The sequence below is a fragment of the Lycium ferocissimum genome, chromosome 8 (assembly GCF_029784015.1).
Source record: "Lycium ferocissimum isolate CSIRO_LF1 chromosome 8, AGI_CSIRO_Lferr_CH_V1, whole genome shotgun sequence".
Lineage (NCBI taxonomy): Eukaryota > Viridiplantae > Streptophyta > Magnoliopsida > Solanales > Solanaceae > Lycium > Lycium ferocissimum.
Genome location: NC_081349.1, coordinates 45,021,478 through 45,093,566, shown reverse-complemented (window position 1 = coordinate 45,093,566; position 72,089 = coordinate 45,021,478). Strand labels below are relative to the sequence as shown.

The 72,089-nt window shown below is 33.3% G+C and overlaps 3 protein-coding genes and 1 long non-coding RNA gene across 4 annotated transcripts; 2 read left to right on the top strand and 2 right to left on the bottom strand.

The window, feature by feature from the left end:
• The first annotated feature begins 14,629 nt into the window (after nt 1–14,629).
• LOC132068599 (uncharacterized protein At1g28695-like) lies at nt 14,630–16,855 on the top strand. Its single transcript, XM_059462232.1, has 3 exons — nt 14,630–14,933; nt 15,023–15,400; nt 16,185–16,855. The coding sequence occupies exons 1-3, from the start codon at nt 14,775–14,777 to the stop codon at nt 16,683–16,685; spliced, it is 1,038 nt and encodes a 345-aa protein (XP_059318215.1). The 5' UTR covers nt 14,630–14,774; the 3' UTR covers nt 16,686–16,855.
• A 21,597-nt stretch (nt 16,856–38,452) lies between these two features.
• Nucleotides 38,453–46,067, top strand: LOC132068598 (beclin-1-like protein). The gene is made up of 9 exons (XM_059462231.1): nt 38,453–38,734; nt 40,972–41,507; nt 41,845–41,969; nt 42,833–42,881; nt 43,200–43,358; nt 44,008–44,093; nt 44,331–44,402; nt 44,770–44,919; nt 45,654–46,067. The coding sequence occupies exons 1-9, from the start codon at nt 38,590–38,592 to the stop codon at nt 45,886–45,888; spliced, it is 1,557 nt and encodes a 518-aa protein (XP_059318214.1). The 5' UTR covers nt 38,453–38,589; the 3' UTR covers nt 45,889–46,067.
• Nucleotides 46,068–47,574: 1,507 nt separating this feature from the next.
• LOC132068597 (cyclic nucleotide-gated ion channel 1-like) lies at nt 47,575–54,249 on the bottom strand. The gene is made up of 9 exons (XM_059462230.1): nt 54,002–54,249; nt 53,108–53,189; nt 52,099–52,678; nt 51,512–51,721; nt 50,944–51,239; nt 50,738–50,849; nt 50,012–50,248; nt 49,056–49,453; nt 47,575–48,002 (listed from the first exon to the last, which is right to left on the bottom strand). The coding sequence occupies exons 2-9, from the start codon at nt 53,137–53,139 to the stop codon at nt 47,699–47,701; spliced, it is 2,169 nt and encodes a 722-aa protein (XP_059318213.1). The 5' UTR covers nt 53,140–53,189; nt 54,002–54,249; the 3' UTR covers nt 47,575–47,698.
• Nucleotides 54,250–71,111: 16,862 nt separating this feature from the next.
• On the bottom strand, nt 71,112–71,986 carry LOC132067000 (uncharacterized). Its single transcript, XR_009416983.1, has 3 exons — nt 71,658–71,986; nt 71,318–71,594; nt 71,112–71,268 (listed from the first exon to the last, which is right to left on the bottom strand). It is a non-coding gene; the product is annotated as an uncharacterized LOC132067000 (long non-coding RNA).
• Nucleotides 71,987–72,089: the final 103 nt, after the last annotated feature.

Genomic DNA, 72,089 nt, shown 5'->3' with positions numbered 1-72,089 from the left:
ATATACTATATATACATATATACTATATATATATATATATAAATATATATAACTTATATATATATATATATATATTAAGTTATACATATATATATATATACATATATATATATATGTATAACTTAATATATATATATACTTATATACTATATATACTTATATATATATACTTATATATATATACTATATATATATATATAATATATATACTAAATATATATATAACTTAATATATATACATATATACTATATACTATATATACTTAATATATATACTAAATATGTGTATATATATATACTTAATATATATATATATATATAACTATATATATATATATAGTATATATATTAAGTTATACATATATATGTATAACTTACATATACTTATATATATGTATAACTTAATATATATATATATATACATATATATATATATACTTAATATATATACTAAATATATGTATAACTTAATATATATACTATATATACTTACTTATATACTATATATACTTATATATAGTATATACTATATATACTTATATATGTTTAAGTATATATATAACTTAATATACTTATAAGTATATTCTTAGTATATTTAGGTATATTCTAACTTAATAAAAGTAAAAATATGAACACAAGTAAATAGAAGTAAGCTCAATGAGCCATATATTTTTATTCATTCTTGGATAACATTTATTTGCAAGTTGTATTTTTTTTTAACTTGCAAATAATACATGAGTTGTACAAAAATAGTAGAATAATAAAATCACCAATTTTGAACCATTTCGTTAATTTCCCCCACATCATATTCGGTCATGGAAATATCTTCAAAGTCTTCCATTTGAGTCGGTCCACTAGCTATCAAATCTTCAATTTCTTCTCTTCGCCTTCCTCCACTTCTAAGTTTTGGTTGCGTCCTCAATCTAATCCAATCTCGAATGCACACTAGTACTTGCAAGCTAAGGGATAATGAATGTCTATGGTCTCCAATTTGCTGTCTTCGCAGCTAAATGCGCTCTCGAAGCACGGTTGATACTTGAACCGTAAGGATATCTCGAGCCATTCTTGAAAGTCTTAGGATAGCTTGCCTTGTCTTCTTCCACCATGCTAAGACGTCCACCTCGTCGGTTGGTTGATATCTACATTTGGGTGCATCAAATAAAAATTATATTCGTCAAAGTTTACGGTAGAAGAAGAAGTTGGCTGTGAATGTAAAACTTTTAAACCGACAAGCCCTTTTGCTACTTTGAGAAGTAGTAGGGCGTGGAGAAGGGGGTCTTTGCGTTCTTCCAAAACTAGAATAATGAGTAAAAACTTTTCTAAACTCATCATCAATAGCGAGTTGGCTTGACTAAAGATGGTTGAGTTTAAAAACTTCAATTTCTAAAAATGTATAAATTTGACTAACCAAATTTTAGTATAAAAGGAGTTTTTTAAACAAGGATTTAAAAGAACCCAATATAAATAAAGTTGGGATGGGAAAAAAATACTTCTTAAATTTGATTATCATTTCAAAAATAGCCACTTGATAATCGGGTTTATATTTATACTCTTGTAAAACTCTAGCTATTTCAGCTAAGTAGGCTAAAATTCGGTTACCGTGGGATAAAATTGTCTAGAAAAAGCAAGAGTTGCATTATTAAAATTTTCTAAGAGTTCAATACATTCTTTAACATCTTTGATGCATAAAATTTAACCACTGACTATCGGTATTATATTTGTTGTGAACTTGTTGTATGGGAATCCTATACTCATATGCTTGTTGTAGCATAATGTAAGTGTAGTTCCACCTAGTCTCAATTTCTATTTGAATTTTCCTAGGTCTAAGGTTATTTTCCACACAAGCATTCTTAAAATCTCTAATTCTTCCCCTATTAGCATTACAAAAAAGCATATGACATTTCTAACTTTTTGAATAGAGAATCATCAAAATGCTCAAGACCATACTTTAACAATTAAATTTAAAATGTGACAACTACATCTTACATGAAAAATATTTTTTAGAGGAGGGTTTATTTCTTTTTTTAAAAGACCAACTGCCTTTGTATTATTAGAAGCATTATCTAAAGCAATACAAAGTGTTTTTCTATAAATGTTAAAAAATCTCATAATAGTAGACATTGAATCGGCTAAAAATTTTCCATCGTGACGACCTTTTCCTTCGTCATATAAAAAAGCTATAATTCTTTTTTGCATAACTTGATTGTCATCAACCCAATGACATGTAATAGCAAAAAAATCTAAATGGTTAATACTAAGACCCAAATCGGCGGTAAGACAAACATTACAATTTAAAGAATTAAATACATGGCGCAAATAAAATCTATATTTTTTAAACAAATCTATAACATCGGCTCTCCAAAGTACTGGAATACCCTCAAATAACGGATTATAACAACGTTGAATGTAAGTAACAAACCCCCAACCAGAGGGAAAGGAAAATGGTAAACAATCATAAGCTACCATTTTAGCTATTTCTACGCGTTCTTTTTCTTGTCATACTTAAAATTTCTACCGGTTCGTGGGTCTATCGTCATTTGAATCCCAGCATTTGAACGTTTGCTCTCCCCAAACATCCATATGTTTGGTTCTCATATGAATTTAGTGTCCGTTCACACATCCTTACCTAGTTCATGCTTAAAACTAAATACTTGTCCACATATGTTACATGTGGGTGATTGGCTTTCCACTCTTAGTCATAAATTTCCAAATTTTAGCTGTTGGCTTACGAGTTCAGGCGGTTTGTCTTGTGTATGTGATTGTGCGGGACATGTATCTCCTATGGGATTTTCGGGGTTGTGTTTCATCATCATCGTTTAAGTCTTCATTAAAAGTGTCGGTAAAATGTTGTTGCATTGCCTCATGACCTAAAAGTGGATTATTTCCACCAACATCAATACCTACATTAGGTGTTTCTTCCACAAATGTTTCCTCCATTAAGCGCACCTCTAACAATACGACTACTACTACCGGCACCCGTCTTAATCTCTTTGACATTATTAAATAGAATTAATTTAAACCACAATCAAATAAATCACAAGAAAATAAATTACAACAAATTAAATTGTAAATTAAATTACGAAAAATAAAGATAGAGTTGGAGCAGGTACCAAATTGCCGGATTAATTTCTGACAAAGTCAAGGCGGCTAGAATTGCAAATCCACAAAGCTACTTCGGATTGTTGCAAAATCACCAACTCCAACAATATTATAATTGCAAAATTAATAATTGAAAGTTGAAACTATAATAAGACTTTGTGGCTATTTATTGAAAAATAATTATAATTGAGAGATTGAGATTTGAGAGAAAGATGAAGAAGAGTGAATTGGTGTGAATTAAAATGAAAATGAAGAAGGGTTTATATAGGGGTGGGGGATGGGTTAAAGTGTTAAAAAAAAAAAAATTTGGGGCCAAAAATTAACAAAATGGCCGTTTGGCAAGTTACCATTTTGTTGTTGGTGGTTAAGCCATGTTGTTACGTTATTTATTAATTAAATTGGGATCAAACAAAAGCGCCTTTTTTTTTTTTTTTAATTTTGTAGTTAAGCGGTTTAATGGAGAATATTTTTCGTAATGTTTTCCTGTGTTTAACGGTTCCGGTTCTAAAATAGAACGGACATTATACAATTAATCATATTTGCAAAACGGAGAGTGATGGTTCGATTCCGGTTCCCGGTTCTAGTAATATCGGTTAAAAGTTAAGATAATTGTAAGGCAAAATCGTTGTTAGAACCAAGTTGACACCCTTAACTACCTCTTAGGAGTCAGGTGTACCCTTGATGGGCTTTTATTGTGATTTGCAATTATCAATTGAGTTAACATTTCTAACAAGCCGACCTAACGTAGTTAATGGGTATGGGCGATGGATTCACTGGCAATAGCCCGTTTGGATTGGCTTATAAGTTGTTAAAAAACAACATATAACATTTCGTCTCTTTTATGTGTTTCACCCTGGAATTTGAAAGTCATTTTGTATTTCAAATAAGGTAAAAAAATAATTGGATCGTTTGGCAATTAAACTTTTGTAGCAGAACTATAAGTGCGAAGGAAAAAAAAAAATTGGGATAGCCCAACTTATTTTTTTGCCCACAAGAAAAAAGTTTTTTTAAATTTGAGGCCCAACGCGTTACTTTTTGGGTGGTCTTTAAATTTTACCTTTTTCATGTTTGAAATCTTTAAATTTTTGCACTTTTGGCTAAAAAAATTTATGGGTTCGAGGTTCGAACCCACACAGTCAAAATTTAAAAAAAAATTGCTAGGCGAGTTTAAATTTCGCTATACCCCCGCTTTGGCATACTTGTGAAGGAATTCACTTTAAAGTTATGTCGGACCGGCATACTTATGCCTTATGGGCAGACTTGGCATAAGTATCTTGGTCAGCATAACTTTGATAATTCCTTCTGCAGGTTGCTCCGGAATCCCGCATAAAAGTTTGCCCATAAAAGTATGCCCCGGCATAAACTTGTGAAGGAATTACCAAAGTTATACCCCGGCCGGCATACTTATACCTTATGAAACGGACTTGGCATAAGTATGCCGGATCGGCATAACCGCGAAATTCCTTCGCAAGTTTATGCCGGGTCCGGCATAAAGTTGCCCGTTAAAAGTATCTTATTTGGCGTAAAGCATGTTTAGATCGAATTACGAAATCATGGGACCGGCATCTTATGACAAGTACCCATAAGGCATGAAATTTGGTAATTCTTGGCAATTGAGTAAAAAACATCTTAGGGTCCATACGCTCGACCCAAACCTTGCCTTGCAATTTTTTTTTTTTTTAATTTATCGCGAGCGGGGTTCGAACTCGAACATCATGATTTTTGCAAAGCTCAAAGTTGCAATGCGAAGAGTAAAAATTAAAGACCGGCAATATGAGGGGCATAATTTAAAGACCACAAATATGAGGGCAAAATTTAAAACCACCCCAAAAGAAGAGGCGATCCCGCGCAAAAAAATGTTTTTCGGCATAAGTGATTTTTTTAAACCTATCCCAACAGGAGCTCTAAAGTATGTCTACATAGGAGTCTAGTCTTTACTAACTAGTATAAGTCTGCATAAGTGTCTTTGGTCAAAATTTGCTTAATCTCGAAGTATTTTTGTCAAGTAGAGTTACAACAAGTATACTTTGTGAGAATAATTTGTGCTTCATCAATTAAATGGAGAATACTTTTATTATTATTAAAGAAATATTTTGTCTTTGACCAGGTAATCTTGAGTGGAAAATTACAAAAGAAAGAATAGAAACGTAAAGATTCACTTTATATTAGTGTCATTTAAACAGAATGATGATTTGAAATATGGGTGAAAATCGTTTACCCCTCAACTTTGCTTTAAATATCAAACTCCCCTCAACTATGAACAATAGATATTTTCCTTTATCCTATGCAATGTCTACTTTACCCTTGATATTTTTAATTCTCCATTTGTGTAATATTTTTTTATATTACACATAATAATTATTTTTCTTAACCTAGGTATTTATGTATATTTATTTCTAGTCAACATTATAAGTAGAATAATCCTTTTTATGAATTTGTCACAAAATTTAATGCTATTTTTATGATGGCCAAATACATAGACAACCCCAAACTTATCAATATTTTCCATTTAGACACTTGAACAAAGGGTGTTACCTATTAGGCACTTAAAGTATGCCTAAACCGTATCTATTAAACACAATTTGTTGACATGGCAACAATGTGTTTGTCACCCCCTCTATAGGCGCGTGATTTGTGCCAAATCATACTTTTCTGCTTATTTCCTCCGAACAAATTATTCTAAGTTTAAAAAAAATAACCACAATCATCTTTAAACCCTCATCTCCATGTTCCATCACCAACTGTTCCCCGCCACAAATAAAGTGGATCAAGAAACGAAGCACCTCGACAAAGAAAAAAGTAACACGGAGAACGAGAACACTAGGCTTCTCCGATCACCCTGCAGCTCTTGTCTCTCACCCTCTTTCTGCTTTTTTTGTCTGAGCTGCTTACCGTAACTCTGTCATCCCAATTTCACGCTCACCGTTCGGGTATGAAAAAGGAGTTATTCTCAGCATAGTACCTACCACAACCGTCGACAAAATTAGCACAATTCCTCCTTATAGCTCCGACCAATCACAAATTAAACTATAAAAATTTATCACTGCTATTACCACCATCAAGAATACAGATCCCCACAAAAAATATTGTTGATTCCCCGCCATCATATCTGAAATCTCCATTTTCTTACTTAAATTTTCAAATTGTGCTTATTTTCAGCAAAATTTTACTCCACTTCAGAAATAAAAACTATGGATTAAATTGATAAAAGGGTGAAAGATGATGAGTGGGAATTCTAGATTTGGGGTTGGGTGAGGGAAAAAGAGTAGGTGGGTGTGGAAACCTAATGGAAGATATGGCGTGGTATGAAGTTGTATGTATTGGTGTGGTGGTTAAGAGTGGGCAACTTAAATGACCCATGTTTGGGGGAACCCGCGACTTTTGTAGGACAAAAAAAAAAAAAAAAGTTAAACCAAACTAATACAAAAAAAAAAAAAAAAGACATAAATAGTATTCACGCACTAATTTAGTGCGTGAAAGGATAACCGCAAAATAACGGTTTGGCACTTTCCACGCACAAAATTTAATGCGTGAATGAGGCTCTTCATTTTGTCATATATTTGTCTCTTCCTTGCTCTCTTCTTTGCACTCTTTCCTTCATTTTCTTCTTCTTATTAATTGCTTTTCTTCCTCTTTTTTTTTTTTATAGTGAACAACTAAATGGGTCCTTCTTTTTTTTTTTTAAGTTGAGAATCAAAGAATATTGAAAACACATATAGATTTTTTGACGGTGCACCTTTTATTCTTTTTTAATTCTTCTTTACGTTTCGTTATTATTACGCTAGGATCTTGGTCTATCTAATCTTGTTTGATTTATCTTTCTGTTTCACTTTGTGTATAGTTCATTTGGGGTCAGGAACCAAAATGACTCAATAAAAAATCAAGTGAACCAAAATACCCCAATAAAAAAAGTTACGGAGACGGAGACGTTAACTACTTTATGAGTATTTTACTACGCTAAAGAATTTTTTTTTTTTTTTTTTTTTGCATACTAGCACTGAAGAAAAAAAATTTGGTAAATTTTTTTTTTTTTTTTAAAAAAACTTAGTGTTTTTTTCATACTTTGACCAACGATTAGTCGTGTGTCAAGATTCCAAAACGTTAATATTTTATATAGAACCTGATATTTTTTCTGCGTACAATAATGTAGGCCCAATACATCAAGGATACATAGACGTTCGGATAGTCATTTTAGGGGTTGAAAAGGTGCCCGAAATAAGTTTTGTTTGAAAAAACTTAGTGTTTTTTTTCATATTTTTGACCAACGATTAATCGTGTGTCAAGACTTAAACGTCAATATTTTATATAGAACCTGATATTTTTTTTCTGTGTACAATAATGTAGGCCCAAAAATATCAGGTTTTATATAAAATATTGACGTTTCGGAGTCTTGGCACACGACTAATCGTTGGTCAAAGTATGAAAAAAAACACTAAGTTTTTTCAAACAAAACTTACTAGTACTCTTTCAACCCCTAAAATGACTATCCGAACGTCTATGTATCCTTATGTATTGGGCCTACATTATTGTACGTGTAAAAAAATATCGGTTCTATATAAAATATTAACGTTTTGGAATCTTAACACACGACTAATCGTTGGTCAAAAAAGGAAAAAACACTAAGTTTTTTTTTTTTTTTAAAAAAAGTTTACCAAATTTTTTTTCTTCAGTGCTAGTATGCAAAAAAAAAAAAAAAATTCTTTAGCGTAGTAAAATACTGCGCTAAAGTAGTTAACGGCTCCGTCTCCGTAGCTTTTTTTTTTTTTTTTTTATTGGGGTATTTTGGTTCACTTGATTTTTTATTGAGTCATTTTGGTTCCGACCCCAAAATGAACTATACACAAAGTTGAATGCAGAGAAAGATAAATCAAAACAAAAGTATTAGATAGACCAAGATCCTAGCGTAATAATAATGTGAAAACGAAGAAGAATTAAAAAAGAATAAAAGGTGCACCGTCAAAAAATCTATATGTGTTTTCAATCAATATTCTTGATTCTCAACTTAAAAAAAAAAAAGGACCCATTTATTTGTTCACTATAAAAAAAAATAAAAAAAAAAAGAGGAAGAAAAGCAATTAATAAGAAGAAGAAAATGAAGGAAAGAGTGCAAAGAAGAGAGCAAGGGAAGAGACAAATATCCGACAAAATGAAGAAGCCTCATTCACACGCAAATTTTGTGCGTGAAAGGCAACCGTTATTTTAAAAGTTTGGTCTTTCACGCGCTAAATTAGTGCGTGAATACTATTTATTTTTTTTTTTTTTTTTGTATTAGTTTGGTTTAACTTTTTTTTTTTGTCCTACAAAAGTCGCGGGTTCATGTTTGAGGCATTGGAACAAAAGTAACCACCAAAAACAAAAAGTAACAATAGTACGTTTTGCACACAAAATGCACAAATTTTGTGCGCAATAGGACTTAACTGACCTATTGAGCACTAATTTTGTGCGCAATAAGGGTTAATTTTATTTTTGCCACACTTCGTATAATTTCAAAGTTTTGAAATTCACGTTTTTTTCATACTTTGACAAAAAATTAGTCATGTCTTAAAACTCCGAAATATCAATATTTTATATAGAACCTAATATCCTTTTCTGCAAATAATAATGTAGGCTCAATACATCAAGTATACCGAAATGTTTGGATTGTCATTTTAGGAGTTGTAAAGTGACTCGAAGTAAGTTTTGTTTGGAAACTTGTTATCGTTAGGTTTAAGTGTTTTATTTTATAAGGTTTTGATTTAAGCATTTTATTATTTAGTCAAGGCATTACTTTATTTCGAATATGTCGAGATTTTTCTTCATAATTAATTTAGGATATCGCATGAGTTATTAATAAATGATAATAAAGTCTAAGATAATTAATTATCATTAAGAAATAATACCAAAAAAATATAATATTAACATGATATAATTTTATGTTAATATTATTAATATCATATATTTTATAATACCAAAAAAATATAATATTAACATAATTTGTTAATATAAAACATATAATATTATGTTTATATAGAATATATAATATTAATAATATTAACATAAAAAGACTAACAATCAATTTTAGTTTTAGCTATTAGAAAAATATAATATATAAGCGTGAATTTGTGCGCAATATAAAATAGTAAGTTTTGGATCAAACATTCAGTCTCTTTCTATTTGCTATAAGAAAGAATGACGTTTCCTCTTATATTTCACAAGTTATATACTTCACCCCAACTAACTTTTTCCTTTTCCATACGTTGGCTTTTTGTTGACTGCGCACTAAAATGCGTTATGTTAATTAATAGTACATTATCTTATGTTAATATTATATTTTTAACATAATGCATTTTATGTTAACTAATACATTATCTTATGTGCATTTTATGTTACTATTATATTTTTTTGATATTATTTTCTTAAAGATAATTAATTATCTTAGTCTTTATTATCGTTTATTAATAACTCGTGCGACGTCCTAAATTCATTATGAAAAAAATCTCGACATATACAAATAAAGTAATGCCTTGACTAAATAATAAAACGCTTAAATCAAAACCTTATAAAATAAAACACTTAAACCTAACGATAACAAGTTTCCAAACAAAACTTACTTCGGAGCAAGTTATAAATCCTAAAACGACGATCCAAACGTTTCGGTATACTTGATGTATTGAGCCTACATTATTATTCGCAGAAAAAGATATCAGTTTCTATATAAAATATTGATATTTCAAAATTTTGACACATGATTAATCTTTAGTCAAAATATGAAAAAAACGTAAATTTTAAAACTTTAAAATTATATAAAGTGTGGAAAAAATAAAACTACCCCTAGTAAGGAATATGTCCTATTGCGCACAACATTTGTGCGCAAAAGGGAGTATTGTTACTTTTTGTTTTTGGTGGTTACTTTTGTTCCAATGCCCCAGACACGGGTCATTTAAGTTGCCCACTCGTGGTGGTTACTGGTAAAAAATTAAAGAAAGGCTCTGTTTCCTTTTTTCCTTTTTGTGGTGAAAAAAAGCTTTTTTTCAGGCGGTAGAAAGGCACTGTAAGCCACATGTTGGTCTTTCATTCGTTATTTTAGCCACATAATTGTTTATAAACTTCACGCGCCCAAATTTTGTAAGTTAGTATTGGTGAGGTGCTTAATAGGTACAATTTAGGCATACTTTAATTGCCTAATTGGTAACACCCTTTGTTCAAGTGTCTAAATGAAAATTATTGATAAATTTAAGGGGTTGTTTATACATTTGGCCTTTTATGATTGTTGTTTTAATATTACATGCATTAAGTCTGTTATATGTATATAAATGCATGTTTGAATTCTCTTGTATTCTCTATTTTCTATATAGATAAACGAGTTTTCATTGTTAATAACGAAATATTTTTAAATTATAATTTAAGATTCATTTTACAATATAAATAGATAATCTTTTAAGAGTTTGTCATCAAATATACCTCTATTTCTCTTAATTATTTTTGCATTAGCTGCATTGAGATACGTTTATAATTTTATTATTACCTATTATTTTCACTTGTATAAATAATAAAATTAATTTTTTTATTCTGTTCATTTATTTCATTATAAAATGTCATTTACTTATATACATAGTATTTCTCACTTTTCTTTTTTTGTCCAAAAATTACACTATATTTATTTTTATCATAGAAAGTTTGTTACATAGGTTAAAAAATAAAAAATGACATGATTTTAAAAAAGTAAAATAAAAAGACAAAGTTGATAATGTAAGGGCAAAATAGACATTTTAAAAAGTCAATTAGGATAAAGGGGGCGAGAATTTCTATTGTTCAAAGTTGAGGGGGGAGTTTGATTTTTAAAACAAAGTTGGGGAGCGTAAATGATTTTCAACCTTTGAAATATTTCTGGTAAGGGATTTTAACTAATTCTAGCCTAAATTTAATTTCTCAAGACAAAAGTATTCCTATAATTTTTTGATATATTTCAAATTATCCCTCAATAGGTTTACTTATTTATCTCTCAAATATTAAAAAAAGACTCTTCTCTTTTTTCCTTTTTATTATTTCTACCATCTCTTCTCCTTCTTGGAGTATATTTTCAATATTTGTTGAATAATGTATTTTAGCATATTTAAATCATCATGTAAAAATTATCACAATTGTAACATAATTCCAATATTATTGCTCTCGTTTGACTCTATTTATATTATTTCATATATATTTTGCATTAGTCAAATAAAAAATGTAATTAAAGTTTTCATAATAAATATTTAAATTTATTTTTCGGGTTAAATAATATCGTTAGCTATTTGTAAGTTGAAGCTCGACACTGTCTTTTTTCATAATTTGATACTCTGAAATACTTTTTGAAATGAATGATTTTACACAATTTGTTTATCAAACACTTAAAAAAGCACTTTTCGTGAAATATAAACTATTACTCTTTGAAGTATTTCTCCGAAAAGTTATTTTTGATAAAAGTATTTAAAATACTTCATTTTTAAAAGCTCGATCAACCAGACAAAAGCACCACATGAAAAAGTACCTTTCATTATTAGTTAATATATTTATTTTTTCACAAAAACTTATATGAAACACCATAACTCTACAAACTGAGCATTTTTGTGATTGTCAGTTTGATGACCAAACATGCTAGAAAACCACAATTTTCTTTTTCTAAGAATTATTGGGCCATAATCTCGGTTTTATCCTGTCAATGATAAGATCTCATCGTTGACTAAATTTATATCTATTCACCAAGTTTAAGGGCTCCCTAATTCAACTCTCCGAGTAAATAATTAATGGATTTTTATCACTAAAATTGAAGAGTTGTACTTTTCTTACTTAGCGGTTCCTTTTGACATTAATATCTATCTATCTCTATTATTTTAAAAGTATGAATACAAATGTTGATTGACCAAAATATCCTTTAAATATTGAACGACGTTTATATCTTTTAAAGATAAATTATGTGTTAATAAATAATACTATGAGGGATAAAATTGTAAATCCTAAAACTTATCTACTATGAACTGGCATAAAATTCTAATCTTAATCAAAGTTCCAAAACGTGTAGCTATTTTATTGAGACCTACTAACATTAGATTTAATCTTATGTAGGACTTTGACTCTTTCAATTCTATTGTACTCAAAATTTTTGTTATTCTTTTTTCATTTAAATCATCAGATGCCTAATATTGCAATTCCTTCATCTTCATTGTAAGTAATTAGAGAGTGGATCAATGGATCTATCATTAGGCGATATGTCTACGTTTAGCTCTGAATTATCCCTTCTTTTAATAGGGTTTTTTTGGTGACAAGGTAGATACATCTATTCTTTTTTTCTTTTGTAATACTTTTACCTAATCAAAAAAAAAAAAAAAAAATCTCCAGGAATTTAAATGATTTCTTTCTATTATTACTTTTTAAATTCACAATAGGAGTATTTATTTATTATTAAAAAACACGAATGTCAAACGCGAAATGTCAAACTACCGTGTGAAGTGAGGAGAGCTGACTGAAATTGAGGGACACAATTTTTCAAAAAAACATACTCTATCTTAGTTTTTATGATTAATTTTATTTCTTTTAGAAAATAAAGATATGCTAAAACTGAACTAAATTACCTATAATATTCTTATTTGTTAAGTTGATTGAGTGTTTTGGAATAACATGCTTAAAATAAGCTCAAAAAAATATATGTGTCATCCATCTATCTGAAAAGCGAACTTTATCAAAAAAAATAAGTTCCCAACTTATTATAAAAGCTTGACTTATAGGCATAAGCCCATCCCAGCCCATAAATAATATCTTTTGTTATGATTGACTTGGAATAACATGCGAATATATGTGTCATCCATCTATCTATCTATCTATTATTTTAAAAGCATGAATATAAATGTTGGTTGACCAAAATATCCTTCAAATATTGAACGACTTTTATACCCTTAATTATTTCGTTACTTTAAAAAACATTACACAAGGAAAGGACATAATTGGAATGATGCACGTTAGGATAAAAAATTGTGGTAGACTAGGAATTTAACTCAAGATAATAAACTTTAATCCTATTAGGAGGTTAATTAACTCACGTTATCCGTATTTTTTGAACAACAACGACAATTTGACAAATTTTAGGGTTCCAAGTGAATAGTGAAAGCAATAGGAATTTGAGTTGGAGAAAATTTTAAAAACATATGTGAAGATAACTAATGAAGGAACGAAACAATTTTGAAATATTTAATAATCGTGCTCCAATTTTGATCTCAACAATATTAGAGCACTTCATGTATAATCTTGGTTCTAACAGTTGTTTGCTCTAACTTTTACAGCCTTGCGGTATTCTTGGGTTTCAAAAATTTACAATTCCTTAATCACTAGAAAAATTATTATTTCAATTTCCAATTAAGTGAAAATTTGATTCTATGATAAAGAATCTCTTGTTAACCAAAACCAATGAGCCTCCGCTGAAAGTTTATTACTTGTCAAAGAGATACATAAGACAAATTAGACGAGATTCGCACATCCTATTATGAATTTCTACAAATATTTGAAGCTGAAAATCTAATAAAAACTCTTACTTATAATTTTAATTTATTTCTTAATAATTATATTTTAATTTTTTATACTTCACAGAGGGTGTAAATGTCAAGTTTTTATATTATATTTATATAAGTGTTTGATTTTAAAATATAAAGGATATGCACAATTAAGTCATATTATAGGGATGTTTAATGTAATTAACACTATATTGTTGGGTAGAGGCAACGGGGAAAGGGAGAAAGGGAAAAAAGGATCTCCATAAGGAAGTAAGAAGTTTAAAGGACTCTTGCAAGAATTTTGATTCCTCACATAGACGATCACTAAGAAAAAGAAAAGAGCATAAGACTAGAAATGAACTATTTAGCTTATCCTGACAATCAAAAGAAAGGCATAAGATTTCATGTATGATGGAGATGTAGATCTAATATTCAAGTTGCAAAATTGAAGTCCGTTATGTTTTAAATTTATTGCAAAGTGTATTTGATGCCGTGTCTGCATTTAGGACTAAAATCCGCGGGATTGAAATGCTATGATAGATTATGGTTTTAAGGACCAAAACTTTCTATAATTGAGTGGTTGGTTAATATGCAAATTCACTTTAGATACTATCTAATTATAATTTTGATATTTACAATTCGTTTTTTTTATTCAAAGCACTTGCTAATAATTGACATGGTATTAACGTGCAATGTATGTTCGTAGAAACTAGTTGATATAAATATAACAATGAGAAAAAACTTTCACCGGCGGCATTAGGATATCTTGTTTTCATATTTATTGTTGGAAGAAAGAAAGTCAGTTCGTTAAATACTTTCGTTAGAACATTCTATAATCTTTTAACATTTAAAAAATTCAACAATTTCTATCACACGGCATATACTTTTCTCAAAATTTTCTAGACATTTAAGGTTTATTATTTAAGAACAAATAATAATTTCAATAAACAAATTATTAGTAGCACACGCAATTTGAAAATTCTTTAATACTTGTCAATGAATAAATTACGTGGGTTATTAGGATTCCCCACCAGTGATATAGTTGAACAAATTAAAGAGAAGTACAAAACCAATGGCAAGTAAAAGTTTTAGTTGGAGTTTAGAACAACCACGCAACTACTCATTCCCTCTTAATTCCGATAAGCAACCCTCTGATCTCTTTCTCGTAATTTGGCTATGGATCTCAAGAATCCCATCAATGAATACTATCACTATATTTTGTCTACACTTTTAACCGTAGCTTTAATATGTATTCTCTTGTTGAGCTCTTCCTCTAAGAGCAATAATTTTGCTTTATTTCCAACGGGAAACTCCGTTTGTCAGCCTTCAAAAACAGTAAGCAATTAATCATGCATACTTCTTTTTTCATCATTTAAAAAAAAAAAAAAAAATTCTTTTAAGAATCTCATGTATATGCATTTCAGTTTAACATGAAGGTGTACGGAGATGAGCTTGAAGAAGCATTAGCGGGAGCCTCAACGGAGAACAAGACGGTAATTATCGCGATTCTGAATAAAGCATACGTGGAGGGAGATAAGCCGATGTTGGATATTTTCTTGGATGGTTTCTGGCTAGGAGAAGGCACTGATGATTTAATCAAACACCTTTTGATCGTTGCGATGGATCAAACATCGTACAAAAGGTGCAAGTTCCTCCATCTTCATTGTTACAAGCTCGAAACGGATGGCGTAGATTTCGTCGGAGAGAAACTGTACATGTCAGAAGATTTTATAAAAATGATGTGGCAAAGAACCCGCTTCTTAGGCGATGTTCTAAAGCGTGGTTATAACTTCGTCTTCACGGTACGTACTAATCATTATCCCTGGGCTTTTAGGTTGAAAACTACACCAAACAACATTCATTTTTCTTTGCATTTACTTCATTATAATAACTTGCATAGATAGTGCAAAATCTTTTTAACTTAGATACTAATTGTCTGTTAAATTATCTAAATGATAGGTTCATAAAAAGCCAGATTAATAACCTGAAAGATAAGGCTAGTTGCGTACTACAATATGTGTCAAAATACACTCATCGTGTAAAAGAATTTACTTTAGATATGTATATTAGTTAAATTCAAATCTTTTTAATTATTGGCGTGTAAAGTTAGCTATTAATTGTCGTATGTGTTCTCTGTGTTTCCTCACGGGACCGAGTAGAGGAGCCGGGCTTAAATCCATCGATGGCATTTAAGTATATTGATCATGTGTATATGTGCAAAGACCATCCAAGTCTATTATTTGTCACCAATTAGAAAAGATGTTTATGACTTTTCAGATTTGTCAAAGAACTCAGTTGCGTCTAATGTTAAAGAAATACTAGTAAATTTTATTAGTCAAATTATATGACTAAACACTATTTTGCGCTTACATTTCCTATATTGACTATTAACTAACATACTTTTGCCTAACCTAATTAATCTCTATATTTGGTACAATGATTTTATTCTTCAAAAAAATTAGTAAAAGTTATTACTCCTAAAATTCCATTATATAAATATTGAAATTAATATTCAGCCAAACCATGCATATTTGACAAACTCAATTGGAGTAATTAGCTGACTATTGTTTCTTTTGTGTTGAACAGGACACTGACGTGTTATGGCTAAGAAATCCATTCCCAAATTTGAGCCACAACAAATCCATAGATTTGCAGATCAGTACAGATAGTTTCAACGGCGACCAATGGTCCGGGGCAAATCTCATCAACACAGGCTTCTACATGATCAGATCAAACAACAAAACTATCACATTGTTTGATAAATGGTATGCGAAGAAAGACAATTCCACCGGATTGAAAGAACAGGACGTTCTGCAGAAGCTAATACGTGAAGGAGAATTTCGAAATTTAGGCCTTAAAGTGCGGTTCTTGGACACTGTTTATTTTAGCGGATTCTGTCAAAATAGTAAGGATGTTAGAGCTGTAGTGACTGTTCATTCCAACTGTTGTAGAAGAATTAGTGCCAAAATGGCTGACTTGACAGCAGTCATTCATGATTGGAAGAGGTTTATGAGCGCCACTGGGAATGAGACGTCCAGGTTCCAGTGGACACCTCATGATCACTGTCGCAATTCCTGGAAAAATTGAGGATGGCGTGATTTTATGTTGAGAAATTTAATAATTATGGTTACAAATTCTTTTCAAATTCAATCTCGTGATTTTGTAGCAAGACAGTGTACCATTGTAAATGCATCATAAGATTAAATGTTTTCACATACTTTGTGCAACTACTGCAATAGCACAGTCACGTTTGTTCACATTCTTGATTATATTCCAGTTCCCTGGAATTGCTTCATGTAAGTGTTTTTGAGCATTTTAATATTACGTATTAATATATTAAAGTGCTCCCACGACTAGAGGCACATTGTGGCCTTAAAACCACGTCAGTTAGTGGCTGGCAATTATGCCTTAGTCATTCTTTCAAACGTTAATGGTCACTAGAGCAAAATAATGATTTCTTTTGCAACATTTGTAACCACTAACCTTTTACTCACCCATATTATTACCAATTTAACACCCCACTAAACCATACTTTTCATACAATTATTACAAGGATGACTTTCTTCTCCTATAAATAGAAGTCATCCTTAACTTTGTGGAGTGTAGAAACTATACATTGGAGAGTTCTTGAAAAAGTGAGGAAAATAAAAGAGAGTTTATTTAGTTGAAGGAAGGTGTTCTTTTTGGCGGAGCTTCGGACTCAACATCTTGTCCAGAGTTTGTTGAGTTGTACGAAGTGGTCGGGATGTTGTATCCTAGAGGGGACAAGTCAGGAAGATTACTCTTTGGACCGGTAAATATTTCCTTGTTGAGCTTGAATCTCCTTAAAGAGAGCGAGATATCCGCTCCTCAGGCTGAAGATACTTTGTTTTCATCATATTATTTTTCAATTGTAATTGTATTTTCACCAACAATTTTAAGAAGGTTCAATGGCTACAGTTGAAAAATATTCCACAGATGTCAAAGTGGGAGATCTTAACAAGCCAATTCGGTTCAACGGTACTCATTTCAAGAGATGGAGGGATTGTTACACCTTGAAAATTCTCACGTCGTTTGCATCGTGAGTAAACTAACGTAAGCTCGGAGACGTCATGGAACCCTTATGAGGTTAAGGAATACTCTTAACAAGTGCTAAGCAAGTGTCTAAAGGTTCTGGGACCAAGCAAATAGAAAAAAATAAGTTTGTCAAAAATTTGGGAGAATTTTGGACGGAAATTTTGGGTCAACTTTAGACGAGTATATCTTTTAGCATATGAAAAGTTTTGAAGTAAAGTAAAAGCCTAAAATGAAGCTCATGAAGTATAGTTTCCAGCGCAACAAACCGCTCGGGGATATGACATCGGAGTAGAGAGTTATGGACGTTACAAGTTAGCCCGGCGGAGCAAAAACACGCGCAGCTACAGTGCTCGAGCGCGCGCAGCTACAGTGCGCGACATTTTAGGTTGGTTGCACCGACCTTGGCAAGTATAAAAGGACCCTTTTGGTCATTTTTTGGGTCATTTTCCAACTCTAGACCCTTCCACAACATCCACATATATTCCTACAAGTCTATATGACAATTTTGGTCATTTTTATTTCATTTTTGACACAACCCGTGTCCTAGAAAGCCCTAGAAACCTCTCCAAACATATTCCAACATATTTCCAAGCCTAAACCAAGGATCAAAGTAAAGATTAAAGTGGTTAAGGCTTCCAAGTGAGGTCTACACTTGTCTCCTCTTCTTGAAGATGTTTGGGTGAGTATTTTTAAGTGCGGAGTAACCATGGAATTGAAGTGTTCTTGAATTTTGAGGTAAGATTTCATCTTAGTTTCATGTTTATGAGTTTGTTTAGTAATTATGTTAAGATTTGAGGAGAAGAAAATTGGAGGAAAAGTTCAAATATACATTTGATGATATTTTGAGTTGTGAATTAACTTGAGTTATAATTATTAGTATTTTTTGAGCATAAACTTGTTATGAGGGATAATAATGATGTTAAGGAATTTTCATATACGAGGGTATAAGGGGTTGTATGAAGTTGTGGTTATGAATTGAATGTGAAAAGAAGTTTTGGGATTAAATTGAGTATAGTTTGAATGTAATCTTTTGATTATGGAATTGTTGATGTTTTATTGTGATTTAGGAGTTGTTTTGAAGATTGGAGGGAGTAGAAGATATAGAGGAGATCTTTGCCCGAATTTCGACAGATTCTAAAAAGGGTTTAGTTTGAAGGCTTAAGATAAGCATATGACGATAAGCCTAACAATAGTATGAATGGTTTTATATGTAGATTGCGAGATCGGAAGTAGGTTGGAAAGTCGAGAAGTGAACTTCCAGGTATGTTAAGGCTGTACCTTCTTTTCTTGGCATGATTCCATATAGGGTCGGAGCGTAAAGAACCTTATAACTAGAGATTTGTCAAAGTAGAGCTTGTCATATTATTGCATAGTTTCCGAGTGTTATGTTGTTCTTTCTGAGGGGCCATATCCCCTCCCTATGTCCTTGAGTTTATAGAGAGATAGAAGAGACATGTTACAATATCAGTGTTTTTCAGCATATGCATGATATACACATATATTTTTCTTTAGCCTGGCCACTTGGTCAGTGAGACATTTTCTTTAGCCTGGCCACTTGGTCGGCCGAGACGTATTGCCCGGCCTACGGGTTAGTGAGACAGATTGCCGGCCTACGGGTAAGCGAGACGATTGCCCGGCTCACGGGTTAGGCGAGACGATTGCCCTCGGTCCATGGGTCGTGAGATAGATTGCTCCGGTCCACGTGTCGGTGAGAGCCGCATTGCCCGGCCTATGGGTGGAGTCGATTGCCCGGCCTATGGCGGGTCGTGGAGACGATTGCCCTGGCCGACGGGTCGCTGAGATTTTTCGTTTCTTCGGCCACTTGGTGCAGTGAGATATATAATAGCATTATATTGTATTTCGTATGAGACAGGTTAGGTGAGATATTCAGGTCATTCTTTGGCCTCCAGATTGTATTGTTTTCAGTTCAGTTTCAGTTATCCTTTGCCTTACATACTTAGTACATTATTTCATACTGACGTCCCTTTTGCCGGGTGGCGATGCGTTCATGCCCGCGAGTTCAGTAGCGCACGGAGTGCTATCCGGCTCGGCAGGCCTTCCTTCCACTGGCGTACGTTGCGCGCTCCACTTGGCTCGGAGAGTCGTCCAGCCCCTTTTGGTATGCCATTTTGACATGTATATATGGGTATGACGGGGCCTTGTCCTGTCCTTTCTACAGCTAGTACTCCATAGAGGTCTGTAGACAGTTGTGTGTAGTTAAGATGTTATGTAGCCTTGTCGGTTCATATTTTGGTTGTACGACATATGTAGTGGCCTAGTCGGCTTGCACTGTTATCCTCAGCACGTATGTATATGTATATATATACTGGTTGCAAGTTCTTGATGCATACAGGAGTTAGTATAGCTCAGTTATAAATTATATGGGTCACCATGTTGCTCAGCGAGATGCAAGTACGAGTTTAGGGGTGCTTGGTCAGTAGTGGTTGGGCACTCGTCATGGCTCATCGGCTCGGGTCATGACAGGGATAAAGTACTTTTCTACTTAAGTCTTCTCAATGTTTCTTATATGGTAACTGAGAAGAATCCAAATAAAGTAGACAACTCTTCCATGAAAGATGAAGAACTTATTTCTCTTCAAGAAAAAATTGAAAAGTACGATGAAGATTCATACAAGTGTCGGTATTATCTTCTTAATTGTCTATCGGATAATTTTTATGATTATTATGAGAGAACTTACTCTACTGCAAAGAAAATTTGGAAAGCATTGCAGAGTAAATATGATACCGAGGAGGCTGGAGCGAAAACATATGCTGCTAGTAGATTTTTTTTGTTTTCGAATGGTGGACAACAAATCAGTGGTAGACTAAGCTCAAGACTTTATAATGATCATTGGAGAGCTCAGGTCCGAGGAGATAAAAATTGGAGATAACCTTATTGTTTGTGGCATAATAGATAAATTTCCACATTCATGGAAGGAATTTCAAAACGCTATGCGCCACAAAAAAGGAAACTTCACTTGGGACATTGATTATGCGAATCCGCATGGAAGAAGAGGCAAGGGGCCAAGATGCACTTTTGCAAACGGAAGAGAGCACCTTACAACCCATCACAAACAAGGTAAATTTAATTACTTCAAATAATTCTGCTCCAAATGCTAACAAAATTACCTCTATGAAGCCTAAAAAGAAAATATTCAAGAAAAATAATGGTAGACCTCCCAAGAAAAATAATGGCGATAATAACCAAGCACAAAATCAACAAGTAAAAAATGGAGGACCATGCTTTGTCTGTGGCAAGAGTGGGCATATTTCTCGATTTTGCAAGTTTCGAAAACGTGGTCCTATACCTCAGGCGAACGTTACCGAAGAGCCACTTGTGGCGGTGATAACAGACATAAATATGATTGAAAATGTTGATGGATGGTGGGCTGATTCTGGTGCAAACCGTCATGTCTGCTATGACAAAGATTGGTTCAAAGTATATACTCCATTTGAGGAGCCCAAAACCATCATGCTTGGTGATTCTCACACTACTCAAGTGCTTGGAAAGGGAGATGTCGAGTTGAGCTTTACCTCGTGAAGGTATTAACATTAAAAGATGTACTTTTTACTCCTTCCATGAGAAAAAAATTGATGTCTAGTTTTCTTCTTAATAAAGCAGGCTTCAAACGAATTATTGAGTTTGATCAATATGTAACAGTGAAAAATGGTATTTTTGTGGGAAAGGGATATGCTTGTGATGGGATGTTCAAGTTGAATGTTGAGATGAATAAAGTTTCTAATTCTGTTTACATGCTTTCTTCTACTAATTTTTGGCATGCTCATTTGTGTCATATTAATAATCGTTATGTGGGAATCATGAGTAGTTTAGTATTAATTCCAATGATTAAAAAGGATTATGAATAATGTGAGGCTTGTAGTAAAGCCAAAATCACAAAAAAGGCCTCATGTTCGAGTTGAAAGAAAAACTGGATTGTTAGAGTTAGTTTATACTGATATTTCTGAACTTGGAGGAATTTTAACTCGTGGAGGAAATAGATATTTTATCAATTTTATTGATGATTTTTCTAAGTATACATATGTTTTCTTGATGAAAAATAAAAGTGATGCTTTTGAAAATTTAAAATTTATCTCCATGAAGTTGAAAATCAGTTTGGCAGAAAAATAAAAAAATTAGAAGTGATGAGGCCGTGAATATGAATAAAATAAGTTTAATTCTTTTGTTAGATCATTGAGAATAATTCATGAAACTACTCCACTGTATTCTCCTGTGTCAAATGGTGTAGCGGAGAGAAAAAATAGAACTTTGGTTGAATTAACAAATGCCATGCTTATTGAGTCAAGTGCATCTCTAAATTTTTGGGGTGAAGCTATTTTGACTGCCTGTTATGTGTTGAATTGAGTGCCTCATAAAAAGACAAAATTAACATCGTTTGAGTTGTGGAAAGGTCACAAGCCAAAGTTAGGATATCTAAGAGTTTGGGGTTGTCTAGTTTATGTAAGGCTAATGGATCCCAAAATTTCTAAGTTGGGTAAAAAAGTTATTGCTTTGTGCTTTTCTTGGTTACGCTTCAAATAGTACATCCTATAGATTTTTAGTCTTGAAGATAAAATAATAATAGAATTAGGTGATGTCATTTTTCATGAAAATAAATTTCCATTTGTTTCTAAAAATAATGGGGGTCATAGGACTAAGAAAATACTTCGTCACTACCTAGTTCTTTTACTTCTGTTTTGAAAAATAACGAAAATGATAATTCTGAGTTAAGAAGAAGTAAAAGAGCTAGAGTAAAAAAGATTTTGGTCCTGATTTTTAATGTTTTTAATGTTGGAGATGACCCTCTCATTTCACAAGAAGCTTTATCTTTACATGATGTTATTTTTTGGAAAGAGGTTATAAATGATGAAATGGAATCACGTATTTCCAATAAAACTTGGAAGTTAATTGATTTACCACCGGGCTATAAAACAATTGGGTGTAAATGGGTCTGTAACGACCCGTTTGGTCGTTATTGCGTTTTTACCATTTTTGCCCCGTTGACTCATCCCTGAGCCTTGTTAGTACTATTTTGAACTATGGGGACCGGTGTCACAGTTCCCTAGGCATCGTTTTGGGTCTTGGAATGACTTTTAGAAATTTGGCCATAAAGCAAAAATCGTTTGACTCGAAGTTGACTTTTGGGTAAACGTGCCCATAATCAAATTCCGACAGATCTATTAGGTCCGGGGGGGTGATTTATGACTTAGTGGTATCATTGGTTTGGTTCCCGAAGGGTTCGGGTGTGATTTGGGTCATTAGTTAAGAAATTGGTTAAGTTAGAATTAGAGTTGACCACGGTCAGCATCGGGTCAAGATGATCCCGTGTCGATGTCTTAGAAGTTCCAATAAGTTTGTATGATTATTTTGGACATGTCCATCAAAGTTTGGTTAGATTGCGATGAGTTTTGGATAAGTTTAGGTTGTATGGTGATTATTTTCGGTTTCGATGTCGATTTGAGCATAAAGGGTACCATATTGAGCAAACGGCCTTTGACTCGTGTTTCGACTGAACCATTATATCCGTATCATAATTTTGGAACCATAGCAACTAAAATCATCAAGTTTCGACATCGTATGAGGGATTTATGGTCATTTTACTAAGAATTGGGTTGCCAGATTTTTTTCAAATTAATTATGAAAATGCCACTGAATTCGTATTTAAAAATCTACACTATTCCAAATATTGAAACTTCCATATCTCCTTCATTATAAGGTCAAATAGAGTGATTCAAAAGCCTAATTTGACTTGAATTTCACAAGGAATCCATTGGAGATATCAAAAGCAAGTTTCAGGATCGTTTGGCACAAGAAATGAGGCAGAACAGCTGGTCGTTTTTGGCTATTAATGTTGTTGGAGTTTTTCTGATCTTGGAATTTTGAGTTTGGGAGAATTCAAGGATTTTCTTCAAGTTTCTTCCATGGGATAAGGTCTAAACCATAATCTAAGTATTTCCCTTTGATTCATTTCCTTGGTTTAAGCTCTAATCCATGATTTCTAAAGTAGAAAATTGAGTTTTTTCATGAAGAAGGTTAATGGGTCTTTCTTGAGAATTTCATAAAATTGGTTAGACTTCCTAAGTTGCTTTAAATGATGAAATTGATTGGGTTTATGCTAGATTATGATGTATCTAAGGTTGATAATTATATACCTTCCATTATTAGTGTTGAATTCTTGAATTTAAGAGTTAGGGTTTATACCCAAAATTGAGGGTTTCACTTGGATTTCGAAATTGGATGAATCCTTGAGTTAATTTAGCAATTAGTTGATGGGTTTTGATCAGCTAGTTTTTAATTGGATAATTTACCCCCAAATTTCCTGTTTTGCCATTATGGGCCCCGTTTCCCTAATTCTAGGGTTATTTTTTTGATCCAATTTGAATGATAGCGATATAGGTATCGATCTTCATGATTTCTAATCTAGATTTCAAATATGGATAGACTTTCTTGATCTTGAGGCTCAGCGGAAGGGCAAGGCTAAAGAGTGATTGTTGGTGTATTGCTGTTCGGCCATCCAAGTAGGTTATGGCTTACCCTTGGTGAGACTTCGTATAACGAAGCATATATTTAGATTATATTGTTGGAAAGAGCATGTAAACCTTCGGGTGTGAAGTTGAGTTAGATTTTGTCTTAGGTTGGGCCCTGCTGCGTGATTGGGGCTAGCCACCCCGTTGTGTTGTGACTTGATTATTCTATTGTGTTGGCTTGATGCCACGTGTTGTTAGTAGATATTGGGATCTGTTGTCCATATTGATTGTGATATTGTAGTATCTTACGGCTTAACGTCGATACAGGGATAGAGTCCTATGACTTGTGTAGTCTTTACTGATATTGTTAGCATACCCATGTTAGTACTTGTGACACATATATTATTGGCGTACCCATGTTGGTACTTGTGACTTTGATATGTTATTGGCGTACCCATGTTGGTACTTGTGACATTGATTATATTGTTAGCGTACCCATGTTGGTACTTGTGATATTGATCAGATTATTGATGTTGACACATGCATTGCACGCATTCCCATTCATTCATGATACACTGTTGATACCTTGATGATACTTGATGAAATACTGTGATGAGCTGGTCTCGGTTTTTACTTGAGTGACGTGAGAGTCCGATATCCGATGTTCGTCCTGGAATCGTGGATTGAGTGAATTGATACTTGATGAAAACTCTTTTGCTTGAGTGATGTGAGAGTCTGATATCCGATGTTCATTCCTGAATCGTGGATTGAGTGAGTGCATGGACTGCGCGGGTCCCCCAGGATGGTGCCGGTGAGAACCCCCCGTGGGCAAAGATCCGGGGTCTCGTCTATCTGTTGGGCAAAGATCTGGGACGAGTGGCATGTAGACTTCGCGAGTCACCTTGGGTTGTGCTACCGAGACGTCGATATTTCCGTCCAAAGTACATGTGTACACAACATTTGCGTGGCATGGCATTGCATTCATACATTATCGCATTGCATTGCATCTTGGCTTATATTGTGATGATTCAGTGTTGTTCTTCTGTTATTTGATTTTCGATTTGTATATATATTGAGATTTGGTACACTTGGGTTCAGATGATTCAACCTAGGTGATGACGGATACTTTGATCTGGTTGTGTTGACTTATACTTGTTGATTTACCTGCCTATCCTGCTTTATGGTTTGAATTATGTTAGCTATACTTAGTTGGTCGATGATACCTACCAGTACCGTTGTTTTGTACTGACTTACGTTTCTTTGCATTCTTTTACGGATGCAGAGTATTAGACAAGTTCCACTTTTCCCCTCCCGGCTAATTGGCGAGGTGGCTGAAGAGTCATTCTAGGGTGAGCACGATGTCGGCCACTGCCCGGATGTTCTTTCCTTTACTTACTTGTCTTACTCTTATTCCGAGACAGTTGTATTATGAGACTTTATCATCTTTCAGACTTGTAGTATTTAGTTAGTGCTCTTGTATGACTAGACCAGATCTTTGGGGTTGTATTTAGTATTTCCGCACTTTATCTTATGTGGATGATTTGAAACTTATTCTATATTTATTTCTTCCGCCTTTACTTGAATTGGTTATGTTGGGACAAGGGTTCGTCTATCGCACGGGGAATGATAGGTGTCTGCATGGCCTAGTAAAATGGGTCGTGACCGGGTCCGAAGAAAAAAGTTAAAATCGGATGGTTCTGTTGATAAATACAAGGTTAGACTAGTTGTTAAAGGTTTTAAACAACTAGAAGGCCTAGAGTTTTTTGATACTTTTTCTCCGGTAACTAGAATTACATCCATTAGACTTTTAATTGCTATTGCTGCAATTTTTTATTTGCATATTCATCAAATGGATGTAAAAACTGCTTTTAAAATGGGGATCAAAATGAGAAAATTTATATGGAACAACCCGTAGGTTTTGTTGAAGCAGGCCAAGAAAGCAAAGTGTGTAAACTTATTAAATCCCTATATGGCTTGAAACATGCACCAAAGCAATTGCATGAGAAATTTGATTCCTGCATGATTGAAAATGGTTTTAAAACAAATGAGTGTGATAAGTGCATCTATCATAAGTCTTACAATAATTCACATGTTATTGTTTTCCTCTATGTTGATGATTTATTGATCTTTGGCTCTAACATGAATGTTATAGGTGAAACTAAAAATATTCTTAGAAGCCATTTTGATATGAAAGATCTTAGTGAGGCAAATTTTATTCTTGCAATAAAAATTACTAAAACATGTGATGGAAATTTCCTTGACCAGTCATATTGTGTTGAGAAAATTTTGAAAAAATATAACTTTCTTGATTGCAAGCATGTTGTAACTCCTTTTGAATCAAGTTTTCACTTGTTTCCTGTTCAAAGTGAAAATGGTGTGATAAATCAAAAGGAATATGCCAGCTTAATTGAAAGTTTGAGATATGTAACTGATTGCACTAGGCTTGATATTGCGTATGCAGTTGGGGTACTTAGCAGGTTTACAAGCAAATCATGTAATGAACATTGGCATGCCATAATGAGAGTTATGAAATATTTAGTTGGTATAAAATTTTATGGCTTGTTTTATAAAAAATATCCTGCTGTACTTGAAGGTTTATCTGCTGCAGATTGGAACACTTTATCTGGTGATTCCTGTTCTACTATTGGCTATATTTTTACTTTGGGAGGTGGTGGTATTTGTTAGAAATCAAAAAAGCAAACTATTATTGCTAACTCTACCATGAAGGCTTAACTAATTGCTGTAGCTTCAGTTACAGAAGAAGCGAATTGGTTAAGGGATTTATTAGTTCAAATACCTTATTTTGAAAAACCAATTCCTCCTATTTTAATTCACTGCAATAGCACCGTTGGAATTGGTAGAGTTCAAAACCGTTATTACAATGGTAAATCCAGACCTATTTGGAGAAAATTGTCACGACCCAAATTGGAGGGCCATGACGGGCACCTAGGCCCTACCTTCTGTGCACCACTAATCATGCTTTCATGTTATAACTGTAAAGAAGAGTGGACCTCTTAGGTCATCAGATGGAAATCTGCTAAATCATATGAGCAATACACTGAAGAGGGATGAGCCCGAAAAGACATACCATAAGACTATGTTGGATGAAAACTATGCAAGCCGACAAGGCCATCATGAAGATACTATGCATCAAAAAATATAGACCGGAGAGACCATACAACGTCTAACTAACCTATTAGTGTCTACAAGCATCTACTGGAGTATATAACACGATAAGGTCGAGACAGGGCCCCGCCGTACCCATATGTACACAAAAGTATAACGTACCAAAAACTCAATAGCAACTTCGGAACAAGAGGAGTGCTCCACTATAAGCTAAATAGCAACCTAAAGGGGCGGATCATCAACCTGTCAACCTGAACTTGCGAGCATGAAACGCAGCGCCCCCAAAAAGGGACGTCAGCACGGACAAAGTACTGAGTATATAAGACATGAAAGTAATATCAAGAGACATAAAAGTACATAGGATAAAATAAATGCAACCCGTATGTCTGAACTGCCGCTGTGGGCCAATGATATACATAAATACTGTGCATGTATGAGTAAGGGTCATACATGTATATGCGTATATAACGCCTGTCAAGACTCTGTAGGCATCCCATCGTATCATACCAGTCTCTATGGGCATTATCATTATCATCATGTGACTAGCTGATCAGGTGGTAGTGCATATATAATGCTGTCACCTTCCCCATACCCCATACAGATATATAATACATAATATACGCGTATATAATGCTTGAAAGGTCATAGGTCCGTACATGTATATATATATATATATATATATATATATATATATATATATATATATATATATATATAATGTAATGCATGACTGTGATAAGAGTACATCCTGAATATGTCGTAGTGACATAGGGTCGTTATACCTCCGAACATCATTATGTGATAGCATTTTCATCAACAAATGACTTTATGAATCATCTTGAATCTAAAAAAGTACTTATTGAAATCAACATTACTAGATCATGAATCATCATGGGACATCCTTAGCTACTAAGAATAGAATCATTATGGAGTAACGTTACGTTTACGTTCCGTTCATAAGGATCATGCCAAAAGAAGAAAAGTTAGGCTTAACATACCTCAAGTCGTCCAAGCAATCCAACAATGATCTTATCACAGCTAGAGCGCCAAGACTATATATATTGAAACGGGCAGTATTTCCCTTATTTCTTAATCATCACCACAAAGCCCACAACCAACAATCAACACAAAAACTTCATATGATCTTCCTTAAACTCATATCCACAGCATTTAAAGATAGAGCAGCTCGATATACTCTTGCATACAACACTTATTCACTTTTTTCTTCCAAATACATCAAGCATGACAACCTCAACAAATTCTCAACATCAACTATTATTCCCACAACAAGATTTTTGCTCAAAACACACTAGAAATCATGGCTCAAGTTCGATTACAACTCAACATAACTTCAAGTTCATGCTTGAACCTTTCCTCCAATTTCCTTCTCTCAAACCCTAGCATAACTATCACATAAACATGGAAATAAGATAAAATCTTATCTCAAGAGCTCAAGAACACTTCAATTCCAATATTACTTCACTTTGAAGTATCCTCCAAAGCTTCCACAAGAAGGAGAAACAAGCTTCAATAATACTTTGAAAACCTTTAGCACTTGATTCTCACTTTGATAGTTGATCTTCACTTGGGGAGTGATTGAATATGATGGGAGAGGGGTTCTAGAGCTTATATGAACTTAGGGTTGAGTTGAAATGACTTAAAAATGAGGAGAGGTCGTAATATAAAAAAATAGCAAAATCCACTGCCATAGAAATACGGTTCGTATATACTGACCGTATAAAAATATACAACCAATATACTGGCCGTGTAATGGTCTGTATTTTCCAAACTCAAAATCTGCTTCTCAGTTAAATTTTTAAATCCTTAAATACAATCATTATCTCAAGACACTGTTCGTATCTCAATAATACGATCCGTATCAAATAATTCCAGAACGAAACTCTGTCGACACGTATTCTCTTCGATTTGCTTGTTCTCTAATCCTTCCATAACTTACCAAGCATGAACTTAAACCCTTATAAACATAAGATAGGCATGTCTAACCTCATATAATTTCAGGGACAGCCTCGGTGTCCGAGACTGGGGCACCTAACAAATGACGAATATCAACTTATAAAACTACAAGGTGTAACATCCTTCCCCCCTTAGAAACATTCGTCTTCGAATGTTAAACTCTCAGGAATCTTGCAGAAATTTTGATAGAGTCTCCTCTGTAACTATACCAGTACCAATCTGCCACACAACAAACCAAACTGTACAATGCCGCACAGGGCCGCAACAATCAATAACAACAATGGTCCCACACGATGAACAAGAGTAGCTGATAAGTAATACATACCGAAACGACGTTGCTGCCTCGTATCCGTTTGAGCCGTAAAACAAAACGGATATCTAAACTTCATATCTTCTGTGACTTCTCAAGTCTTCTCTTTAACATTCTTGTTTCCCCAAAGCACATTTACGGATGCCACATCCGTGGTTCTTAACCTACGGGCCTGTCGATCTAAGATGGCAATAGGGACTTCCTTATATGATAGCTTCTCTGTAACCTGTAAATCATCAATAGGTACAACCCTGGAAAGATCTTCAATATACTTACGAAGCATAAACACGTAGAAGACCAGATGTGCAGCTCCAAGTCTGAAATTAGAGCTAATTTATAAGCCACTTGGCCTACTCGGCGCACAATCCTATAAGGCCCAATGTATTGAGGGCTAAGCTTTCCCTTCTTACCAAATCTCATAACACCCTTCATTGACTATATTTTCAGGAATACCCAGTCGTCTACCTGAAACTCCAAATCTCGTCATCGATTATCTGCATAAGACTCCTGGTGACTCTGAGCAGCCAATAGCCTTTCTTGAATAAGCTTAACCTTATCAACTGCATGCTGGATCAAATCTGGTCCTATTAGCTTAGATTCCCTAACCTCGAACCATCCGATCGGTGATCTACATTTTCGTCTATATAAGGCTTTATATGGAGCCATTTGATTGCCGGAGTGGTAACTATTATCATACACAAGCTCGATAAGCACAGTGATATGATCATCCCCTACCTTGAAGTTTATCACACATGCTCCCGTAACATATCCTCTATAGTTGTCCTAATCTTACGCTCAACCCTCGTCTATCCGTCCTGGGATAAAATGCTATGCTAGACTCACTTGTGTCCCTAATCATTTCTCGAAAGATCTCCGTGGTTAGTTGTATATCAGGCACCTCTCCTCGAAATAATAGATAATGGAACACCATGAAATCTCACTATCTCTTTAATATATAACTTTATAATCCTTGGTGGAATAACTAGTCTTGACAGGTAGAAAATGTACTGACTTTGTAAGCCTATCAACAATCACCCATATCGAATCAAACTTACACTGAAAACGGGGAAAACCTGTAATAAGATCCATATTGATCGCCTCCATTTTCAAGTCGAATCTCCATACTCCGCAGCGACCCACCGGGCTTCGGTGCTCAACCTTAACCTTTTGACAATTAGGGTACCGAGCCACAAACTCGCTATATCTTCTTCATCTCGTCCCACTGCAACTTCCTTGATATCATGATACATTTTTTTTTCGTCCCTCTGACGGATAAAACAATGAGAACGTACGAAATTTTCTCCCACAACTGGCCGACGTAACCCCGCAACATATCCGGAACACACAACCTACTTCGATATCCGAGGACCTCGTCTCTAAATATTTCAAACGGCCACTTCTCCTTCGAGGAGCCGTATCTCTATAACGGACTAGCACGAATCCCTCATACCGGCGCTCTTAACCCCGGCCTACTAACGACGAGGTTGCCGAACTCGGATAGTACCCCGCATCGCGCGAGTCCAACCCTCGATGCCTTTCATTCCATATAATGTGCCCCGTAAAAGCGCGCAGTTTGACCGTAACTCATATTTAGAAAGCTTTGTACAAGCTTCCGATCCCGGGAAGACTCGAGTACCGCACACAAATGTTCCTCATGTTTTGCCCTCCGATCAAGCAGTAGACTAGTAATATCATTAATAAATACAATCGTAAACCGATATAAGAAATGTCTAAATACGCGATTCATCAAATCCATAAATACCGACAAGCATTAGTCAAGCCGTTTAACGACATCACACACGAAACTCAAAAGCCGACTGCCGTTGACACCCAATTTTGGCCTCCACATGTTTAATTAACTAGTTTAGTTCTTGAATTTTAAATAAAGTAAAATAACTATTTCAGGAAAGTTTCCTAAAAAATATTTTCCCTAAACTACTACTTTATTTTCGCTATTTCTTTTGAAAAAAATACCTTGATAGATATTATATGTATATTTATATATTATTTTCTTAATTTCAAATGTGTTTGTCAATTTGAAAATCATATTATCCCATAAAATAAGTGTTTGATCACGAACGTATTTTAAGTTGTCAATTTCAAGTTGTTTACGTTTTAATTACAATAATTAATATTTTGCAGATATATATTGTCCTTGGTTGAGGATAAGAAGTTTAATCAATTAACTGGATAATTAGTTGGTTTCATTTTAATTAAACTGGGTTCAACTTTTAAAGAGTGATTTGATTTCAAATCAATTGTTTAAAGTCATTTTGGCTATCTCAATAATATTTTGATTATATGAGAAAGAAAGGTTCATTTTAAATCATTAGATCCTCCTCTTATTAGCATTTTCAGATTTCTGAAGCTCAACAAATTAAATCCGTCGAGCCCATCTCAAGTAGCATATCTGGCCCAATTGCATTATACCTTCGACCTCATTGTCTTATATTCCAATGACAATCTTACCTCAAACAACAAAGAACCTAATACTAGCCTTAGCAACCACTGCCCCTATCAGCCCCAAATCTCAAAGAGAATCTCCCTCTGTAGAGAAAATTATTTGCTCAAAGAGAATCCTGTAGAATTCGTCCTCCCAACTTGTTCCATTTTGCTCGCCAAAGTCAATTTTCAAAGGCTACTCCAAATCTTAATGTCAGGAATGTATCTAACTTTTTTGATGGTAGTGCCTCTAATTTTTTAAAATTTTCGTGTTATATTTGTTATCTTGCATTTAGCAGAAGTCGAAAATGATTTACAACGTTTCGGTAATTGAGGTTAATTAAAATTAATGATGCAAGTAATTATTATGATGAATTAGGACACCTAAAGTTAGTTAAAGTCGTTGTTTAAAGTTAGCTGAACATAGTCCTATTATTTCATGAGATTAGATAAGAGTTGATTAATGCAAGGGAAGGCGTTAAAACGTCGCTGCAAAATCAATTAATAATGGTTAGCAAGGCCCAGGACTTAGGATTGATTGAAAGAAATTAAAGCTCAATGTGAAACATTTTATAAGCCATGATAAGAAGTAGTCTGAAGATATGTTTACAAAATATAATGCAATTAAAAGTTGGGAAAAGTATAATGTTTAGGAAAGCATATTTGATTTTTCTTTTTGCAGTAATTTCAGATGGCGAAAAATTTGCATCCCATTGAAAATAGTCACGAACTAATGGAGCTCGAAATTTCCACAGTTGAAATTAAAAAAACCTTTCCAAATTTCTATCATTTAAAAATGAGTTTGCCATTTGACTTCCAAAAATGCTATTGCCATTTGCAAAATTAGAAGCTCCTCTTACGAGGTTAAAATAATTGTTTATTAACTAGAAGTTAAAATCCTAGTAGTGTTGTTTCGTAAGACTAAATTCACCACCCTAAATAAATAGGAGTAATTCAATCACACAAGTAATAACATATAAAAGGGAAGAGGAAATAAAATAAATGAGCTCGGAGAAATTCAGAGCTTTGAAAAGTGAAATTCTCTCGGCCTTGTTCCACATTTTAACAAAATGGGCATAAGAGAGAAAATGATGGACGGCTTTATGCGACGACGGCGTCGTTTGAGTCTCGAAGTGGCTTCTTCCGGCTCTAGGTGTTCATGCGAACAAAGAAAAGAAAGAGAAGATAAACATTAGAAAGGGGTACATACTTTCATGTGAGAAAAATAAAGAACCAAGAATTCCTAGTAAACGAGTGGCTTTAACATAATTCTAACATGCATAAAGACTTGAAAAGTTCTTTATTGCATTTAAACAATCAAACAGGGTTCCAAACCATAGTCATATCAGGCGTGTGTCAATTTTAGCACTTTATATCATTAGAAGTTACGCTTAACCAAATTTTCCTTTAAAAACCATTAAACAATTACTTTGATTATGTGAGAAACAAACAAACATAATGAAATGAAATTAGATTTGACCAACAAAACAAGATCCTAGTTCCTACCCGATATTCCATTGAAGATAATTCTTAGCCATATTTCGACAAACACTTTGGGCACATTTTTCTTGACAAAAGAAAAGATTTCATTTTAACATATGGAATGATCATGGAGAATGGACAAGAATATTTGTAAAACAAGGGTGACTACACTAACATGTGAATAACAAACCACCTCTGTAATACAATATTTAGGCACGTAGTAATATAGCTTGTATTATCAGAAAAAAAACTAAACAGAGTCCATTTTTTTTATCCTCATATTTCTTATGACTTGACTTAGACTAAAATGAATTCACAAGACTTAAATCTCGAGCAAACCGGTGATTCACTTATATCATTTCGAACTTAAATGCAAAACAATCTAACGCTCATGATTCCTAGATGAAAGGGGTTACAAAGGTCGAGTGCAAATCTAAAGCCTGATTTCAAGTTCACACCGAGAAGTTTTATACACAAGCATTTGGATAAATATTGATGGATGATATCGACTCTTCGGCCACATTGATAGCGGTAGTGCTCGAGCTATGTTGGATAGTGTATGTAGGTGATAGCAGAGCTCTTCAACCCGCCAACAAGGTCAAGAAGTACACTCTATAATCGGCCTGGAAATTTAGCAGACAAAACAACAAATTCATCATCGAGATCTATCGATCACGGGTTCCTACGGTATTTTAGCGTGGTACATTGGTGTCTGACTTCTATACTGACAAGTCGGCTTGAAGATTGATTAATGAGTCAGAAATGCAAAAAAAACAAGCAGAGAAATATAACCATTTCTCATAAGAAATTCTAGTGAAGCCATAGAATGATATGATCTTCATGATACAATTTCTACGCAAACATTTAGTTGAACATGGTATGGAAAGCCCTGACATAACGCCACAAGATACGATTCCTAGCGCCGTATGAATGGCTTCGATCGAAGATAATAGAAGCTTTTTGCATTTAAATGCCATACATTTTACAAGAAGTTCAAAGTAATTAATGTGAGATTTAATTCAAAAATAGATATGAATATAGAGAGGACCTCGTATGATTTTTAAATACGAACACGTAATCGAAATTTGGAGAAGGACAAGTTAGACTAGAGTCGGATTTTACCTCTTGTGGGTGCAATGGTAGAGACGGGGGGTGGCGGAGAATCTACTCTCGTAACGACATATCCAAAACTCGACAAAAATGAGTTGAACGCCTCATATGTCCGGCCAACGAGAGATAATGAAATGCCAAAAGGAACTCTCGTCTAAAACTTCTTCTGCGGATGTAGGCATAAATCGGACCCAAACAAATAAATACTAAGCTCTATTTTAAGAAAACGACGACTAACTAATGTTTTCTTAGATATGAATCCTAGCCATAGAATCCTGATCCTTTTTCTTTGAGATATCGAGTTACATATATAGGAGGAAAAGACTTTAGCCATTTTGACGGACCCGAAATTCCGGATTTCAACTCAATTTTTTTAATTTTCGTTGAAATACGAGTTGTGCCAAAAATCATTAATGATCTCTGCCTATCAATTGTACCGAAAATCGGGAAAGATTGAAAAAAAATAAAATGGGAAAAGAAATATTTATTTGACGGGTCAATTAATCAACTTGACAAGAGTGTTAAATACTTTTATAAATGAGGTAACAAGATACGGAAATGACAGCATCTTTGCGCTTTGCCATAAATGACGAGGAGACGACTCATCGGTGGGTTTCGTTTGGATTCAAGGTGAAGGTTTTTTGATACATTTCATTGAAAAAATGAAAGGGAAAAGCGGAAAAGAAGGGTCTTGGTGTGTAAAAGAGAAATGGGCTAGTTTTTTTTTTTTTTTTTTTATTATTATTATTTTTTTTTAAATTCGGATTGGGCTGTGTGAAATTCGGATTGGGCTGCTGAGTTTGGTGATTAATGGGCTGCTATTTGTAGTAGAAAATTTAGGCCATTGCATTGTTGGTGTGTTTGGCTTTGAAGGAATTAATTTGTGCCATATGTATTAAGGGATGACCATTAGTAATTGATATACTATAAAAGTAATTAACATATGGAAAATATAAGTATACTAGTGCTTCAAAATTGTTAGGATATGATATATCGACTTATAGTTAATTTAATAAGTACGAAAATAACGCGGCGACAATCAATTAGAAGAGGTGTAAGATGATAAGAAAATTTGTTTCGAGCTAGTAATCTTAAAAATGGTGAAGTATAATAAAGGGACAATAATGATAATAGTAATAACGTTAAAATAGCGAAAATAAAGCATTTAGTTTGACAATAACATAGAAGCTCAAGAAAATGAATTGAAAGAAAAGATCCCTTTTTTTGGGGTATTTTGGGGTGTTCAAGGCAAAAAAAAACCTCCCGAGAAAAAATGGGGGTTCATTTATGAACCCAAAATACTGGGGTTTGGCCATTTAGGTCGCTGTAGGACGGACACTGAAATCCGTGTTTCAACTCGGTTTTGGAGCCAATTTTGAAACTCGAGTTGTGCCAAAAAAATCATTAATGATCTCCCGCCTATCAATTGTGCCGAAAATCAAAGAAATAATGAAAAATAAATGGGAAAAAGAGATTACTGTTTGAAGGGCCAATTGGTCGAGAAAACAACAAAGAGTGTTAAAGTATTTTGCCATGAATGGGCGAGCAAGACCTGGAGGCGACGAAGGCGTGCTGACCTTTGCCATAAATGGCCGGAGACAGCTCATCAAGAGCTGGGTTCAAGGTGACGATTTGGGCTCTGTTCGTTGAAATGAAGGGAAAGGAGAAAAAGAGATCTGAGGGGATTAAAGAAAGTGGGCTGGGTAAATTGTTTGGGCCAGTGGGAATGGGCTTCCACTTAGCCGAATTTATTGGGTATTTCCTCTTCTAATTAATTTCTTTTAGGCTTCTTTGTATTAACTACATACTATATATATATATATATATGTGTGTGTGTGTGTGTGTGTGCGCGTGTGTGTGTGTGTGTGTGTGATAATAATAATAATAATTTAGCATTTAGCATAAACAGGGTGTGATTTAACACGATAATCTTATTATTAGTAGATAAAATATAAGTGAGGTAATAATATAGTAAAATATCATCCAGGTTATATCTTATGATTAATACGTAACTAGTAAATAGCGATATACGAGGTATTAATACTTAACAATATTAATATAGTTGTAGAAATTATAATAAAATAAGGGCGAAAAATAGTATATTTAATTTATTAATAACTTAGAAGCTCAAGAAAATGAATTGGAATAAAGGAGGGACAAAATTGCGTGTCAACACTCCCTACCAAGGATTTTTCCATACCAAGGGCTTGAACCTGAGACTTCTGGTTAAGGGACGAGCAGGCCCATCCGCTGCACCACATCCTTTGGTGGTAGTTTTAATCTTTGTAATATCTAATTAAGCATATTTAACGTTCAATTATTTGAAATATGCACTTTTGATTGCTTTGCTCCTGAACATTCACAAATTTTCAAAATTATTTCTTTGTATTGTTACTTCAAATTTCAGGGCAGTAATACTTCTAAAAAAAATCAAATATAGTATATGTCCTACATAAAAGGGCAAAGATCACACATTTAAATTAGTTGACGCATGACGGTTGAATATGTTGAATCACATACCACAAGATTAAATCAGAACTTGCTACTATCTCTAAAAAAATGGTACTTTTACAATGTATATTTCTCCACCAAAAAAATACAAATATCTATCTTTCGTGTACTAATATGTAATATACATAACATAATAATATATATTCTTAGGAAAAGATATTTCTACCACATTGATCCTGGCCACAATGGCCCAAATAGGTGTAGCACAACAAATTCACACCGGTGTCTAGGTTATTTATACGCATTGTAACCCTTCTTTCGCAAAGTTCATCTTAATTCAAATTGCAAGAAATCTCTTTGATCAATTCAAGTTTTATTTCTTCCCATTGCATGAAAAATAGTCTTTTCATAGGTGTGGCCACATTTGAGCTAAATTGATATAATGGTTTAGCAGCTCTCATATTTTAAAAATATATTTAGCTAGCGAATAAATTATCCCGAATATCCAAATGTGTAACTTGTACCAAAAAATGTAAGGAAAATTTGAAACCAAGCCGACCCGGAAACAGGCTCCGATAAACGGACTATGCCAACAGCACGTAACTTTGGCTTGCTTTTTGGCTAACGTACTCAAACTTCTTTCGGTCTTTCTTTTCCAAAATTTCCAATCAAATTCCATTAAACTCAATTTCATTTCAACACTTATTACATAAAATTCGTCGATCCCCTATGACGAAAAACAGCGTTACAACGGATAAGGGTCGGACTTTATCGGTTGACCCGAATCTTCCCAGGTACCTATGTCACAACTAAATTAGAAAATAAGAAAATAGTTAAAAATACTAAAAAATACCCGATCCATCCCAATTTATGTGACACGATTTTCATTTTAGTATGTCCTAAAAAAATGTCAACTTTCTGTATTTATAAACAATTTAACTTTATGAAATGATTTATAATCACATAAATACGTAAAGTTTATTTCGAACTACAAATTTCAAAAGTATTACTTTTTTTTTTTTAAATTTCGTGCCTAATTAAATGATGCTGCATAAACTGAGAAGGATGAAATATGTTTTACTCTCTCTGTCCCAATTTACAATTTCTACGATACTTTTCCCTTTTGAGATTCAAACTGCATGAATTTTAACTAACATTTTAAGATGTATTTTTTTACAAAATTAATTTAAAAAATGTTACAACTTATAGTACTTTTCATATAATTTTCAAATATATAAATTTAAAATTTAAAATAATAAATTAATTTAATTCAATTTAGCTTTAAAATTTAACCAAATTAACTCTAAAAAAATAAAAAGATTTAGCCAAATTCACTATGGAAAAACGAACAGTTTACAATAAATTGGCAGCGCAAGGAGGGAGTAGTATATTAGACTTCAGAGATGGTCCAAACGCTTTTTTTTTTTTATTTTGTTTGTTTGTCACTTTTCCCTTTACAAAATTTTCATCAAATCCCCCTCCAGGAAAGTGGCTTAATTTTTTTTTTTTTTTTTTTTAAATTACCCATCAAATTATGTACTGAAATTCAAGAGTGAATAGAGAAAGAAAGAAATCGATGACGAAAAATAGCAGCAGGAGTTTACCGGTAGACCCGAATCTACCAAGATACCTCTGTCAGAACTGCCACAATCCTCTCTCTTTCGCCGGTCTTGATAATTATGCCGATAAATTCTTCCCCGATTCTTCTTCTTCTCGCTCCGGTAAGACCCGACCCGACCCGTCTTTCTCTCTCTACTTTTATTTATATTTATTATAGTTTTATACATCAATTGAACCCAAATTTATTGGAGTCGACCGTGTTAATTAATGCCCTATGATGATTGATTTAGGAAATTGTGATTGTTTTTGTGAAAATTATGCTGTTATGTCTACTGGGAGAAAATATTTACGCCACGTAGCCCGTATTTTGAGTTTGTTACCCGGTTTAGTCATTCCTTTTATACACTTTTATAGAAGGTTGATACACTATGTATAATGCTTTCCCCCAGGGTATAATGTTGTATAATTTTGTATAAACTGATACGTAGCGTAATATTTTATGTTGGGCTGTATATTTTTGAAAGTTCCCCAATTAATTGGAGTCGACTATGTGAATGCTTATGTGAATTGGTGTGTATTGGAGATACTAACTGGAAATTTTGTTTACTTTTCATATGCAGCAAAAGCTTTTAACTTTACCGAAATTTCTGCGTGAAGTAATTGTGTATTAGAGAAGCTTTTATTTGTGATCCTACGTTATTTCTCTCTCTAGCTTTATATATGCATCAATTGAACCCAAATTAATTGGACTCAACTATGTTAATTAATGCCCTATGATTCAATATTTAGGAAATTGTGATTAATTTTCTATGTTAGCTAATTGCTATGCGACATAGTAGAGTTGCTATGGATTTCTTCCAAATTAGTTGTCATGTTTCGCTTGTCGAGAGTTAAATTCAACTAATTTACGAAGCTAAATTGGATTAGATCAACTCAATATGTTACAATTAAAATTTAGATAATCAAAAACTATATGAAAGGTACTACAAGTTGCAATTTTTTCTCATGTTAATTTGATGAAAAAAAATACATTTTAAAATATTGGTCAAAATTTCACATGGTTTGACTATCGAAAAGTGAAACATGACAATTAATTTGGGAAGAACAACAACAACAACAACAACAAGCCCGAGTATAGTTAAAGGGTTTAGACCTAAACTTTTAAAGGTAGGGCGAGTTTGTTTTCGAAAGACCCTCGGCTCGAGAGAGAGGAGAAAGAGAGGAAGAGAGAGAAAAACAAGATTAGATCAACATATCGAAAACAATATGATAACACGAATACCAAAAGCGAGAAAGTCATGGTAAAGGAGCATTAACTACTATAGATAAATAAAATAGTCAAAGTACAACGGCCTAACAAATATAAGCGGCAATCAAATGCATAAACCAAAAGGCAATAAACAAATGAGCGAAAGCGCAACTACTATGGTGAAAGGGTAAGCCACCAATTTTTCTCCTCATGTTAAGGTCATGTCCTCGGTGATGAAAAAATATCTGTCTAATCACCTCTCCCAAATACCTCTGAAACCAAGCCAACCTCTCACACCTCCGCACGGAGCATCATGTCTCTCCTCTTTGACATCTCGGCCTCGCTTCCCGCATCTTGTCCTCCACCGAACACCTTGTCTCGGATATCTAATTTGGGAAGAAGGGAGTATAAAAAATTATGCGAACTGGTGTTTGTATTGGAGATACTAACTGGAAATTTTTTTGGTTTAATTTCTACATGCACTAAAAGCTTTTACCTTTACTGAATTTCTTCATGAAGTAATTGTGTGTTAGAGAATGTTTTAATTGTGATCCAACTTAGTTCAGTGGAGGCTGTGACATGTAGTTTTAAAATTTAGATACAATTGAGTTTAAGGAAAAATTACGCGACGTGGCAAACATTTAGATTGTATTTACGATACATAGCTATAGTTCCAAAAAAATTATGAAATGTAGCTACATATTGGGTTTTGTAGCAAATAAGCAATACATACATGTAATTGTATGCGCTGATACATCTCTTTCGCGCTATTTCAGTGATATAGCTGATATAGTATGCTCTGATACAACTAATACCCGCCTGATACAGTTGATACCTGCCTTCCGATACATACCTGCCTGATAAAACGACTGTAGCTACGCTTCGTAAATATGCAAACTGTAGCTACGTTTCGTAAATGCAAACTATAGCTATGTTTTGTCAATTATGCTCTAAACTATAGCTATTTATAAAATTTTCTCTTTCCATTATATGAAATCCCTAGATTTCTTGTTTCCACATAGCCTCATTTTGTTGTTAGTTTTCATTTCTATGTCCTGTGGAATTGTAAAAGCGTTTCTTTCATTAAATTTAATGCCTAGAAGAGCGGATAATACATCTATGGTTTGCTGATTTAGGGTGTTGGTGCAGGGATGCAGGCCTCTTCAATTCATGGAGCTGGTAGTGTTATAGGGTCTAGCCGTATGGAACATTCATATGTTGTGTTGCCAAAGCAAAGAAATCAGGGACCAGGGATCCCTTCTCGAGGACGAGGAGGATCTACTCAGCCAGATGCAAGCCAGTTTGGGAGGGCTATGGAAGAATCATTTGTGGTTTTGCCACCACCAGCTGCTTCAGTGTATAAGTGTGAGCATACATCTGATGGAGCTGGTACGAATCTTCCATCACCAGATGGTGGACCTCCAAATGCTCCCACGCAGCCAAATAATTCTGGGTTTCACTCCACCATCACTGTCCTAAAGCGTGCATTTGATATTGCCACAACACAGACCCAGATCGAGCAACCCCTGTGTCTTGAATGCATGAGGGTACTGTCTGATAAACTTGACAAGGAGGTGGAAGATGTTAACAGGGACATACAAGCCTACGAAGCTTGCCTTCAGCGATTGGAGGGAGAAGCAAGGAATGTTCTTAGCGAGGCTGATTTTCTGAAGGAGAAATTGAAGGTGGTTAACAATTTTGAGTCACATAAAGGACCTCTTAGTTTTTCCCTTTATATATAAGAGAACAAATAAATTAAGATGCTATTTAACCCGATCCAGCACAGAAGTACCTCAGAAAAACTACCTGCATAAATATTTAAATCCTAGTGCATTCTGTTGATAATTGGTCTGAACTGATTATATTACGAAGATAATATATTAGAATGAAATGGAAACACAGTTGTGGATAAAGAAAGCTGAGGCTTAGCACGTACATTTTTTGCAATTATGTCTTCTGCACTTCTAGTCTTTTGTATTGAAGATCATTTATTGACTTCAATGTGTTTTGATGCTGTTGAAGATAGAAGAAGAAGAGCGAAAACTTGAAGCAGCAATAGAAGAAACAGAGAAGCAATGTGCTGTAGTCACTGGCGAACTGAAGGAACTAGAGCTGAAGTCTAGCCGCTTTAAGGAGTTGGAGGAGCGGTAATACTCAAATGACCTGGCTTGCATTTTTTCATTTTCTTTTCTCTGTTTATTGCGAGGATTCTTTTGTCAGTAGAGACTATGTCAATCCTCATAAATGTGTTTAGAATCCTTCTTGAATGCAGTGTTTGTCTCTCTTACTAGGCCTATGCATGTAAGAATTTTCTTTTCTCTGTTTATTAGATAATTGATATTTCTTTTGTCTAATGTTTTTAGTAGATTTGTTATTATGCTTATTCAATTTGTCTTGGACTCCATTAGACTGACTTTCAGATGACTTTATTTGCGCTTTGCGTTTCTTAAAGCCCTTAGCTTAGGAGAATCCTTCTTGAATGTAATATCGAGGTTCAGTTTATTTGAAAACAGGTCAACCTTAGGGGAGACCATTCAAAAAAGTAAGGTCGTAAAAGGCTCAGGTGGGTAAAAAACAAATAAGTAGAGGGATGACACATATTGTTTCTTTTTGGTGCACCCATGAGGTTTTAGTTTGTACTTTGTAAGAAGACTTAGTGTTGTTTGTAGAGAATTACATTATGTTGTAGGTTTTCTACTTTTTGGTATATTGTTTATATACGCTGATTTTCTCATTGTTCATAAAATTATTTTACCTTATAAAAGAAAATTGCTGACACCAAATAGCTCGAGATGGAGGTATAGTGGTTATTGTTATTGTGGACTGTAGTATTATAAAGGAACTTGGAATAACCTGGTAGAGAAGCCTACAAATAAAAGAGTTACTGTCACTATATCCCAGTTCGGTTGCCTGGATCAAGAGTTTAACTATTGTTATCTATTATTTAAATCAGCTGTTTGAGATTTGCCATCACTAATTGCTGAATGCTAGCATGCCTTTTATTTAACAGGTACTGGCAAGAATTCAACAACTTTCAGTTTCAGTTGATAGCTCATCAGGTTTCTTGCTGCTTCTTCTTACCATTCTCTGTTTGTAACTGTCATTTTTAATTTACCTGTGGGAATAAGCTTTGGTCTGATATCTTTAAATGGTGGCTTGACTATTCTTTTGCCTCATATTTCACATATTATCCCTCCCCACTAAAGAGCTATTTGATATATCGAGAACAAAAATGAAACTCCATTCAGATGATTGGGGGAAATCTGACTTAAATTTTGGGGTAGAAGAGAAGCATCTCTCTTTTCGGGGGTGGTGGGGTGTAGCTGCTGGCGTTGGATGGAGCAAAACACTTTTTAAGAAGGATCTTTTTACTGCAGGAAGAGAGAGATGCAATTGTAGCGAAGACAGAAGTTTCACAAGCTCATTTAGAGCTGCTAAAGCGGACTAATGTGCTCAATGATGCATTTCCAATCTGGTATGATGGTGAATTTGGAACGATTAACAACTTCCGTCTCGGAAGACTTCCTAAAATTCCGGTATGTTACTTCAATTTGTTTGGATATAATTGTTTGGTTTCTTGTAGATAAATTCAGCATCATGCGTTGCTGCAGTATCTGATATTCCATACTGAAAGCGTATTTTTTCTTAAAATACTTCCTTAATGTATCAGGTTAATGTTCCTTATTAAAAAAAAATCAGATTAATGGTTAAAATATTATTATAGAATTTATATTTGTTTGGGCTATTGGTTGGAGAAGGAGACAAGTAAATTTGATAGTTGAAAACTGAAATAGGTCGTGGAAATTGGATGAGGGAGTAAAACCTCTGTTTAGGCCATTGTAAAATATGTTACATCTTCAGTTCTGTCTCCTGTTTAATACAGAATCTGATTAAAGGAAATGGAGAAATAGCAAGTACTACAGAATTTAATTAGTTGAACTCTGTGTAGGTGTATGAACTGCTATATTTCATTTGTTCATCTCGAATTAAGTTTTGATCTGGTAGTAGCTATTTATTTTGCCATTTTTGTGCTACACTTCAAACTGAAAGAGCTCATTATTTCTCATTATGATACTGTATGTTGAACTTTCTTGGCTAGTCATTTTTTTTCTCATCATAATTATATTTTCTTTTTTCTTATTCGTTTGTTATCTATAATGTACAATATTTGTGATAAATGCTTAGGTTGAGTGGGACGAGATAAATGCAGCATGGGGCCAAGCGTGCCTTCTTCTCCATACAATGGCTCAATATTTCCGACCAAAGTTTCAGTATCCTTTTTGAAACATATATCTATTTTTCTTGTTTTTGAGTAAAATATAATCCTTTTATGTGAATTCCTTGATCGACCGAGGGAAGAACTACCTTATATTGCCTAGTTTGTTTATTAGGATGCAACTCTCAGCCTAAGAAGTATTGGAGCTTATGTGCGCAAGCTGGCCCAGAAGTATTGCCTAGTGTTCTTGCTGTTTTCTGTCCATTGTGTATCCTTGATTTTCCCTTTCCAGATATCGGATAAAAATTCTTCCTATGGGAAGTTATCCTCGGATCATGGACACCAATAATACTACTTATGAACTGTAAGTTTATCCTTGTCTTTTTCTTAAACATATCTGTACAAAGGTATTTATTGCCATACTGTCAATTTGATACGTATTTTAAGTTGATTTCAGGTGGGTAAATGATGCAATAATAATTGTAGTTTGTAAATGTAGGATAGGTAGTCTGTTTGCTATTAACGTGTTTTCATTGTAATACACTCAGCTTTCTACTTGATAATAGTGAATGAGATGTACGAACCCCGAAATCACTTCCTGGAGCCGGTTATGTTGCATCTTTGTTTCCAGTTATCTTAAATACCTTGACAGTAATACACATTGTTGTTTTCCAATTCCAAACTTTCACCTTTTAGAATTAGCTAATATGATCCCTCTTAATCTTTTGAAGGTTTGGCCCAGTAAATCTCTTCTGGAGCACACGGTATGACAAAGCAATGACATTGTTCTTGACCTGCCTAAAGGAGTTCTCCGAGTTTGCAAATTCAAAAGATAGGGAAAACAATATTCGTCCTGACAAATGGTTTAAGCTTCCTTACAAGTAAGCCTCTGCATATTCAAGAAGCCTAATTCTGCAATAGTTAGAAGCTTCAATGTTTTAGCAAAATGTTCTATATTGCATCTTGGATTTATATTTTCTTAGTCAGATACATAGCTATTGGGTAATTGGTTGTCAGAATTTGCAAGAAGAGTTTGGCAGATTTTGTTTTAGTGATAAGGTTGATTGCATATGTCCATCTTATTATCCCTAAAGGAGGAACATGAAGTTGGAGCAAATGACTATCAGTTTAGATCAGTTGGAATAATTGCATAAGTTTCTTTGCTTTTCCTTTTTTACTTAATGGTGGAGAGGGGTATGAGTGACCTGGCATGGTAATTGAAGTACGAATCTATGATATATCTTAGACAACTACGTGGAACCAGCGGGACTTGCTTAGTGAGAGTTGCACAAATACCAACATGGAAGGGAGCTAAACTTGATGCTTTTTAGCCTTAGAGCCGCCTCTTATTAAGTTAGGCCCATTCGTGAAGTGCTTTTAAGAGTTCGCTATTATTTTGTATTCCACTAATTCGTCTTGATTTTCAAACTACTGCTTTGAAGAGAATTTTGAGCTTTTTATGTGGCATTTATTAGGATGCTACATATTGGAGTCCAGAATTGGACGTGAATTACTTGACTCGACTATAGATATAGAAATGGCATTCTCCAACAAAGTTCTCGTTTGATGTATTAGTACTATTACGGTTACCTAACTGTCTAGGGCTTTCTTGCAGGATTGAAAATGACAAAGTTGAAAGTTACTCCATTACTCAGAGCTTTAATAAGCAGGAAAATTGGACCAAAGCTCTCAAGTACACACTCTGCAATTTGAAGTGGGTTCTCTACTGGTTTGTTGGAAACACAAATTTCCAGCCACTTTCCACAACCGTTTCTTCACAAGCTGAAGTTCCAGCTGCAGCAGGATCACTATACAGCAAACAACCAACTAATCCCAAGTTCCAATCTTGAAAGTTCTTGAAATCACTCATACCAACTTCTCCTCTTGTGCTGATCATGTTGTAAGTAGACTAGAGAGTCAAATTCTAATAGTGTAAAGCTATCACTTGTAATGTTGCATCATATTCTTTTCTTGGCTTGTTAAAGGAGTTTGAAGCTGTATATACCAATATAGGTCACATTTCATCGTGCTTCTCGTGCATTTCCTCGAAGTCTTTTAAGGTGCATTTTGGTTTACATAGTGAATCAAGATGAGATTCTGCATATCTCGTGTTATCATGAGTCTTAACTGTAAGGTTCTGCTAATAGAGACAAATAGGTATATATTTAGGGGAATACAAATATATCGTGCTTCTTGTGTCATTTCCTCGAAGTCTTTTAAGGTGCATTTTGGTTTACATAGTGAAGCAAGATGAGATTCTACATATCTCGTGTTATCATGAGTCTTAACTGTAAGGTTCTCCTAATAGAGACAAATAGGTATATATTTAGGGAAATACAAATATATGGCTAAGTAACAAGGATAGAGACATAGAGTGAATCTATGACGAAACAGTCAACTTTTTCGATAAATATTACCGTATACTTATCCTGCTGTCTGACTAATATCATACTGTAAAGAAATACATTGTACAATAATGCAACACAACTGAATACAGTATTAAACGATGTTTTTGAGACGACGAGAAATTGAAAAAGTATTCCAATTTGAATGCAAGGGGTTATGCCCTGACTGGCCGTTTGTCATGTTTAATTCAGGGGTACCGATGTAAGACCATCTCCAAGTATTTCTTTCTGTCATTGTAACTTTTGGTTTATTTCCTCCCTCTCCCTAAAAATAGGCTCAAGACTCAAAGTTTGAGTAGCTAAACTAGTCAGAACTCAATAAAACTTAGATATAAACAGAACTGCCTGTTTCTATCTACAAGAATCTTAGAGCCTGTGAATCAAGAGTCTTTTTTTTTAATAAGTGCTTATTTTTAAAAAAGTGAGGTGTTTGGCACTTTTTTGAAAAAAAAGCTTTTGAGAGAAAATAACACATGTGACAGTTTTTACTGAGAAAAATACAACTTTTGTTTTTTAGCCAAATGAACTTTTTGAAAAGTACTTTTTGAAAAAGTACTTTTTACAAAATAAGTTGTTTTTAGAATGAATCAAAAATACGGTAAAAATACGGTTAACAACTCAGAGGGTATTGTACCGGTAGTGCCGGAAAGAAGTTTGAAGAAAGTCGTATGGTATGAACATCTTCGTTGGTCGGTTCATATTTCTGGTCGGGACCGTTATGAATATGTCGATTATTCAATCGCCACGTGTGAAGATCGTTCGCTGTTTACGTCGGTCGTATGGGTGTCGAGCCGGCATTTGCCTAACCATAGTATTCGTGATGTATGAAGGGCGTAGAGAAAAACTATAAATAAGAGCGCTTCCTTACTTTTAGGGTTGGTTTTGAGATCATAAAACATTGTATTTGAATCATCACTTTTCCGATTTTTTGGTCCGGTTTACAGCTTATATAATTCATTGAATCATATCATTCAATATTGCACGGAATATACACAAAGATCTTAGCTCAAATACATAACCCCAACATCTTTATCCAATCATTAGCATATTGATTTACTCACACTTAAGTCGTTTATAAGCAAAACATACATATATATCCTTCGTTCATCAAAGAATAGATTAAAGTGCCCACATGTAAACAGATATAACATATGTACTACTCAAAAGAGTTGTTTTTTAGAATAAAAAGAAAATGCAACTCCCCCAGTATGAACATCTTCCAATATTTCTGGTAATATGTCGCATCTTAATGATCTCATGAATCATTTTCCTCACTAAAATCTGGTTCAGCTGGTTTCTGAAGCAGCACAGGTAATGTGGGAGACAATTTTGCACCAGTTGTATGGCTACGTCGCAAGGCGCGCAGCGCATTAGCAGCAAACCTTGATGCATAAATGGTAGCTCTAAGACTTGGTGCATTTGTGCTCTCTTTTGCTAATGCAGCTTGCAGTCTATCTTCTTCCTCTCTCAAAGATTTCTCGAGCTTATTCCTGCAGTGTCGACGCCATGCTACTTGTATAAAGCATACAGCCCATGTCCTCCATTGTTGTGAGTAGAACCTGAAATAGCCAAGTCCAAGTGTTAATAAATTTCTCCAAAACTTTAAGTAATTTCATTTATCGTCATCGGCAGCCATAAAATTGTCATGTAATACACATCGACAACTCTCCTTATATCATCCATGTGATAACACTTTCAAAAAATGAAGAAGCTCATTTCCACCTAATATCCGGTGTCTTTCACCATGTGGCACATAATGAGTCTCTCTCTCTCTCTCTCTCTTTTTTTTTTTTTTTTTTTAAATCTTGGGTCAGAAAATGAGTTTTTTTTCAGTGGTGCCATGTAGGTATAATGTAAGTTCCTTCTTGAAGTGACAATCTAGTTGTGTTTCGGGGACTAGACTTAGCATTTTCCTGTATTTGTTTTCTCTATTTTCTGTGGTATATAGGCATAGTTGAGAAAGGTTGAGTTTTTTTTACTTGGTTAGCAACTAGAGGAGTGATCTTGATGGCGGAGAATTTGAAGAGGAAGGTCACTTATGTCTTAATGTGTATAGGCGTCTCGACCATCTCCTCATTCAGTGTCCAGTGGCATCGAGATTATGATGGGAGATTTTTACATGGTTTGGTATTTTTTGGGTGATGCCAGACACAATAAAAGGAGTTGTGGCCAGTTGGAGTTATGGAAGTAGGAGAAGACACAGGGCATGAAATTTGCGTCGTTAGTTCTTATATGGGTTGTTTGGACGGAACAAAGTAGGAGAGCTTTTGCGAGTAGAGATGACCTCTGTTCAGATAAGGAGTACGTAACATTTTATCTCTTATTTCCTTTTGGTGCACCCATAAAATTATTTTATGTATAGAAGATTAGGTGTTGTTCGTAGAAAACCAGATCGTTTTGTAGGCTTTCTACTTTTTGGTATACTAAATGTATACGAGCATGTTTTTCTGCTCCAACATCAATAAATTATTACTTCATCAAAAAAAACACCCAAAACTTAAATTGTACCAGTAACTTTTGCATCATACTTTCCTTCAAAACTCACACCAAATAAGCAAATGAAGAAAAGACTTAAGCTTGTAAAGAAATGAGACAAGGCCTAAAAAACTTACTTGAAAGTATGTTGAAGTTGCTTGCTATGTAGACGTCTAAACTGCGAGGCGACAAACTTTAGGTCATCAGCAGTGAGCGCAAAAGCTTCGATATCAGTAACAGCTTGCACTGTTCTAGTTGAAATGGGAAAAGTACTTGAGGAAGGATGAGGGTCTAAAGCCCATGTAAAAAGCACATCTCCACAGAAATCACCAGCCTTGAGATGAGCAGAGTCGAAAAAACCAGTTCTTCCTCCATTTGTGGTCATAGTTAACAGTGTACCTCTCATTATAAAGAGCATTTCATCTACTGGATCGCCTTCTCGGATTATGAAGCTCTTCTCTGTGAAGAGTGCTGGTTTCAGTCTGTCACACAATGCATCCAGTAATTGTTCGTCCATTTTCTCGAATATGGGAACCTGCATTACCAAACCAATGCAGCATTTAGAGGAAACATAAAGAACAGAAGTTTTAGTATTAAAGCACTTAATGTGGTTATTTACTAGTTTGCAGTTGTCTCATAGTTGATTGATTGAAAATGCTGGATGTCGTTCGATAAGGTTTCACTTAGATTTAATATTCCCTCGGTTCCGTTTTATGCGACACTTTTTCTTTTTAGTCTGTTCCGGAAAAGAATGCCATATGTCTATGCTTAGAAACTTAAACTACCCTTTTTATCTTTAATGACATGCTTTTAGAGCCATTGAAATGTGATGACATATTTAGGGCTAAAAGTTCTAAGGGTACTTTGGGTAATGACTCGCTATTCATATTATTTCTACTTGACCGGTACCAAAAATGGAGTTCACTGACTCTAGGTGTTTTTCTTTCTTAAAACTCCTTCTGTCTTTCTTTCTTAAAACTCCATGCCTATTCAAACACCGTCATTTAAATGTAATGGAGGGAGTAACATTCTTTGACCCCATATACTGAAAGTGATTTGAAAGAATAGGAATAATTATAAATGTGATACTTACTCTTTTGAGCAAAGACCAACAGAGATGGCGCTTTAAATCTCTCCTCAAGTCTCTAGGAAGATTATGAATCAGTGAATCTTCCTCGACTCCCCTGGTTTCTTGCCATTTGTACTGTTCATGTCTTCTAATTCGCTCTCTCAGATTTTCAGGAAGCATGCGATGAGACATCCACTGTTCTGCATCCCGCCTTCTTATTCTCATTTCTTCTACTCTAACCGTTATAGATTGCAAATATTTCTGTTTCCGACAACCAACACGAAATTACTCAAACTTTATTTTGAAGACTGAAGAGTTTAACTTTTATACACTGACAATTTGAAATTTTCTACACTATCAGGTCGCTTGAAAGTTAATTGTAGGTGATTACCAAAACAAATGGAATTAGAAATCCAGCAAAGAAGACGATTAACCTTCTACAACATGTTAAATTGTACTTACAGTGTAAAAAATTCATTACAATGTCAGTGAATATAAGTTAAGTCCAATCCCAAAATGCCAAAGCGTTCACTTTGAGAGGTGTCCCAGTTTTATCTAGTCTGGCAAATAATAAAGTACAGAGCACGAACTTGAAAAAAGGATTAGTTGAAGCTGTTTTGAAAACGAAAATGCATAACAAATTAAGTGGTTTTCGAAGGGTGTCCCAGTTCTTGTCTGGCAATTGTAAAATTTTTACTCTAAATAGATTGACTTGTTCAAGATTGTATGCTAAAGAGTAAGTGTGTTGACCTGCATATTGCCAATAAGCAAGGAAAACAAGATAAGCCCAACAATTGAGATGAAGATGGCGAAAAGAATCTCTCCAACAAAGGTGCTTGTCTTAAGATTTTGGCCAAGAGAACTGAAACATGTAAGAAGAAATTTAGCTTTTAACACAGTTCAAAGAGATTATTACAGAATTATGGAAGTTACCCAATACATAAAGGTGAACAGACCTTAAGTTTCTCAGCCCCCACCAAAAGCAATAGAGGAGTTTGGTCCAGAATTTTCTCTTTTCCACAACCCGAAACTGAAGAGCATCAAGAAAGATTCCAAAATCAAAGGTATTTGGATCCTTTATATCTTCTTGTTTCAGGAGAGGGCAAGAAGAATTTAGTAACAAAGCATTTCCATTCCTATTTTCTCCACAATATAAGTTTTGTGACGAACAGAAGGGGATCTTGTCACACGCTCTGCGCCAGCATGTATCTTGGCGTTCTACTGAGATTAAATACCAAAAGGCCCCAACTACCTGAGATCACACATTTGCACCTATTAAAATCGATTTTTTTGTTCATCCTTCGGAACCATATGACATATCCGATCTTTTTGTTATGACCGACTAGTCGTTGGCATTGATTATTCTCACAAAATTTTTAGAGTGGACTTAACTTATATACACTGACAGTATAAAGAAACTTGACACTATTAATGTAATTTGACCGGCTCCTTTTATTATGGATAGTTACTTGTGATTATCTTTTATGTAATGTTGATTCATCTATTCGTTAAAAGGAAACTTACGTTACTGGCTAGCATGTAGAGGGAAAGGTTGAAAACAGCTCCAGCCCATGCACTTTCAGTAAATAAGCCTGCAGTCCTTGTCACTTCTTTGGACAATGGATAGATTCTAAATATTCTTGGAACATATTGGACAAAAATGACAATCTTCAACATTTCTTTCGTCGCTAGAGCAATGGGGCCATTCGCGTTGGGTGTGATAAATATCACAATCTGCACAAAAATAAGTTAATTAACTTGTTAATATCATACTCTCTTTAAGCTACTATAAAAATTTGGAATTAGCTACAAACTTCGTCACTAAATTGCTAGTAGCTAACAAATTTTTTTGAAATTCCATTTCTAATCCGTCCCTAATTAGGATTAGCGACGGATTTTACTATTTAGCCGCGGACTATCGCTAATTCATGTTTTTCAGTATTTTAGAGCTATGTTTCTCCGACTCTTCAAAAATGCCGACGGGTGCGGGTCGGACCCTCCAAATTTACCGTAATTTTGGAGGATCCGACACGGGCACAACAATATATTTGGAGAGTTCGAGCAACATAGGTAGGTTCATAGAATGCTAAAAAACACAAGCTTTTGAGGACTCGAACCTGTGGGAGTGGAAGGACTGCCACAACGTCAACGATGAAATAAGATAACAGATATCGCTTGGCAATAGCACAGGAATCTTCAATCAACTCACCCCTTCCAAAAACTCGAGAAGACGGAGCAATGAAGCCAGTACGAAATTGCAATATAATGTGGAAGATATAGAAAAGATCAGTGATTGAACGAAGAACACAAGCAGTGATCTTTAAAGTCTTGTCCAAATCGAGGCACTTATTTTCGTTATCGATGACAGGAATGTAGAAGAACAACGGATCCAGTGACACCGCAATTACGCAAACCAGGACAAATATTTTGTTCCATTGCTGAAGAAATCCCCCCTGAGGATCGAGAACTTTCTTCTTTGATGAGCTCGATTGATCTTTTGTTGGCTTATCAGTTAGAGGATGCACACGTGTTGATTTTCTCCAGCTACTAATTCTTTCAGAACCCCTCTCAAGCCTTCTTCTAATGCTACTCATCAACGAGCTAAACGATGGTTTTCGGACATGAAATGGCTTATTTTCCGGAGAATTTTGAATGCTGAAGGATGACTGTTCTGATTTCCAGTCCTCAAACCTAAGTAAATTTAAAAACAGCAAAAGGATTAATGCAAATTGTGAGAAGTCATCGGGAAATGTATTTATTTACATCTAAAATTAGCTGGTTCATGTACCAATTGTTACCAAAAAGTCTGGTTAGGGTCATCCGGATCTCCTTCGCCAGAAAATCAAACTGTTTATATATAGACAATTTTTCTAATTGTATATATGTATATTAGATGATGAACTCCCTTAGTGAAAATTCTGTCTCTGCTGTTGGGTCTACCTTTTTATTTTCATTGATTAATTTAATTTTGTGAATTAATTCCTCTTAAACGTAACTCGGATCGTATCATGAAGTTTATGTAAGCGTCGGGTGACGGAACTTTTAGCTCAGGTCACAGTTCAAAAAGCCAAAATAAAAATAATGGCATATTACTTGGTATAGAAGGCTGATTGAACTTACCGTACATATTTGTCCTGCTTGAGATTCATCATATTGTTGAGCTTCTGTCCTACTGGATGCTTAGAGTTTCAGCTTCTCTGTTCTAAAACAGAATGGTCAAAAAGAATTTCCTTTCTTCCTTTGTCTCTAGTTTCCTAGCATATAGTTCATTCTTTACTGTAAAACAATAGTAACTAGCTTACATTAACTACAAAAATAAATACAAGGAAAAGGAAAAAAAAAACAAATCAAATGAGAGACTTGAATGTGAAAATAGTACAAAAATTTGAAGTACCAGATAAATGAAAATTATTGAAGATAATGGTTTATCCAGGAATTCTTAAACTCAATCTTTGCTACCAGAAAAAAAAAAAAAACATGAACTTTTGAATTCAGAACATATAGCAGTTTCAAGTGTTGGGATCAAAATAACCAGATGTCATGCAGAAGCTAACATCGGAAACCTTGAAGGACAATAAACAAAACAGCAAAGAGATATTATAGTATAACATGGTTTGGTTAATTGACCTATGTATCAACAATTCACTGGTTAAAAAAAAAACACACACACACAAAATATCGAAATAATAGTTCTCCATGTTATTATGAAGCGCAAAACCTTTTACTCCAAGAAAAGGATTAGCCAAATATTGGAAGAACTTTATATTTTTCCCGGAAAGTAGAACTAATTACAGTAATTGGTTTGCCCTCTTTAATTAAAAGGAAAATTCAAATATGATAAGAAAGTCAGGACAAGTACACCTAACATGAAGAACTGATAGTACTAAAGAACTAAAATCAAAACTAAATAAAAGTGTCAGAAAAACAATAACTTAGAAAATGATTTTTGCATTGTCCAACTGCTGAAGTTGAAGTATTAGCTTGTGACAAAAACTGAAGCAGAGAGAAACTTACATGGTCAAATGGACATAACTTGCAGCTCCAGGGTCATTCAAGGACTGATATTAGAAGAGAAATAATGAAGTGAAATAAGATAACTTTAGCACAAGTATATGTGTGTTCAATTTTTTCTGTTTAAGAAAGTTCCTGGAGATTGCTATGAAAATGCAGTCTTGGGTTAAAGGGAAGGACGACTTGGTCTTCTTTTGAGAAGAGCAGAAACTGCAAAAACTTCAGTGGGAGAAAAGTCATGAGTCAATGAAGAGCTCTAGCAGAAATATCTTTTTTTTTTCGTTCTTAACCGTAGGTCTCGGGTTCATGCCTGCTGCCTTATTACGGAGCATGTTACCTTCCAAATTTGGGACTTCCAGATGCGAATTCAAATTTAATTGGGTCCCAATTATGCCCGTTAACCGGTTTAACCGGAACCGGACCGGTAACCGGTTAGGGAACCGGCCGGTTTCCGGTTAAAAAACCGGAACCGTTTAACCGGTTCCGGTTTACCGGTTTGAAACCTCAAACCGGAACCGGTCCGGTTAAAATGCTCCAAAACCTTTTTTTTTTTTTTTTTTGTATTATATATATATATATTATAGTATTTATTAGTATATTGTAGGTATATTTACATATGTTATACAAGTTTATAAGTAAAGTTTAAATATTTACGACTAACAAAGGTAAGCAAGTCAGCAATACAGAATATACGTGTATACATATATATATTAAGTTATATGCTTAAGTTAACACTATATACTACATATACCTAAAATATAGTAAGAATATACGTATATATATCAATATACCTAGGTTATATAACTTATATATATAGATATATGTCTAAGTTATATATATATATATATATATATATATATATATATATAGTAAGAATATACGTATATATATATCAATATACCTAGGTTATATACTTATATATATATATATATATATGTTTAAGTTATATATATATATACTTATAATATATATATACTTATATATATATATATATATATACTTTAAGTATACTATATATACTTATAACTTATATATTATAACTTATGTTATTTATAGCTTAATTTTTTTCTAAGTTTATAAATTCGTATATACGTATACATATATATATATATAATATATATAAGAATATATATATATATATATATATATATATATATATATAACTTAATATATATAAATATGTTTAAGTTATATATACTTATATATATATAACTTACTATATATATATATATATATATATATATATATATATATATATATATATATATATATATATAATAAAATAACTAAAATATACTATATACTTATAATATATAGTATATATATATACTAAGAATATACTTATAATATATAGTATATATATAACTTAAACATATATACATATATACATATATATATATATATATATATATGTATATATGTTTAAGTTATATATATATACTATATATTATAAGTATATTCTTAATATATTTTAGTTATTTTTCAAGTATATAACTTTCTAGTTTTTAATTTAAGTATATTCTTAGTATATTTTAGGTATATTCCTAACTTTATAAAAGTAAAAATATGAACACAAGTAAATAGAAGAAAGCTCAATGAGCCATATATTTTATTCATTCTTGGATAACATTTATTTGCAAGTTGTAGTTTTTTTTAACTTGCAAATAATACATGAGCAGTATAGAAATAGTAGAATAATAAAATCACCAATTTTGAACCATTTCGTTAATTTCCCCCACATCATATTCGGTCATGGAAATATCTTCAAAGTCTTCCATTTGGTCCCGGTCCACTAGCTATCAAATCTTCAATTTCTTCCTCTTCGCCTTCCTCCGCTTCTAAGTTTTGGTTGCGTCGTTCCGATCTAATCAATCGCGAAACGACACTAGTACTTGCAAGCTAAAGCCGGATAATGAATGTCTATGGTCTCCAATTTCTTTGTCTTCCTTGGTTAAATGCGCTCTCCGAAGCCACGGTTGATACTTGAACCGTAAGGATATCTCGAGCCATTCTTGAGAGTATCGGATAACTTGCCTTGTACTTCTTCCACCATGCTAAGACGTCCAAGTCATCCAGTTCCTTGATATCCACATTTGGCTGCATCAAATAAAAGTTATATTCATCAAAGTTTGCAGTACAAGAAGAAGTTGGTTGTGAATGTAAAACTTTTAAACCCGACAAGCCCTTTTTGCTACTCTGAGAAGTAGTATGGTGTGGAGCAACGGGTGTAGCACGTTCTTCCACAAAATGTTTCCTCATTAAGCCCACCCCTAACAATATCACTACTACTATCGGCACCACGTCTTAATCTCTTTGACATTATTAAATAGAATTAATTTAAATCACAATCAAATAAATCACAACAAATTAAATTGCTAGAATTAAATTGCGTAAATTAAATTGCGAAAAATAAATTGCTAGAATTAAATTGCGAAAAATAAAGATAGAGTTGGAACGAAGTTACCAAATTGCCGGATTAATTTCCAACAAAGTGAAGGCGGCTAGAATTGCAAATCCACCAAAGTTACTCCGGATTGTTGCAAAATCACCAACTCCACCAACAATATTATAATTACAAAATTAATAATTGAAACTATAATAAGACTTTGTAATATTTATTTGAGAGAAATATAAAGTGACTAATTATTGCAAAGTAACTATAATTGAGAGATTGAGATTTGAGAGAAAGAGAAGAGTGAATTGGTGTGAATTAAAATGAAAATGAAGAAAGGTTTATATAGGGGTGAGGGATGGGTTAAAGTGTTAAAAAAAAAGTTTGGGGGGTTGGGGGGGCCAAAAATTAAGTAAATGACCGTTTGGCAACGACCATTTTTGCAAATGGACCGTTGCCAACGGTCCAATTACTCCCAGCAGTCCCAGCCCAACGGCTCTTTAAATTTTTTTTTTTTTCTAATTTAACCGGTCCGGTTCCGGTTTTACCGGTTTAACCGGTTCCGGTTTCAAAAAAATGGGAACCGGACCGGTAAAGAATTAACGGTTAACCGGTTCTCTGGGATTCGGTTTTTTTAGGTCGGTTCGTTTTAACGGTTCAACCGAACGGATTGTGAGTTTAGTCCCAATGCAGTCTTGGACATCGGGTGAGAAATAAAAAAAAGATATTACTCCCTTCGTTCCAATTTAAGTTATTTAGTTTGGCTGGGCACAAAGTTTAAGGAATAAAAAGAGGCTTTTAAATCTTGTGGTCCTAAATGAAAGATGTAAGCAATGTACTAAAATATATTTTGAATCTTTTTATTTTAAACTTAGCATGTAGGATGTTTGAGTTGTCAACTTACTAAATATAGAAAGAAACACTCTTTTTGGGACAAACCAAAAAGGGAACTAAGACACTTACATGGACTGAGGGACCTTTTTTTTTTTTTTTTTTTTTTTTTTGCATTTTAATAAGAGTCTGTTTGGAAGATCATTTGGTAATTAGATTTGAGTATAATTGAGTGCATTATATAGTTTGGTTTGTTTGTATGGCTAACAAATTCTTACTTGGTTAGTAATTGAACATATTTGAGGGGATGCAATAGCATTCTTCAATTCACGAAGGATGCAAAGAGTTTAAGATAATTATCAACGACTTTTCAAATTCTTTATTTATTTATTTTTAATGTTTATACACATACATTTGTCACACGATAACCTTTATTTACATATTCATTTAGAAAAATAAATTTTTATTTTTAAAAACTAGTCTGTCTTAAAATAAAAGAATATCAAATTATGTAATCACACTTGTATAATCAACTATGACATTAAGAATTATTCTGTGATACCGTTATGACAAACAAGGAAAGTAATTATGTATCCTAAAAATTATACACAATCCTTTCCAAACAAGCCCTAAGAAATTTCCCTGCTGCATGGTTGGGTCCCACGTATATGCAATGAAAACCATATACGTACCAACTTTTCGCATTATTTGATGTAATTTTATTTGCTAAGTTTCGTTCACTAAAAAATGTTTTTAAAAAAAGTACTCCTTCTGTCTCAGTTTATATGGCATTTTTCATTTTTCGAGATTCAAATTGCATAAATTTTGACCAACATTTTAAGATGTATTTTTTCACTAAATTGACATGGGAAAAATTGTAACTTATAGTACTTTTCATGTAGTTTTCAAATATATAAATTTTAATCTTATAATATTGAGTTAATCTAATCCAATTTCATTTCAAAGTTTGGTCAAATTGACACTCGAAAAAAGAAAAGTGTCACATAAATTGGGACAGAGGGAGTACTATAAAACGTCCGTTGGCATAATTTAACTAATTAATGAAATGCGAGTTGACTCTGTCTCTATCAATCACGTAGATTAAAACTAAATCTTTGGTTTTCACCGATAATTTAGTTACAACAAACACGAGTTGGTACTGATGTATAATTCTTTACTCCTTGCAAGTTGCAAAGAGTCATCTAAGATATTGTTAACAATTTGCTCCTCTCCTTCAATTTATATGAGAATTTTGTAATTTAAGACGCTCTATAATGTTTGAAACTCCACGATCACAATTTTCACCTTTTTAGAAAAAGAAACGAAAAAAAGTTCAATTAAATATTCAATTCAAATATGATGTTCATTTGTTTGTAAAATTTATTGTTTAAACATTAGTATTTGGTCAGCCACAACTAATGTTATATTTCTTTTCAACCTAAATGACAATTAACTCAATAGAGATTACATATGTAATCAACACAGCAATTAGGGGTGTACAAAGTAAACCGACAAACCGCACCAACCCGATAACCGAGTCAAGCCGAGAAAAAAATCAACTAGTGGTTTGGTTTGACTTGGTTTGGTGTTAAAAAAAAACCGACCATAATTGGTTTGGTTTGGTTTAACTAAAAAAAGTCAAACCAAACCAACCCGACATTACATGTATTCAATTTTTAAAATATTTTATACATAAAAATATTTATTTGTAAAGTAATTTATAAATATTTCTTAAATTTTTTTTTCGTAATTTTTTATCTATTATCATATTATTCAAGCTTGAACTTAGAATTTTGAATGTCAATAAGTTTTACATCCTATGGATGTTAGTAACTCAAATAAAGTCCAAACCAAAACCAACTCAACACTAATCCTAACAAAAGAAATTCAATTTACCACTACAAATGACAATAATGTTGGATATCTATTCTTTAGTTTTGCATAATTGATTTAGAGAGTAAAAATACATAACTTAAGTTTTTTTCTCTGTCATATAATTAATACTTATTTTAGCATGACTTAGTATTTTTAGATTATGGTCATTTTCTTTTATGGCTTGTTAATTAGCAATATTTATTTTAACCGATTATATTAGCTTTTGTTGAATATTTTTAATACAATGTCATCACTCTTCTCACATTTTGTGTTATTTTCTTAAGAAACACCTTAATTATATAATTGTATCTTACTAGGACTAAAGAAATATTTAAAGTAAAAGTTATAAGTTTTGTATCAAGATTATTCCGAAAAATCCGAGAAAACCGAACAACCCGAGAAAACCCGAGGTTAAAAAACCCGAATTTTATTGGTTTGGTTTGGTGTATAAATTTTAAAACCGACGCAATTGGTTTGGTTTGGTGTTTAAAAAATCCGAACCAACCCGGTCCATGTACACCCCTACCAGCAATGACCAAGGCAGGTAGGTAAGCCTCAAATTCACGACCGCGGGATGAGGTTTGCAATTGCAAGATCAAGTTTATTTGATTATTGTGATTTACCCAAATATTATATCTTTATTTGAAAACTATTAATAGCATACAAACAAATCGATTGAACATCAAATCTTATAGTAACACTAGTAATAGGAAATTTAAGTAACACTAGTAATAGGAAATTTAAGGCAGTTGAGCACCCCTAAGTTAAAAATCCTGATGAGCCCACACTGGCTAGAGGGTTCAGTAGTTGGTCTACCCAAGCCCAAAATCCCGTGGGCTAATTAAGATGGATGTTATAACCCAGGGAGAACCACACCCAAAAGCTAGTTATTAAGGTGGGGGGAGTCTTAAGTCTTTATAAGCCCACACTAACACATACTAGTACCGATGTAACACATATCTGACGGCATAAAGGGGCTGGCTATGATACCAATTGTTGTAACCTAAGGAGAATCACATGCACCCCAAAAGCTAGCTATTAAGGTAGGAGAGTCCAAGACTATATAAGGTCACACCAAGCATGTAACAGTACCGATGTGGGACACAACAATGGATCATTTAAGAGATTATTAATGTGTATATGATGCTATAAATTGAACGTTGTGGGCACACTGTATATCCAATCGCACCATTATTACTGAGTTAGGCTTGAGGATGGAGAATCTGCTTGCAAATATGTTTTCCTCTAAAAAGTATGCACAACTCTAAATGTTTGATACAAAATAATTGCATTATTGATGTTGTAACAACTCGAAATTTTCGTAATATAGAAACAGTGGAAATGTACGAAATTATCTTTACTAGCTAAGTTTTGGAAGTGTCTTGGAATAATAAATTATGGCACTAGGTTGTAATAATGTCAAAAAACAAGGTTGTAAACGTAAGAATTTTGAAAGGAGGTATCACCAAGTGAAACCTAATACATGTGGCTAAGTTTGATTGGGGTATGACTAGTAAAACCTAAGAGATGTGGCTAAGTTTAAAATGGGATATGAGTAGTTAAACTTAAGAGATGTGGCTATGTTTGAAACGGGATATGATTAGTAAAACTGATAAATTATTGTCAAACTACTGGAGAAATAGAGAGAGACCTGGTTCGCGATCTGCTCTCTCTGTATGTTGTACAGTCAGCAGCAACAACTGTAAAGCTGCACTGCCAACTGCACAACTGTACAGCAGTGCTGCGGCCCATGCTTTAAGTCAAACATGGGATGAGTGGTCTCTATCTCACCCACATGTTCCCCAATATATATACAACTTGTTCCAACATACACTACAACACAGTGTATTTATAGCTATGAAATCTAAGCTATGAATTTAAAATTCGTAGCTATTACTTAGTAATAGCAAATTAAATTTTGTAGCTATTTACGAATTAGGAAAACTTCTTAGCCACGAAAATCAAATTGACAAAGCTAATTCCTCATTTTTGCTATAATTGCTAACTATCGTGGCAGTAACTACCTAAATAGCTACAACTTTATTGCTACGACAAACTTTTATAGCTGATCATAAGTTTTTGCCACAGAATAAAGTTACTGTGGCAATAGTAAACTTTTAGCCACAATAAATTATTTGAAACATGATATCGTAGCCAAATAAATATTTTTGCTACAAATTCTAAAACATTGTGGCAATAGTTAAATGATACAGGCACAAATTTTTTGTTATAGTAAAATTTTGTAGCTAATTATAATTTTTTGTCAGGGGTTGAAACTTACTGTAGTAATAGTAATCTTTTAGCCACAATAAATTATTTGTAACAAATTATTGTAGCTAAATAAATGTATTTGCTTCAAGTTATAAAAATATTGTGGCAATAGTTAAATCGTATAGCCACAAAATTTTCGCTATAATAAAATTTCATATAGCTAATCATTATGTTTTGCCACGAGTTAAAACTGACCGTAGTAATAGTAACTTTTCACAACAATAAATTATTTGAGATGAAATATTGTAGCTAAATAAATGCTTATTTTTTGTTCAAGTTATAAAAAAATTACGGCTATAGTTAAATGATATATCTACAAACTTTCTATTATAATAAAACTTCGTAGCTAATTATTAATTTTTACCACAACTTGAAACTTGTCGCAGCAATAGTAATATTTTAGTCACAGAAAAATATTTAAAATAAAACATTTTAGCTTAACAAATATTTTTGCTTCAAGTACTAAAAAGTCATGGTAATGCCTTGCTTAATACCTATAATAATCAATTTGATTTTTGATTTGAAGTCTTCAAAAATATCATCAGCTAAGGTAACATCAGTGTTGAACTGTTGATAATAATAAGTAAAAGCCTTATCTAATTAATATGTGAATAACCAAATATATAGAATTGAAATAACTATAATATTCTATCAATTGCGTTGTATAACATATTGTATTTGTTTAATTTAGACAATAAAAAGTGTTATATCGTCTTAAATAATTTATTTTTTATCATAAATAAAATTATATACTGAGTCGAAAACTAAAAACTTAATATGGTTTGTATGCAGTTTGGGATCTTGTCTCTTTTTTTACTACATCTGGCATTATAATACCTAAATTATCAAGAATTATATTTTAAAATTTCAATAATATATATAATTGATATAGAAGTTCATAACAATACTAACTATATATCATAATTCTTATTAAACAAAGAATTACTTGTAATTTTCATATACAGTTTTAATTAATATCTAATAAAATTTATTAAATTATGAATTTTCTTTTGGTACCTAAATTTCTTGTATTAATCACCAAATTATTAATATTTAAATATACCAAATTTAAATAACTATGGTCTTGTATTTATTTATTGATCACTATTATATTCAATTTAAATAAATAAATGTTATCAATTTAATGGTTTAATGCTATTTTAATAACTTGATAGTTATCCGGAATCTAATTAAGCACTAAAAATTAAAAAAATAATATAATTAACATAGGAACACATAACAAATTAACAAGATTATTTAAGACGAAAATAGTTTAAAGCAAAATATACTTTAGTTATGAAATCTATTGTTGATTTGGCACTAACATTTAAAATGAAAACTCGTTGTTAATAATATTATTTTAATAATTATTTATAGGAAATATTTTTCTAATTATGTAACATTTAAGAATAATGTTTTTCTTATATCTAGTTACACTAACAATTAAAAATTTAATATGGTTGATATTTAAGTCCATTAACAAAAAGTGGTTATATAATAATCCTTGTTAAATAAGTATAATCTATAATTTTTAATTATAATTAAAATAGCAATTGATTTATATCCAATTAATAATATAAGTAACTAATTACATAGAATTTAAACAACTATATTAATAATGAAAAGTCCTTTACTAATTTAATCTGGAAAAAAATGGAGTTTATTAATTATGATAAAATTCATTGTCCATAAACTAACAATTGAGAGCTTAACATGGTTTGTACAAGATCAGGTCTTACCTCTCTTGTGACTATTGAATTATATTTGTAACACTTTAGTAATTCCGATATTATTATATAAAATTAAGCATATGGTTGATAAACAAATAATTGTACATCAATACTAACTATTATAATTAATAAAGTATTACTTGTAAGTTTCAATATAACAAATATGTGTGTACGCGCTACATTGATCACTAATTGTATTAAATTCAATAATTGCATATACATTATTGATTTTATGATCTTATTGCAATATAAATAACTTAATGATTATCATAAATCTAATTGAACATTAAACATTCATAATCAGATGTAATTAAAATAAGAGAATATAAGTTATATATGACTGAATTAACAATATCATAATTCAATACAAAAAAAGTGTTACATGTGAGAACTATCTACTAAATCAAAAAAACTAAAAGTTTAATTTGATCCATATACAGTAGGGGGTCTTGTCTCTTTCGTGACTATATTTGGACATTTTTATAACACCCAAATTCACAAGAATTTTAAAATTTCAATAAAAATATGATTGATAAGAGTGCATAACAATACTAACTTAGCTAACAATAACGCGCATTAAACGAAGAATTACTTGGAATTTTCAAATACAATTCAAATAAATATTTAATACTAATATTTTGTTAATTTTAATGTTTAACTATATTAGATTTAAATAATTATGTTCTTGTATTTATTTATTGATCGCTAACTATATTAAGTTAAATAAGCATACACATTATTGACTTTATGATCTTATTGCAGTATTAATAATTTAATAATTATCATAAATCTAATTGAACATTAAAATTAACAATTTGATGTAATTATAATAGAAGCATATGACTTATATCATAATTCAATACAAAAAAGTGTTACATGTGAGTTTTAATTATAGCTTAAATAAAATATATTGTCAATAAATTTAGCAGATTTGATCTTTATTGTTGATTATCTTCAGCATTTATTGATACTATTTTATACATTAAGCGACATGATACTTGACAAATATATTTCAGAATATATTTTTTCCTATAAATAATTAATTTGTGGTGTCCTATTTAATTTAGTTATATATTTATGATTCTTTTTATTTTTTAATAGGTAATAGTACTTAATTGTCATTTTTGTTACTTATATTTATTTACATTATAGTGTTTGCATATAATAAAGAAGTAAAAAAAGAATAGAAGTTATACAATACAAAACGAGTAATGAACGGAAATTGACTAGTCAAAAAAGCCAAATCCTAGTCCGAATGCCTCCAATCGCCACACCCCTCCACATTTCCTTTTTCCTTTGTCAATTCCACCGAACACAAATCTTTATTACTCCATATCAAAAGATTATAAGGGGTTCTTTGGTGTTATGCCGTGGAGATGGCTAATTGATTTTTTTAATTACACAATGGAAGGGCAATAATGTTGTATATAATTTAAGTGATAGTTCCTCTTGTATTAGATCTACATCAACAAGATCTTCATAGCTGGTCTGTTATAAATTTTGGACATATTTTTTTCTATTTGAATCTCATTCTTTTTCTTGCCGATCTCACTCTTTGTCACTATATTTTTTGGTTACTTTTTTTCATTCCTCTTGATTGTTTTTAATGTACACACCTCAACTTTCATTTGTAACTTATGTTGGACTCAGTAGAAGCATTTTTATTCTTCTTCTTAGTTAAAGAGAAAAAGTTTGAATCTCTATGTTCATTTGTTAGATTGGTATATTAATAATATTTTATTCATTTTTTGATTAAAGCTTCTGATATGTGATTCAGGAGATGCTTTTGATGGAATTAATCTTGCTCTTTTTTTAAGATAGGTGGTTATTGATTTTCCTACTTAATGTTTGCAGTTTATTGAGTTGAATGAACTCTCTTGCTATTTCTTAGGAATGTTGTTGCTCATGTTAATATTTTTATGTTTCACTTTATCCATCTATAAATCAATCATGAAACAATAATGTAGAAATATGCTTGTTTCTTAATTGAGGTTTTGTTAGAAGAAACTCTTAGTGTAAAAGAATGAAACGTACATGAAATAATTGGAGGTTTGATATCCCTTTTAAGATTACTTAGAGTTTATTTGTGAAGATATGTAAAGATTTTTCATGAGAATTCAATCGATATATTTCTCATAATATATGATCAACTGTTAGATATATTTTTATAGTCATTCGTTATATTTTTGATGTTTTTACTTTATCAAAATAAACAGGCAAATTTATGAAATTACTAGAGCAGCAATGAAAAACTAGGGCGGATATGGATCAAATTAAGATGCAATTAGAGGTTGTGTAGGAAGAGAGAAATCAGAAGATCGTGCAGGTTCGAGTATCAACCAACATAATGCTATTGTAATCGGCGTCGTAGATGAATTATGTATTGTGAATGCTTGAAAATTTAGATATGTAACAATGTGTAACTTGAGACCTATTTGGAATCCAAAATTTTGTTTCATATAGAAGAATATTCTGATTAAAATGCTTTGTGGCATACTCTTCAATTCAAAGCGATGAAATTATAGAATTCGTAGCTAATTGTATATTTAATTGCCAAAAACAAGGTTATGCATTTCACTTCTTGTAGCGAATGAAGAAAACTTTTAGCTATAATTTATATATTTTACAGCTAAAAGAATCCATTGTTAGTTATGTACAAAAATATTTGAAGCAAATAATTTAATTCATAGGTATAGATTTTTAAACTCGTAGCTAAATGTAATTTTGCTGCCACGAGATTGAACTATAAAAATAGCCACCAAATTTGTATTTTTGAGGCAAATAAATTAAACTTTTCGCTACCAAAGAACACGTTGTAGCTACAATATAAAGATTGCTACAAGTCTTATTTGTCGTGGCAAACGAATAAAATTATTTGCTATAAATATATTTTTCGTGGAAAGAACATTTATCTTCACAACTACAACACAAAATAATTCATAGCAATAAGTATTAGTCCCTAGCCACAGATCCTGTAAAGTAAGTAGCTAACTTTTAGCTACGCTACATATTGCTACAGATGCTACAGAAAGAAATAGGCAAAAGCGGTTGGGACCCCCCTGAACTTGTAACTTTTTGTATAGTGCATACCTAAACTATGCGGAGGTTTAAAAACCTCCTTGAACTTGCAACTTCACACGTCGCGTCCCCTTGAAGTGTCCACACCCCTTAGCCCTGTATACATGCGCTGTACACGGTGTAAAAAATGCTGATGTGGCTATCCACGTAGATGTCCACATAGATAATTACAACCCGACCCAAGTTACCCATTTAACTTTAAACATAGGTATATAAACCCAAATCTACTCTTTACTCTTTATCCATCAAAATTTAACTCTAACCGATCGTTTCTCTCCCACATATGTTCTCTCCCTAAAATCTAAGATAAGGGTTTACTTCTAAGCGAGCAATTTCTAGGTGATTCCGGTCTCTTTTAGGTTATTTTGTGATCTTCTCGGTGATTACGATCGATTCTTTTTTGTTGCTTCGATTTTCAACATTTTATTTGAAATTCTTACAAGGTAAGTGATTATCAACTGTTAAAATGTGCTTTTTGTTTGTTTTCATCATGTTTTAGCTTGTTTCTTTGTAGGATTTTTGTTTATTATTCCGATTAGGGTTCAGTCGTGGGTTTCGTCTAGTGCTCTGATTAGGGTTTTGATTTGTGGTAAGACTATGAAGATAATGAGTTTGTGTTCTTATATATTGATTGTATTGTGTTGAAATTTACAATTTTGTGCATATATGGCTGTTAGGGTGTCTCGTAATTTCTGCAAAAAATTAGGGCATTTCAGTAAAACCCTTTTTCTATTGCCTTAATTATTAGATTATGTTTAGTATTGTTAAAAATTGGCGTTTTTTTGTAAATAGTTTATGCATAGTTGTATGTTTGTGTCTAATTTTCAAATAAATCTAGTTGTTTATTTGTATGTTTACGTCTTAATTTTTTGGTTATTATTGATTTTTGAAAGGTTGACACATGGCTTTTGAGTATCTTAACTTAAGGTTCAAACTTGGGGATATGTTGGTTAGTGAGGTAAGGCCAATTTACATTGGGGGTAAAACTGAACATGTGTTCAATGTTGATGAAGATCACATGTCTATTCTTGTAATGCATTATTGTAAGTCATTTGGGGTAATTAAGTTGGGAAAACATATGCAGTTCCATCTCAAAGGGGTGATTTGGTTGAATTGAAAAAAGACAGGGACATTTATGACATTGCACTCTTCTTTCATAATGGGGACACAATAGACATTTATGTGTGTGATGATTCGGTTATGGGAGATATGGGTCCCTTTGAAGGGCAAACTAGTCAAGTTACACGTGTAGGTGGAAATTTAAGTCAAGTAGGTGAGTCTTTTAATGCACTTGTGGTTGGTAATAGGGAATCTGATTCCCTTTTTGTTCCCTGTAGTGGTTCTCAAGATCTAGGGTTAAATCTTTCTTCTTCTACTATTCCAAGTATTAGAAGGGTTGCTAATAAAGGGGTTGACGATGGTTATACTTCAATAGATTGGATAGATTTTGAAGAAGAAGAAGAAGTTGCACCAACTATCCAAGAAGAAGATGCACTAACTAACTTTTCAAGAAGAAGATGCACCAGCTGAAGAAGAACATAATGTAAAAAATGATGATGATTCTAAGTCTGACCAGTCTATTGATTATGGGTCAAATGTGCATGAGGAGTTGAGGATTGTGAAGCAAGATCTGAGGAAGTTTAACAGAGAAAATAGGAGGAACAAGAAAAAGGAAAAACCAAAAGGTTTTCTAAGTGAAGTTGGACTGGATGAAGGATAGATGATACTAATAAATGTAAGAAAAAATTTATGTAAGAAAAAATTTAACGGCAAACTAGTAGGAGATTAGCCAATTATGATAGTTCTAATTGTGAAAGTTTTCAGTCTGATGATGAATTATGTCCTGTTTCTGATGATGAACTTGAAGGAGGGGAGTTAAGGAGAAGAAAAAAGAGTAATAGAGTGATCTATGATCCAAATTGTAAGGTTGTATTTGGCAGTGTGGTTTGGTTTTTGAAAGTGTTAAAGAACTTAGAGAAGCAATAACAAAATATGCTATAAAGAAGGGGGTTGAGTTAGATAAGTTTGTGAATGAATCTATTAGAGTAAGGGTGGGGTGTAAAAGTGGTTGTCTATGGTTATTGTATGCTAGCAAAGAAGGGAGGAGTGAGAATTTCACTATCAAGACATATAACCCAAGGCACAAATGCACCAAAACCAACACAAATTCCTCTGTACTTCTAAATTTTTATCCAAGTATTTAAAAGATAGGATTGTGTCACAACCCACTATCAAAGGGTGGAAAAATTCAAGATCGGGTTAGAAAAGAGCTAGGTGTCTATGTTGGTAAGGCAGTATGTTTAAAGACAACCAAAATGGTGTTGCAGGAGTTAATGGGGACCATGTGGCTGAATTTAATAGAATCTTAGACTACAGGGATTTATTGCTTCAAACAAATCCTAGCAGCACTTGTCTTGTTAAGCTGACATATACAGAAAATGGCATGAAGCAATTTATTTCTTTCTATATATGCTTTGATGCTATGAAAAGAGATTCAGAGATGTGATAAGTTGGTATTTTACCAACTTATCTCTTCTTTAATCTTATATTTTTGCTGTGTTTGATTGAGAAAATAGTGCATTTAATATAGTTTACATTCATTTTACAGGTTTTATGTGATTTAGAAGTGATCGGAAGAAACCAAGTGAAAATAAAGTCAAAAAGAAGCCAAATTGAGGAAATGGCAAAAACTGGACAGTTTTGCAAAATGCTAAAAATTATGGGTTGTTTTGGTCATTTCTTGATTTGAGAAGGGGGAAATATAAAAGGAATACTTTGGGGAAAACATTTTCATCTTTGGCCATTTTCACAAGACATTTGGAGGCTAGGGTTTTTGCACCACACTTTGGGGTTGAAGATTTAAAGATTGGGTTGAGAACTTGCTTAAACTTTTCTCCATTTCTTTGATTCCTTGCTTTGTAATGAATATCTAAGTGTGTAGTACTCCATTCCATTACTTAAATCTTGTTTATGAAAATATTCTATGATTGATTAAAGTTGGGATGAAACTCTTGTTTTGATTATGTATCGAATGATCTTTATTGCTAATGAAGTGAGTTAATGTTGTTTTAATTAATCTTGTTCTTAATGCTTCTTAAGGCATTAGCTAACCCTAAGACCCGCCCATTTACTTCGATTTGAGCTCGTGAGAGGAAGATTGAAGTTGGGAAAGATTAATTAACAAGAACTTGGGGCTTTAAAATCCATCTAGTTACTTGAGCTAGAGATAAGAAAGTTACTTGAGATTGTATTAATTGTGCTTAATATCACACTCTAAGGCTTGAGAAAGTTAGAATGAAATTCATTGATTTGGTCGAGAGACTTTTGATGAGATTTTAGAGATCATTATCGAATTAGCATAAACTCACTCATAGTTGTAAAATCGTGAAATACATTGAATCATTACTTGAGAGTAATTTTCCTTGTATCCCTGGTTGTGGCCATTGACTATTTTACTTGTTTTCTAGGTTAGTTTTGTCTATCTTAGTTTTTAAATAAAAAATCAAATATTAAAAAAGTGTTTAGCTTAGCTTAGTTGGTGATAATTCCTTACTTATTTAAATTGCCTTTATATTATTCCCTGTGGATTCTACCCCGACGACTCATAGTTAGGTAAATTATATTGCAACGACCGTGTATACTTTCTCTTTCAGGAGTGAATCTGGACGTTATCAATTTTGGCGCCGTTCTTAGGGGAACAATTTGGCATATTTGGGTTAGTTTGGGATTTAAGCCTGCTTGTTTTGATCCAAACTAGTGAATATGTGTTTGTGATTTTTTGCGTTTCTTTCTATTGGTTTTTATTTTTTTATTTTATTTTTTGCTTGTATCGCTATGGCAATGAAAATGAATTTCATGGATGCAACCCATATTTTGATTACCCATGTTCATATTGTGGAGGATCCCACTTTTGGCAAGATTGTGAAAATGCTTCTGGGAGAGAGATGTGTGCCCCGTCTCAATCTTATGATGAGAGTATTTGTAATATATATGGTGGTCAAGATGGACATTGGAGTGATTATCCCAATTATTTTGCTCCCCCTCCCCCAGGTTATTCTAACGAAAATGCTAGTTGTGCTTTTGAGTTTGATAGGAACAATGGCATGGCAAGTGAAGGGCAAAGTGCTGGGTATGAAGGCATCATGCAATACTCCAAACATACTTAGATCGGGAAGCTAAAATGGAGGAAGAGCAAAAAATCGTCCAACAACCCATTTTAGAAAATGGAGAAGCTATGAAAAGAATGAAGAAGGGGTCAAAATTGATTTTCAAGAGCTAAGGTGGATTGCCAACCAACCGACCTAAAAATAGTGAATGATACTGAATTTGAACAAATGATACTAGATTTGCATCAAAAAGTTCATAAAATAGTTTTTGAAAGCTCTAGTTCATTTTTGAGTGAGGATGTCAAAGATGAGGCAAATTTGCACTTTGGGAGCTTGGTTTCTCATTCTCAGCATTTTTCAACATTAGAATTGTATGGTGACATGCAAATTGAACCACATGAATACATGTGGGATTGTGAAGAGGAAAAAAAGGGCCTTACATCTTGGAATTTGAAAGTTCAAGAAGATAAAATGGCATCCTTCACTTAAAAGCCAAAAAGTGCAAGATGCGACACCCGAAAGTTGGCCTTCTTGATGTTCTACTACCGCCCCACAAGCATCATGGAAATTTTGATTTAAAGGTAGGCTGAAAATTCATATTCTCCAAGTGGAGGGAAAAGTGGTAAGGTTGACATACGTTATGCCATAACGTTAAATGCGGCGCTCTATGGAAGGCAACCCATATTTTCTTAATCTTTAGTTTAATTTTGCAATTTTAATTATAAGATAAGTTTCTTCTATTATGTGTAGTAATTCTAATTTCGTAAGTTTTGGATTCTTTTAAAAGGGTAGAGGAGTTGGGAAATTGCATAACAAAGGAACGCTGTGGATGTGCAAACCACTGACAGTGCAAAAAGTGTAGAAAATTTGGTCATTGGCATTGCAATATAGGCACTTGGGGCTTAAAACTCCCAAACTTGGGTTCCTTTGCTTAAAACACCAACAGCCAACCAGTGTTATTTTCTCTGCTTTCACAAACACGCCCAACTCCTGTCATTCACATCACTGCACGTCCACTATTGCTGCCGCCGACCACAAGCGCTAGGTAAGTTTCTCGCCTCTTCCTCTTCTCTTCTCTAGATTTTCGTTTTCTCTCTCCCCTCAATTTCTTTTATTTGGCAGTTTGTAATTTTTGCTCTTTCTTTTCTTTCCATGGGTGGTTTGATGTGGAGCTAGAGTATAATTGTGAATTTCTGATCTTGTTGGCTGAATTGAGATATAATTGTGATTGAACTATAATTCCCACAATTTGTTGGAGGGTGATTCAATTACCCAAAGCTTATCAAGAGCTAAGCCAAAACTATGCACGCAAACTATTCGATGAATTGCCTGAGAGGGAAATTAGTTCGCTGGTGAAGTCTAACTAACTGAGCGACATGAGGAGCTCATAGAAGTAAGTTTTGGTATGTGTCTTTAGTCCAAGAGGGAGTTTTGAGTTGTGTTTAAGTGTTTGAATTTGAGAAAATATTTGGTAGCTTGAATCCGTGCAAGAGCTTTTTTGTGTGGGTATCTTTCATTGTGGAGATGTTTCTGCTGCATTTTCTGCAGTTTAAACTCAATTGTGGTGGAAGAAAATGAGCTTTCTTGTGTGAATAGGATATTGTAAAGATGTGCCCATAAGGTGTCTGCTCAATTATTGCTATGAATTCTGTTGTTTATGGATGCTTCCTTACTGTAACCTTGAATCAATGTGTTGATGAGCTATTTGTTTACACACCATGAAAGAAGGAAGGATCTGAGCTCTTGTGTGTATGAATATGCACAAAGATTTTCTTTTCTGATGGACAGTGCACATGACCCATGAGTGA

Coding starts and splice junctions, on each gene's coding strand:
- LOC132068597 (XM_059462230.1), bottom strand. CDS start 53,139: ATGATGAATCTCAAGCAGGACAAATATGTACG. Junction 51,240..51,511: donor TCTACATGCTAGCCAGTAAC/GTAAGTTTCCTT, acceptor GTGTGATCTCAG/GTAGTTGGGGCCTTTTGGTA. Junction 49,454..50,011: donor GTTGGTCTTTGCTCAAAAGA/GTAAGTATCACA, acceptor TTGGTAATGCAG/GTTCCCATATTCGAGAAAAT.
- LOC132068599 (XM_059462232.1), top strand. CDS start 14,775: ATGGATCTCAAGAATCCCATCAATGAATACTATCACTATATTTTGTCT. Junction 14,934..15,022: donor TTTGTCAGCCTTCAAAAACA/GTAAGCAATTAA, acceptor TATGCATTTCAG/TTTAACATGAAGGTGTACGG. Junction 15,401..16,184: donor GTTATAACTTCGTCTTCACG/GTACGTACTAAT, acceptor TGTGTTGAACAG/GACACTGACGTGTTATGGCT.
- LOC132068598 (XM_059462231.1), top strand. CDS start 38,590: ATGACGAAAAATAGCAGCAGGAGTTTACCGGTAGACCCGAATCTACCA. Junction 41,508..41,844: donor TTCTGAAGGAGAAATTGAAG/GTGGTTAACAAT, acceptor ATGCTGTTGAAG/ATAGAAGAAGAAGAGCGAAA. Junction 44,403..44,769: donor AATAATACTACTTATGAACT/GTAAGTTTATCC, acceptor AATCTTTTGAAG/GTTTGGCCCAGTAAATCTCT.